This window comes from Paramisgurnus dabryanus, chromosome 2 (assembly GCF_030506205.2).
Source record: "Paramisgurnus dabryanus chromosome 2, PD_genome_1.1, whole genome shotgun sequence".
Taxonomy (NCBI): Eukaryota; Metazoa; Chordata; class Actinopteri; order Cypriniformes; family Cobitidae; genus Paramisgurnus; species Paramisgurnus dabryanus.
Window position 1 is genome coordinate 32951369 of NC_133338.1, and position 65856 is coordinate 33017224.

Genomic DNA, 65856 nt, shown 5'->3' on the forward strand with positions numbered 1-65856 from the left:
GATAAAATAAATGAATAAGAAACTGAAATCACGTCATTTTTAAAAGTTTTAACTAATCAAGGACTGTCCCTAACAATTATTTTGCTAACTGATAATGAAGTAATTTGTTATTTTGGTTACACTTTATTTTGATAGTCCACTTTAGACATTCTACTAACGATAAACAACTTTGCAACTACCTGTCAACTAACTTTCAATAATTTGCAACTATACGTCAACTAACTGTCATTAGAGTATTAGTAGACTCTAATGGTTGGGGTTAGGGAAGAGGTTTGGGTTAGTGGAATAAGTTGACATGCACCTGCAAAGATACTTATAGTCCGTTGAAAGTCTGTTGAGATATCATCACAATAAAGTGTTAGTAGATATTAAGCAGACAATCTACTAATTCTCTAAAGATTGGTGGTTGATAAGTAGTTGCAAAGTTACTTATAATTAGTAAAATGTCTAAAGTGGACTATCGAAATAAAGTGTTACCGTTATTTTTGGGTAATAAAAATAGACCCAAGTGAGCAGTAGCATTTAAAATTACATAATAACGAAGATGCAATAATAATTGGTTCAAATAAAGTATTAAAACCAAGTTACATTAAACAACATTACATTAACAAACACATTACATTTGTGTCCTATAAATAAAAAGCATTATGTATGTATTTTAACAAATGCCTGCAGGGGGCGAAAGTGGACTCGTCTTGCTGACGCTATCTTCACTTTTACTTTAGACGGAGAGAAACGCTTATTTTTAGCCAAACAATGTTTAAACCCATTTGAAAATTTAATATGTCAATTTCTTTACAATAGAAATGATACAGCCACTTTCATTTTTTGAGCAAGAACATGCAGACATTAAATCATGTAAACTCTGTGTGAGGGTTTAATCTGCTGAGACTTCTGAGACTGATCAACAGACTTCACACGAGTTCACAAACGAACATTATTGGAACCCCCCCCCAAAAAAGCAAACGCTGTAAAAGACAAATATAATGCATGCACTGTAAAAGGTTCAAACAGAAAGCTGCATCCTCTGGAGGTCGCATATGCAGGCTGCATACGTCATTAAGATTTCAGTTAATTATCTGAGCATTACATTCGCAAGTCGTGAGCATATTACAACAAGTTGTGATTAACTAAATAAGTAGTAAACTTTATAATTGTTAATATTCTCTAATAAGACAGTCTTTATGAAGTAAATGCAGTTTAAAAATGTGACCTCCGAAGGATGCAGTCTTTTATTTGAGAAACGGCCAACGTTTCACCTCCACAAGAAATCTCGCAAGACACATTTAATCTCGCGAAACACATTCGTCGCACGAGATCTCGTCACACCCCTAAGTATTGCCCTTGCTTGTTTTTTGTCCATCAATCAAGTGATTTATAAGTAAAAAAATTAACAAATAAATAAATGCGTAAGCTACTGCCACGCCCCCGATACTATCATGTATCATCGATCTGACAGGCTGACGATAGGATGATCTCAAAATGGGACAAATCGCCCAACACTAATATGCACTATCCAACCACGGCACTGCCATTTAGTGCAGAGAAGTGGCAATTTTAACATTCTATAATAAATTATCTGTATGATACTTCACATACATACTCTATGGAAACCAAAGATTTATTTGACATCTTAAAAATGCAGGGCTCAAAATTAACTTTTTTATTTGGTAGCACTGGTGCTCCCAACTTTAAAGAGTTAGGAGCACCAGCAAAAATTTAGGCGCACTCATCCAAAAATTATGAAGCACCACAACTACAATGTATACGTCAATAGATTTAATTTATTAAAAATTAAACACCACAACTGGGCTTTACACATCCTATGGCCAAGATTTGAAATTTGGTCTTTTTTGCTGCATAGATTACTATAATAATACCCAAATGCTGTTTAAATAATATAGAAGCAATAATAATTTAACAATTACAGGAAACACAAATATGATTACAATAGAAAATCTAGCAAACACGTAAAACACTGATTGATGGTGACATTACAAAAGTGACCCTATATAGAAGGCTAATATATATTGGTATTGATAACTGCATTACCAGGATGATATTTCTACTAAATATGCAATGTTTTTAAAAACATACCATCAGCATTGTCGTGTTCCACCTTAACATGGAATACAAGGATGTCTGTCGGATGTCCCTCAAGCAGGATGCGCACATACATCATCAAACACTATTTGATAGACAGGTCGGTGTCTCCATCAATAATGAACACATTTGTCAAGACAATTCTTGTGTTTTTGGCACTTTCGCCATGTTTAAGCAAGGTCTCGCGCTTAAAATGTATGGATTCTGCCACCAACGCTATTTTACCTGCAACCTCCGTTTCACAGGATTTACAGTAAACACAGTAACATCGTGTCATTTTCATAGCGGAGCCACTCGTAATCTTTAAGCCTCTCTCCGAAAGGTTTAACGTTAAGTCTTATTTTCCGGTTGTGAAGTTGCATTTAAGTCGTTATGAATTAATACAGTAGTAACATTGGCTGTAGTTGCCTCGTTCTCAATCTCTTCATGCTCGCGGTTCGTTTTTTCACATTCTGGCGCTTTGCGTACCGACGTAGCACGGCAACAAGGAATGATTGACATTCATATTAGCCAATCTGCGCTATTCATTAAACGCAAGAACTTAAAGGTGAAATTTGATTGGTTATGTAATGTTGAAGAGAATGCTGAACCTGGAACAGCACACAGCATACACAATCTAAATCAAGTCACACCACAACAAAATAGGCAGTCGCACAAATGCTCCCAAATGTATTTTAAGGTCGCACAGATTAAATTTTGGTCGCATATGCGACCAAAACATTCACAATTTCGAGCCCTGAAATGTGTTGTGAAATGTCCCATTTAAACTAGTTGTTCCACAGACCTGAAAAACAAGGTGATGAAACTGGACTGAAATGATGGTCACAATTACTTGTACACAAAAATGGCATTTTGGCATCAATCTGAAGGCCAACTAATGATAATTTTTCTTGCGACCTTTCAAATGTGTATCATCAGTGTGTCGCATGCAGGATTGTGACCTATGTCACCGGGTGAAAGAGTGCAGGAAGATCTTTCAGCTGTGTGATCCATAATGCAAAAAGCAACTGTTACACAAATGCCACAAATGACATTTTTATTGGCCATCACATATATCATCATTATTTTTCCATACAAAGCATATTGAGTAACAGATAACTGAATTAATGAATAGAGTCATTCATTGTAAAGAGCGGTCAGTTTTAGTCCATGTACATTTAAAAAAAAGTTTATAATCTCATAATCATAGGGGAACCATTTTTTGTGCTATATAGCACCTCTGTGGAACCGTAAATGGTGCTAAAGCATGACTATAGCACCACTTATGGTTCAACACAGCACAATATGGTTCTACACAGGTTCTATAGGGATGTTTAGCACTAAAAATGGTTCCCCTTTGATTACGAGCCAGTGGACCACTTTTAGTTGTATTTAGCACCATTTTTATAGTGTAGATCTCACATCTTTTACTTCGTCTTATTAGGTATATTGGTTTTGCACAGTATGTGACCATGTCTACCAGTCTTGTAATGAAATCTAATTCTGTGAATCAAAGTTGGATTTGACTTATTAATTTCACATTGATTTTAATCTTTGGGATGAACTTGCTAAGTCAATATTTAATATATCAAGGTTATATATTTTTTCACAATGTTCTTTACATTACTGTATGTAGGATGAAAAAAAAATGCTGCCTTAAATTTTTTTTTCAATCAAGTCAGATTTAGAAGTCAACTTATTATTATTTATAAAATGAATTTGACTTATTTTAACTATATTTTATAAGTTATGACAACTCGTCTCTAGCCAAGATAAATAATAGTAAGTGACTTGTTAATCTGAGTTAATTGAACTGCTTAAGGCAGCAAATAACTTAAAACAGTGTACTGGGTCACATAATTTAAATAATGAATCTATTTGAAAAAGCAACCATTTCATTGCTAAAAACAACGTTATTTTGTGTATTTGGTGTAATACAATGTGTTTGTGTGGTTTATGGTTAAAAATACATTTTTTTCCACATACTATACATTTTTGTAGGTCCAGATTTCACTTTCTTCCTAAAACTCACGGATTTGAAAAGCTCTGTATCCATGGTTGGCCAGCTAATCTGTACGTTGTGATTGCTCTAAATACCTCTGAGGTCACGCCGGAAATGTGACGATCCTTATCTGTACGTTGTGATTGGTACATTGTGATGGCTGAATACCTCTGATGTCAGCTGGAAACATGAAGCTTACCATGTTTGAAAGATTGGGTTGCTAACAGGAGTTAACTTTCAGGCTGTGAGTCCGAAGCAGGAGGAACTATGATAATATCTGTCTTGTATCACCAATTCCAGGAAGTAAACTGTTGCCTACAATCTGTGTGTTGTTTGTAGTCCAAGAAAATAGATTTACGTTGGAGACGATAACTGGCGTCATTGTTTACTTTGGGGTTTGTACCTTTTGTATATCGTTTACATGTACTAATACACACTTACACAACAAAGAAAATGTAAAAAAAAATGTGAATGAGACAATAGGTGCTCTTTAATATAAAAAAATACTGTATCAACCCTATTTTTACCATTATCAATCTATCTAGTCAACATTTAGTATTCCAGTCATGCCAATATCCCCCAATAAGCTTCAAAGGGCAAAATCTCCACTACTATATATTCTGGTTAAATTTGATGACAAACTACTTTAAGTCATATTGAGAACTACTGGATGTTTGACATTTTTGGCTAAGGTCAAGCATTGCTCTTTCTCTTTTATAATACAGAGATTCTTTCTTGTTAGGCAAATTGCTCTGTGCCCAGGTTTCTAGCTCACTAATGGTGAGGGTCACCCAAAGAACATCATGTGTGTACTCAATGTGAATACAAATGCAGTTCTGTTGTGCTCTTAAAGGGGCAGGCTGTGTATTTTGAGGCAATGGGGCTAATTAAAGGCATGCTCATTATTGCAGTCCAGCAATGAAATTTGATTAGGGACACGCACACACATATGCTCAGAAGACCATAGGAGCAGTTTTCTCCCTTATCTAAGTCCACAGAAACCCAGGATTGTAATGCTAAGCATGAGACGGGTTGTATGTGTGTATTTACGAGTGGTGGGAGTTGTCTGAGAAGACCGATGACGTGATTGTGGTATCTCTGTTCTTTTGTATGATCTCTCGAGGGCATTTGCAGCCCTTCATAGCCTGTCTGAAGCTGTTTATTGACTAATAATATACACAGTAAATCACGATCGAATATGCAATATATGATAGCAATGAGAAATATGCTTTTTATGAAGGCCGTCGGCTTGTACCAACATGATGTTTTCTTAATTTATTACAAATTCTGTATGACTGATAATACATTACAATATCTCCATATACACATATCCTTCTAACTCTTGGTAACTCTTTTGTCTTGGGCATTGTGCTATTCCTGTAAGCATTAACTGTGCTGTACTATTTTCACCTTGTTTTCTGATGTACATAAACTCCATAACATTGTGTGACAGTTGCAATTAGCACTTTAAATGGGAGCGCAGTAGGTGTGTGTATACATGGGAGGTTTTCAATGATAACCTTGTAGTTTATAAAGAACAATTAGCCTCTTCTGACTCTGTTAATTACGGAAGATGATTGATGAGAAGTACAGAAAAGAGATTAAACCTTGAGAGAAAAGACAAGACAAAGCAGGAGAGAAGACTATCTCCATGACTACAAACTCATGTTTCCTGCAGCCTTTCTGCAGTCTGTCATTAAATAAATGTCATTAGCTCATAGGGTATGTCATTTCAAGCCTTAATTTCTTTTAATAAAGTCATACAAATATTTTTCATGTACAAACACAAATACCGAATGATGCCTGAAATTGTACTTGGCAGTTCCCTTGCGTTCACTGTATCATAACCAAGCACGATAATTAAAGGTGCTGTAGGCTATTGTTGTTAAAATGCCACAAATGGAAACATTCCCATTTATTGATATCACTGACTTAAGCTGTGTGACTGCATTTTGATGTTTAACGTAATTTTCGGCACTAGAAAGAGTGTAAAATGATGCGAGTTCATCTTTGTTGTCAATAGCAATCGATCTGACAGGACCCACAAATTATGTTTATGGAAGATGTCATAAAATAAAATTTTATAACCTATATATTATAATGTAAGCCCACAGTGTGCCCTGTTAGAAGCAACAACAGAGTGGCGTGCTTATAGGGCTGTCTTTCTCCAACAATTTTAATTCCGATACGAAGGCCACGATTCGATGCGCATCATGATCCAGGAAAATTTTGAATTACATTTTTGTTTGGAATTTAGTCATTTTATTATCTGTATTGTACACTGAATAAGCAGTTGTGTAACATTTGTGTTTTGCCATTCATTCATTAGCTTTTGGGGAACTTGTAGAAAGGCATAAAAAACATTTCTGTTAGAGCTACAGTATAACTTATGCTGTTTCAAAGCAATGAATATATCTATGAATATATGTATAAACTAGTCATACTAAATATTTTTTCTATAGAAGTCAGAATATTAATGTGACAGCTGTAGTTTGAAATATCTCATCTCTCTTCACCTTGACAAACACTTTACACCTGCAGCTCTTTGTTGTTTTTCTTCCCAAATGCACTTATGTATTTTAAGAGAGCTGCTAATAAAGCAACGCATGCTTTTATTAATTTTAAATGCACGCAATATGTTTATGGATTGGTTATGATGACGTGAAATGCAGTCTTTTGTGCAGCCCTGCTTTAACTTTATAAATCATCCTTTGGAAGAGTTTAGGTAAAGATATCTGCATACCTGTATAATTCACTTTCATACTAAACTCATCAAGAGAGGAAGAGAAAGATCATGTGCGCATCTGCAAGACGGACGTTGCAAAGTACACCCCTTAAATTTTACTCAACATTCTGCGACGGGTCACATCCATTCCATATAAGTGATGCACGGGTCACGGTTGTTTCCAACCCGCGGGTCTCACTTTTATGAAATATTTGGCCCGCCCCGTACCAGTTTATCTATTTTTACAACTCACTCCGCCCCGCACACTCTGCATTTGTAATGTAAATGAAAAGAGGCTATATTTTAGTCTAAAAGTGCTTGGAAACAGCCATTTTTTAATGAGCCATCCCAACCCGCCCCGCAAATAATAACAGGGTTTCCCGCAGCACTTTTTAGTTCGGGCGGCCCGCCTAAGCTGGGTAACCCTACCGCCTTAACTAGGTTGTCCAAAAAAAAGTGCATCTCGGAGAATAGGGCAAACGAGCTTAAAACCGCAAGCGGACACGCGCGGTACATTTCCGAAATGAGAAAGACGTGGTCCGGACCGTCACTGTCTGGAGGATACCCAGTTGATAAAACACGTGTCTGTGAGAACTGTAAGTGGACTTATGTTTTGGCTTTATTTAAGCCTGTTATTGTCTATAGTTCGTGCAAATTTAAAGTAAGTTAGCTGGTGATTTTGTTGTTTGAGCAACCTGCTAGCTAGGTTTGACGTTTCTGTTGATTAGATGTAATTGTTGAGCACTCTTGCTCACCTTATTTATGTGCATTATTTACATGCTACAGTACTTACACTCCTTTAAGATAATGTAATTAATAATTTTTGCACTATCTATCATCGTTCGCCAGACGTTCTACAACATCTGCTTTAGTTTGTGTTTATAAACCCTTTAGTTTCACTTCATCACGCAGCTATTCCCGTTAGAGGTATCTGTTAAAAACATTTAATTCACTATTATCTAGTATGTGTTCATTTTCTGTCATAGTTTCTTCAAAATTAATTATTATTTGAGTGTTTTAAATAAAAATATTTAAATTATCATGATGATGCGGAAGCCCCTCCCCTTTGATCGCACCAAAACCAGAATATTTTTATAGCGATTTAATATAAATACAAATGCAAGCAGCCAAACGTGACCGACCCCTGGTTTAGTCAATCAAAAGACTGAGGTGCTTTTTGTCTACAGGTGAGTCCTTATGTGCATGGGATACAGAAAGCAAAGAGAGTTGTAGTTAAATAAATAGACTGGTTCGAGATGAGCAGTTTAGTTGTTGTGCTGTTTTAAAACTGATGATATGCTCATCACGTGCTTAAAATGGTCACAATACAGCTGTATTTTTGTAGGACTGGCTTTGAAATGAAAAGGCGTGCCTAATTTAGTGGCTACATTTGGCAGTGGTTCCATGGCGTTTAATATTGTTTACATCACCTTTAATGTTTTCTACAGTCTGTGTAGTCATTTTGACAGATTGTTGCACACAGCAGCAACAATATAACCACACCACTATTGACAGCGAGAATGAGAGCCTTCTGTATTAAAAGCCAAGCATTAAGGTATAAATGCCTGTTTTAACACTCCTCTCCAGTGCCTCTTTAAAGACAGCAGACCATTACCACAGAACAGCATTAGGAGAAACTGTCAAATCATTACTTCTCAGGAACACAAACCCTTAATCAGACACCCGGCACACCGCCTCAGCCCGTATAACAGAGAGCTCCATCCTATACAAAACACATAATATGATGAAATGTGTTTAATATTGTTTGTACACATCTCAAAGCTGACAACGGGCCTTTCCACTGCGGTTATATCCAGAAGAATTCAAGGCTCAGCTTCTACTGACAGCAATATTAAGTGCGGCAGCTGTGGCTATATGGAATATAAATGAGCTTATTTTACACTGCAGAGTCGTAGAAAGCGACGCACAGACTTCTTACTCTGCAATAAATCATTCCTATTCAGACAGCTGTGTGCTCTTAGGGCATTGTTTAATACTATCTGCATTGGTGGAAGGAGAGTAAATTGGTTTACATCGCACAAAAAGGGGCTGTAGCTGAACACAGCAATGTTGTGGAGAGAAAAAAGGAATACATTTGACTTATTAACAATAATGAACTTGAGGACTGAAAAACACACGTATGCTGACAAGGGACTTATGATAAAGAATATGTGATGGGAGAGAGAGACTGGGGGGGAGACAAAGAAAGAAAAATTGTGTTTTGGGGGGTCATGAAAGTGAGAGGGGGACGGTCAGAAAGAGAATGGAAAAAAGGGGGTGGGGGTGTAATGAAAGGGGGGAGAAATCCCATGCAAGCAGTAAAATGGTCATGTGTGATTTTTCTGGAATGGCATTCTGGTCCCTCCTTGGTACTTCAATAAAATAACACTGAAATACAATCTGCATGCCAGAGGTACTGACTGTACTCTATAAAGAGAATCATTTCTATAAGCAGCAAAAGCCAGAGATGGAAAAGTCTAGAGCTTTTCTTTTACTCACTAACTGAATTCTTATGTAGCCCGAGGAGGGACAATTTAACCCTGTTGTCACTTCTACCAGCTGTCTACATTGTGAAGATGAGTGGCACAATACTAGTATTATGTATAACTTTTTTACCATCCATGTTGGAATTTTGCTATCTACGTTTTAAAGGGGCCATAGCATGAACATTTTCCATGTTCTATAATTGGGTTCCCAGTGCGTCTTTCAACCTAGAAAATGTGAGAAAGATCAACCCAGTAACTTAGTTTTGGTAAACCATTCTCTGCAAGCATGTGAAAAAATAGGTCATTGAAATTTGGCTCTCCTTATGATGTCATAAGGAGATCTTATTTTAATAATACCACCCCTTAATCTGCACTATCCAACCACGGCACAGCCATTTAGTGCAGAGAGAAAGAGCGAGAGAGAAATATTTGACAGCACAATTGAGTTTCAATTGCAACAAACCACCATCATTGTGATCGGTGTTTGAATTTCATCATTTGCATTTTAAAGGACACACCCACATTTTTGCTCACACCTACAAAGTGTCAATTTTAACATGTTATAATAAATTATTTATATGGTATTTTGAGCTAAAACTTCACATGTGTACTCTGGGGATAACAAAGATTTATTTAACATCTAAAAAAAATCTTGTGACATGGCACCTTTGACTAACCTTCAAAAGCAATCACAGTCCTCATTTTTGTATGGTTTAGGAAAATGTGTATATATTACAATAATCTTACCATTACATGTAAGCAACATACAATATAAGCATGTATTCATTAGCTGTGATATGTATGGGTTTAAAAATAATAATGACCCTCAAAACATAAGTCTGTTCTTTTTTTATACAGATAAATACCACTGTAACACTTGATAAAAAGAAAAAAAGGTGGAGAAAAGAAAAAATCACATATCACAGAACTGTGAGATTAAATTTGCACCATCAGACATGTGTGATATAGAAGTTGGCATAAAAGTAACTGTCTCCCTGAGGAGAGGGAGCCAATATCATTAAGATTTACACAGCAGGGTGCTTTGGTTCACCTCTCCTCTCCCTAAGAGTATTCTGCTGTAAATACGATCTGTTTCAGAGCAGGAAAACAGACACAGAAGAATGATTTTCTAGATTCCAGCTGGATAGGTGTTAATTTTCACAAAAGCCGTTGAAAGAATGATAAATAAAAGTGACAAATTACAGTATAATCAAACATTAAACATTTCATTACAAGCAGCTCTTTTAAAATTGGATCTCAACGTGTAATTCACAAACAAGATAATCATAAATAAAGGTGGGAGACAGGAAGCAATTCTCTAATGCAGATGAGCGTTTTTTGATAGTGTTATGATTTACATTATTCAATGGTAGTTTTAGTTATAAATATATAAGACTCACCAACACTCTCAACAATCTCAGTGTAGCAGGCATATATTAAATAATGAGATGATAGGAAAATACAATGTCATATAAAATAAATCAGATTTGGTTTTTCGAAATTTCATCCTGTATTATATGATTCATTGAGGCAACAATAATTAAATCTTCATATAAGAGAAGATTTCTATGAAAGATCAATATAAAAGTTGTTTAATCTCTCAAACAAAGGCAATCGTCGGTGCAGCTGGAAGCTATAACTCGTTGCAAAGAAATAAGACTGTTAATTTAGCCGGCAATAAAAACCAAAGGGCTTAGAGAAACGGATTTTTTCCAGGACATTAATCATGAAAATTTAATGGATATCAAATATTTAATACAGTGGAATGTACAACTTGTATTACTATGGCTCTCCTCAAATCGATCATGTCGGGAAAATCCATAATTAAAATTATGCTAGCGGGAGCAAATCATTAACATTCGGCTTTTCTCTTTCCTGTGGAAGAATGAAATGTACTAGCGCCCGCTGATGTATAGCCTATTACAGAAAAGGATAAATGATTACTCTCCTTATAAAAATGACTACTTAATTATATTGGAGTTATTGAAAGTGTGTAATATATCTTGAGACACTGGCTACAACATTTGCTATTAAAAAATAAAGTTAATCATGGTTGGGCGCTCGTAATAATGTTCTTACCTAACAAATTCAATTTTGTTAGACTAAAAGGAATAGCCACAGCATGACTTTATTTTAGTAACTCTGGTTATGGGTTTCTTAATTTCCTTTTTCCATTTCAAACTTAGAGAAATTATTAAAATTCATTTGTCAAATTGCTAAGGGGGCTGTCAGAACTAATATAGTAGTTTTGAAACTGTAACACTGATCTAGTCATAATTTTGTCTTAATATTTCATTTAGCCTACTATGTGTACTTTCTACTTATGTGCAGTATGGCACAGCTGGGCACAGTTTTCTTATTTTGAAGGCATAAGGCCTTGCCCCCTTTTTTTAAATAGCCTTTTGTTTACATGACTCTTATATCTATTAAATTTGTATAAAGCTATAAACTATATATTTTATGAACTTTGTATATGATTTATGTAATTTTAATTAAAAGCAGTTATTGTATTTATTTAATGTTATTTTTTAATTGTAATCATAAATTTGATTTGTTATTTTATGATTTATGTCCTGCAGTTACTGTATTGCATGTGTCCAGGACAAATTTCCTTCAGGATAAAAAAGTCTACCTATCTACATACCTCTAAGGCTGGTCAGGGGTGCGTTTCTTAAAAGCATCGTTAGCCAACTACTGTCGTAAGTTTTGTCATTACTAACATATGTTCAACGATTTGGTGTTTTCCAAAACCATAGTTCAAACTAACATTCGTAAGCTCCATCGCAAACTGGCATAGTTCCTTGTTTTTATAAAATGTAGACTTACGTTGACCATGCTTTTGAACAAAATAAGCAAAAACATGTTGTACATTCTATATCCATCATTCTAAATATATAAAAAAATTATTTTACGTCTTTAAGTTCGTAAACAGACTAAATGCGCTGTATTTAAAACCTGAGCATGCGCAGCCCTACGAGCCTTAAGACCCTGGGGAAACATTGGGAGAATTGACGTAAGAGCATATTAATTAAATATCTTGAAATAAAACAACAAATAACTAAAATCACAGTAACAAAATCAGTCTTCCGATGCAATGTACGTTATTTACAGCAATAATTTGACATTAAATCGATTTGAACAGATTAATTAGTACTCTACCTTCCATGTGACATCAACTATGTTGCTGAACCAACATGGTTCAAACGACGGATGTGCGACAAAGTTGCTATGCTTTCGGAAAACAGTTGTGACAAGCTAGTTAGTTTCTCCAACTATGCATCGTACTATGGTGGTTCAGCAGCGAGGTATGTTGTTGTTCGGAAAACGCACCCCAGAAGTACTCACTCTACATCCGAATTAGTTGACTTTACTAGAAATTTGCATGGAAACCTGTTGCCTTCAAACTTCTTAGTTTTAGTGTAGGTGGTATCAGGGTCATCCACACACCCTCGGACAAGAAAGCTTGAGACAGGAGAGTGAGCTACTTACAATATACACAATGGTAATAAACAGTGGTCACACACCATTGTCTTTTCTTTTTTCTTTTTTGATGTTAAAACTTTGCTTGCTTGAGTATACTTTGAAAACAGTGCGGACTCGAGAAATCGAGAAACCACCTAAACTGTCATATGGCTTGAAGGATACAGTAGGTTGATAGAAAAAGAAATGGGATATGAAAGTGGGACATGAATTTTAATTATCTGACAATGACAATGGGAAATCTTACAATAATGTATTGTGACAATGCAGTTAAACTTATTTCAATTAATGACAAGGAAAATAAAAACTACTCTTTATTTCAAAAAGAGCAAATGTATATTTTCCCCAATTTATTAAAAAATATATATTTTACTGGGTTTTGAGATCACTTATACCTGTGTAGGTGGTTCCTGAATGAAACTGTTTGGGAACACTCGGTCTAGGAAACCATGTTTGTTATTTTCTCCTTTTTCTTCACCTATAGAAACCCAGTAAAGCTCTGTTAAGAAAACTGTAATAGATCTACCAAACATCTCTGACATCACAGTTACAGTAGATGACAGTGGTAAAAATAGTACTATAATTTATTAAAAAAAGAGAACAGATACTAAGAACTGAATTTAAAATATTGATGAATGGTATATTTCTATTACTGAGTAATTAACAAATAATACTAACCATGCACTTTTAGAGTATTTAGAATTGTAGTCTTAATTAAAATATAAAGACTATCAAATATCAAGTGCAGAAAAATGTTGGTAGATAAATAACATACTGTAAGATTAAAAACTTAAATTGTGTTTAAATTAAACTTATGAGATAAAATGAGAACCTGCTGTGTTAAAGCAGACAGTATTTTGAGATCTGAGAGATCTGCTGTACTGTATAAGGTTAGTTTGCTTGACTAAAGTATAAAATATCTATAGGTCAGAGTTGCAAGAAATGAAAATTGAAAGCCATTTGGACTAAATGCAGTGCTGGTATGAAGGCTAAAACTGAACTGTAATGCCGATGTTTCTAACTGTACCTGCATGCTTGTGAGATTTGAGAGCCTCTGGGCTTTTATGTGCTCTGTAGGATCAAGATCCACACATGTGAGCCTTGTTGACAGCAGACAATATGTACTAGAGACTGAGCATACTGTACACTATGTATCATTCTCTCTAGCCATATACTTTGTATGGTTTTATGTTTGTCTTTTTTCATCTCCATCTCAATCTTGCTTTCCTTAACCCCCCCCCCCCCCCACTCCTGGGCAATGGTAGTGCTCCAAGCCTGAAACTCAATTTCTCAGCCTTTGAATGGACAGCAATTGCACTGAGCTAACTCAATTGTTGAGATATAGCAGCACTGGCCCTTCAATAGATTGGGGCCTCAGCCCTAATACTACATCTCTCATGAAACAGGCAAACACATTGCTATTCCATTTCAACCACTGCACTTACAAATTGAAGCCTTCAAATGCAAGCTATGCTATGCTTAGCACCGTGGACGCAAGAGAACAAATCCCATGAATATATTTACCAGCAATTTATTTATTTATGTTACAGTGTTAAATTACTGAATGGTGGTTTTATTTCATTTTATTACATCTATATAATTGAAATATATGTTTGTGTCCTAAAGCAAAACAATCAATGCAAACACACAACATGTAATGACCTCTAAACAAAGCATGTTACACAATTTATTGACACAATTGACAGTGGAGATGGTACAGTAATAACTTTTACTGAATGTTAATGTGACTTAAAGTGTGACATTTTCTCATCCTCATGTTGTTCAATCTAAACCGATATGAATTTCTCTTTTTTTTTTTATATAAATGATGGAACACACACAGCTGTTTTGTAACCATTGACTTCCGTAGATGGAAAACAAATATTTTTATTATTTTTAAGTTTTTTATTTAAAAAAAAAAACGTATGCAGACCTTCCACGAGGAAATCCATTAACTTTCGGTTTTAAGATAAGACAGGAAGTTCAAATGTCAAGAGCACACTATTTGTTTTAATCATTTGTAAATATAATCTCATGTGTAACTTTGTGTAATATTAAACTGTACCTGTCAAAATGATTTGCAACATCCAGGTTACCGTGTGTTATTAGTTTGAGCAAATGTTATCTGGGAAATAACTGTAAATGTTGCGACTGGCCAATCAAAATGAAGCATTCCATCGAGCCATGTAATAAGCCTTTTTAATGCCTAATAACAAACATCATTTCTGCAAACTGCTTTTTAATGCACACTGGAATTAACATTGACATTCATTAGCAAAAAAAGTTTGTGTAGCTGTATAAAAGTTTGCAAACTTTAAAGTGATTAAGGGAGCTGTTTTAATCTTTGATTGAATTTTAAAATACACTATTACATATATTATATTTTACCCATCCGCTATTGACCAACAGTGCTGTAAATGGACTTGAAGATTGATTAAATGTAATTTTCATTACACAAAGGACCAAGTGATTATATAACAGTTTCTTTAGACTGCATCATCTTTTAACTCTGCCAATAATGTCTTGAAAATACACTGAAATTTCAAGTAGTTAGATGTGAAAATTTGCTGCAAATGATGTTGCAATCATTGTATTGGCAAGTAGGTCTAATGTCTAGACTGAAAAGTGCAACATACCATCCAGTTAAAGTCAAAGCTTTAAATCATTTAGAACAACAACTGAGATGTTTCATACCAATCCCTTTTCTCCATCCAAATATAATAAAAGAAGAACCAGCACTAGTTGTCCTGACAGGCTGAATCATGGTTCTCCCTGAATGTGAGAAGACAGACCATAAGTTAGAGATGACTTGCTGTTGTGTTGGCTTGTTATTCCTTCACAGCCACATCAGCTGCGCCGAGAGAGAACAACATCTCAAACTTAATTACCTCTCAGGTCTCGCCCATCATGTCAGGAGTTCAATGTAGATAGATGTCAGGAGAGTGCAGCCATTACACACACACACACACACACACACACACACGCGCACACACACGCGTGCCCTCAAAACGAGCGCCTACTTCACAGCATCTACTTCAAATCCTCCCATTATCCCTTAGGTACCGCCAACTTTTGAACTTTTAACATGTAATTATGTTTTATTGAACAATATCTCTGTGTTTTCATCCATTTCCTCACATTAATAAATAGCTAGGAGCTTTTATCTTATGAGCCCGCAGCTGTTACTTTGCCATTGGGATTGTAGTACTGAGAAGTAACGGCATGTTTACCTGGTATCCTGACAGTAATCCTTCAGTTTTATGTAGTAAATGGCTGTAGCGTTTTCTGCTTTATTGGGTATTACTTTTGTTTTATAGAGCAATATCCACTCTGTGGCCCAGAGTGAGTGAGCGAGCTCACTGGTGTAGCGTGTACACTTCGAAACTTACATTTTGCACACTCCGCTGCTGACACATTGATATAAAGATGCTTTTTCCTGCTGACAGAGATGACACAAGGCCGTCACATAAGCTTGATGGGTTTAGCCAGTGACAGACGGGCAATAGCACTTTATAGAAGACATCACTGTGCTCTATTCTTTATTATAAATATATCTCATGATTTATGCATGCGTTATGGAAGATTAGAAGCCTAATTATATCAAGAGAGTCACCCAAAATATGTCATCAATTACACATCGCTGTGCGCTACTGAAGAGGAACATCAACTTGCAGGTCTGCCAGTCACTAAGCGACTACACTGTCACTTGGACGGTACCCTTTCAAAAGGTTTTATGCACCATTTAGGTACAAAAGTGTAGTTTTTGAAAGGGTACTGCTCCAATGCCAGCCCCCCCCCCCACCTTTATTCAGATCTTCTCATAAGCACACAATTCTGTACAAACACCAGATCACAATTCACCAGTTCACTTGCCCATCTAGTAGAGCTAGGCGATACTAAAAAAATCATATCTTGCTACTTTGGGGACGAATGACAGTATGCGATAAATATCAATTTGTTTTTTCTGCATGAAGAATTTGGAGGTGGGCACTAGGGATGTTGCGGTGACGAATTTTTTCCACCGGTTGATCGACGTGTAAAAAAAACGGTAATCCCGGTGTCACCGGGGTTGCGTGTCGGGGATTTCGGGTGGTCGAAAATGCGGTCGTGAGACGTGCACACGTCTCATTTTACTTTCACTTTAATTAGCGGCAATTCAGTAGCATTTGTTTGAATTAATCATGAGTTCATTTATTTTATTCTTAATAAAAATACACAAAACAATAAGACACTCGCTTGTATTACACACATCTTTATTGCAAAATGAATAATAACTTAACACACCATGCAAAAACTAAACAAAAGCACTTATGAAACACCTTTAAAGTGCATTTATTAACAAAACGAACCACTGCACACATCGTGCAAGTATAAAACAAGAATTTATATATATTATATTCACTATTCGTTAAATAAAGTGTCTGCCTTTTTCAGCAAAAAAAAAAAAAAAAAAAAAAAAAAAAAAACCGCACAACCATCGAATATGAAACGAACGAACATCAAAAACTTGGTTAAATAAGGTAGCCTACCAGAATAATCATTGGACAAGTGCAAAAAAAAAACTAATATAAAAATTAAACTCACGTTAAGCTGTAAAAAAAGAGGTAGGCCTATTAACTGCATACACCGTGCAAAAAAATATTAATAGGCTTAATGAGAAACAATAAACGAAAAACTTTTATTTTAAATTGCAACAGGGAATAAAACGTGATCGCGCTGCTTGTTGCATACATTCTTACATATTCCTGGCCAGAAAAGCCAACATATTTACCATTTCTGGTTTCAAAAGAGATCTTGTTGGGGTGATTATGTTTCCCATCGTGCTGAACACTCTCTCGGATGCGCAGCTTGTTGCACAAACACAAAGATATTTTTTGGCTACTTTTGCCAGAACGGGGAGCCTATTTTGATTTTCTTTCCACCACACCAGAGGATCCGTCTCAGCATTAATGGAGGACTCGGGCTCCTGAACATAAGTTGCAATTTCTGTGAGCACCCTTTCTGGAACAGTCAGTGTTGATGCAGCGCCTGTTTTTCTTTTTAATAAACTTGCAAGTGTTTTCCTCTTGTGCGGCGGCTCCTCTGCGCTTTCATCCTTATTTCCCCCTTCCTGTTCTGTCACGGGTTGCGCTGACTGTGCCCTCCTACCCAAAAGGACCGCTTCTTCCTCAATTATCCTCCTAGTCTCATCAACATTTGGATCGTAGTTACCCCGGTAGCGCGGGTCCAGGAAAGTCGCCTTGCGCATAAGCTCCTTGCTTTCTTCGGGCAGCGCTTCATATTTCTCATCTAAAATAGCTATGATGCCGGCTTTTAGGCTGGCTGTCAGTTGTCCATCCTCATTTGATGGGGCCAAAGTGTCCTCTTTAATAAGATGCAGCATAGGCAGAAGCGATGACACGGTAACATAGTTCTCGCCGGACAGGATGTCGGTGAACTCGCTTACTGGTTTTAACGCTTTATTTACCGATTGCAAAACATCCTCGTCTTGCCATGTGATGCTCACATTTGCTTTACGGTCATCTGCAAGTACTCGGTTGATGGCTGGCCTCTGCTCTAACATCCTATCAATCATTTTCTGCTTATATCCCCAGCGAGTTGCACAGTCCTCATGGGAGAAAATAAAAACATTTGTTATAGCCAGTCGTTATAACCAGTCGTTTAAAAAAAAATTCAATATTACAAATCACTATTAAAACATATACAAATATTAATAATTAAAAACATGGTTTATTATAATTATTTATTTTCATTGTTTCAATGTTTTTTTTTAACAGATGCTTTTGTCACAAACTATTTGAGGCTTCAATAAACTTACCGTCACCAGCGAGTGTTCAGGAAGGCCAAGCTCGGCTTGGGCTTTTTGCAGTTCCCTTCTTCTTCTCCAGCTGTGGGAGAACATGCCGTTTATTGCACGACACACAGCTAGAGCACGGTCTGTGCGGGCTTTTTCTGTCTTGTCGATTGTGTTGGACACAGCTAGGTTTAGGTTGTGCCCAAAGCAGCTTAACCAGGGCCAGCCTAAATTACGAACAGCTGCTTTTACATTAGCTCCACTGTCCGTTGTGATACAAGATATTTTATTCTCGTCTAATCCCCAATCACTTAGGGCCTCCTGCAGGGCATCGGCCAAGTTAGCTGCGGTGTGATCCTCTGGCAAAAAACTAGTTTGTAAGCATTTTGATTGTAGTCCCCATTCAGTATCAATAAAATGGACAGTCAGAGACATATAAGGGGTCATCTTTGTGCTCGACCACATGTCCGTGGTGAGGGAAAAATGCTCAACAGTTGAAATAACGTTTTGCAACTCACTCCGGACACGGTTGTAGGCACGTGGGACAGCTGTTTTGGTGAAATAGTAACGCCCTGGCAGTTCATATTGGCTGTCGAGTGTGGTTATAAGGTCTCTGAAAGATTGCTTTTCAACAGTATTAAAAGACACCATTTCTTTGCATATGTATTTCGTCACTGCGTCAGTGCACGTGTTCCACCTCGCACTGTCCCTTTTATATTTTGTGCATCGCGCAAATGCACCACTTATCGAAGGCTGTGTTTGTGTGTCAGGCTTTTGTGGTCGATTTTTTGCCGCTGGACCCATCTTGGCCGCTTCATTTTTGTGGTGTGCTTGAAGATGTGCGTGTAAATTCGAAGTGTTACCTCCGGATGCTGCAACTTTCATCAGGCAAAGTTTACAGGTTGCCTCGTTAACGTTTTCAGGTTCCCTGTTGGCATTTGGTTTGAATCCAAAATATTTCCAAATAGGTGCTTTTGCATTTCGCTTTGAAACCAGATCTTCCGCCATCCTTTGCCAGTTAGCTCGCCTCTCCTCACATGATAAATGAAATCGGACACCTGCTGCTTCACTGCGGCGCTCGTTCCGCTTACGCTAAATTACGAAGGCACGTAGTCACGAACTGAATTAAGTGCTTTATTGCTATAGGCTAAAACTTCAATACGATGGGGACGGTGCCGGTGTTCAAGTGCTATGACCGGTAGGTGGGTTAAACACCGTGTATCACCGGTAACACCGACTATCGCAACAAGGCTAGTGGGCACCTGCACCAAATTTCATGCCGCCTCCAGCTCTTGTCAGTTGTCTTTGTCGTGTCTTCACGAAAAACACGAACAAACATTGCACTGTGAATTGTCATTTTAAGAGGCTGTTTTTACCTGGGGTAGTGCATCAACTTAAGATGCGTTTTTGTTGACCGGATCACAAGTGGACGAGAAAGACACCTGGTATTTAAATCCGTCTCTTTTGTCCACTGTCGACCGCTTCAGTCCTGATAACTTTTGAGGGGATGGTCTGTGGAGACTGTGGGCGAGTCCCTCTGTGTTCGTTTAAACACGAGCAGGAGAAATGACAGGTTTAAATTGACGCAAACTAATATTAGAGTCCACTGCTTGTGTTGTAAGTAAACATGCTGAACAGTAGGGCTGGGCAAAAAAATAGATTTTTCGATTAATCGTTTTTTATGTGGTCGATTCAAAATTGGTTCTCAAAGAGCAGAATCAATTTTTTTTCATATTTATTTCCGAAAATATTGAACATAAGATTAACGTTAATCTAATTACTAGTCTTCTTCGCTAGATGTCACTCTCTTTTTTGCCTTGCGCGATGTTACCAAGGAGCGAGAGGCAAGCCTGTCATTCATTCATTCAGTGCTTAAAATGGCAGTTTCAGGTGCTGCAATGACGTTGATGACACCTTCACATAAAAATTCAGAGATATGGAAGCATTTTAGATTTCGCAAGCAAGACGACAATGATAGTGTTGTGGCTTTTAATTTCTTTTTATTAATTACCCACTTGTAATCTGCTGTTCACTGTTCTTTTTTATTATTATAGTATTTGTATTAAATCTATATTCATTGAGTTGAATTGAGAATCGAGTATAAAAACCAACACGAGAACCAGAACCGAAAATTGAATCGAGAATCGAATCAATTTGATAGCTTGTGAATCAAAATCAAATCGATCTGGAACATCTGAATCGATACCCAGCCCCACTGAACCATGTTTTCTACATGAATATGTAAGAGCTTTCCCTTATATATTAGTGCAATTGATAAAATAAGCTTGTGCATCTTCCACACGCTCGCAAAATGAAACTAATGGAAGACGCAAGAGCAGCCGCTTTAGTTTTATCAATAAAAGCCAAAAGATATTGCTGTACACTGTGTGTTCGTGCTAGAAATCATAAACTATGTAAAACATTGTGTTTGGTACATCACGTAAGATTAATAGGCGGAAAGTATGCAGACTCTTGTGGCTGCTCAAACACATTCAACCACATGCGCGTTTACACCACAAAAGCAATCCGGTCAAATATATGTTTTCGACTACCTCTGAATGTGCTCGAAAGTGTACAAGCTGAAAACGTTTTAAACATCTTTAGTGTCATCTGATCAACGAAAACACATCTTAAAGGGGACAGAGGATGAAAACCCATTTTTACCTTGTCTTTGTTGAACAATGGTAGTCTACCCGCATTCACGAACATACAAAAAGTGCTAGAACATCTCAAGCCGAAAGTATACTAGGGACGTCCGCGTATGCGCGCCGTCCGCATGACGTCATTTTCGTCATCAAGAGGGTCCGCGGCCGGCCGCGCGGACCGTCCGCGTGCAGCCCAAAATTTGAGACCGCGCGGACAGTGCGCGTACAGTCCGCGCACAACAGCGCATGCGTGTGAATATTTAGACAGGGCACTCCACTATAAACAATTATACAAAGGAAATAGACAGCATTTGCACACACACTATCGTTTTTCTTCTTTAACATTTACTTCTTCCAAGAACAGAAAGCTCTGGAGCATGTTTGTTACCATAATGTTTGATTCCTGTTCTTTGTTGTCTTGTTGTTTGTTCTAAACTGTGTTTGCAATGGTGGATCAGTTACTTTTCTTCATCTATCCTAATGTTTTAATGTACTGTAAATGTCGCCAAATCAGTGCTGCCCTGACAGCCTGTTAGACTAATAATTTGAATAAGAAATCATTTGTATTGCGTATAGTGTCGAATGCGGTCATCCGCGTGTAGACGCGGGGAGTATACTCGAAAAGCTGCGCGGACGTGTTCGCGGAAAAAAGTATACCCCCCGGCCTTAAAGGAACAGTATGTAGGATTGTGGCCAAAACTGGTATTGCAATCACAAAACTTGTGGCTAAAACTGGTACTGCAATCACACAACTGGTGGCCAATACACAAAATGACAACATAAACATCAGTTGAGGGCTGCAACTCCACTTTTTAAATGACAATATCCTGGCCGGACCACTGTTGTGAGTGATGTAAGTATTTGAAATGAAAATGATTACTTAATGTCTAGTGACATATCAGGGCCATTTTATGATTAATTGATATACATTTCTTACATACTGTTCCTTTAAAGTGCCCATCTTATGACTGCTTTTCCACAAGTTATATAGGAGTATGAGTTCCATCAAGCATGTTTCAAAAGTTGTTTGCTCGAAATAGCTTGTAGGAAAAGATTGTTACCCATCTCTAGTAGCCTCTGTTTCAGGGCAGTTCAGATTGTGCCGTTTTGAGCTAGTCTTACATATTTATGAGCTACTGCTCCTTTGATCACGCCCCACTACTAACGTCATGTGATCGTGCGCATGCTCAGTGGTCTCGTGAGCAGTACAGACCATACTGTGTTATTATTTTATATATTATTATTATTATTAACGGTTTATGTTGCCAACAGACAATTCATGCAGAAAAGTATCACTAATAAGTACACTACAGGAGAAGAAACTCATGACACACAATGATTCCTGAGTAAATTGTGATGTTACGTTAGCAGTCACAACAACAAACTCGTTTTCCCTGAACAATGCGAACATATTCCCATTATAAAACATTTTTAAACACATTATTTTCGCAAATTACATAAATTAGGACCCGGCGGGGGATGTATACTGCTTGTGGACCGCGTGCTAATTGCTAGAAGCTAGCGGGAGGTCCGGACCGTAAAGTTATAAGGCTCGGGGGTTAGCATCGTCAGAAAAGCCGGGGCTGTAAGGCCCGGTCTCGGTGTGTCAAACTCATCATGACACACAAAGATTCCAGCGTAAATTGTGATGTAGCAGTCTGAACAATACACTCGTTTCCCTGGACAATACTAACATATTCCCGTTATAAACATTTTTAAACGCATTATTTTCGCAAATTACAGAAATTAAGACCTGGCGGGGGATGTATACTGCTTGTGGACCGCATGCTAATTGCTAGAAGCTAGCGGGAGGTCCGGACCGTGTATATATCTATGCGGACCGTAAAGTTATTAGAGGCTCACCTCGTCAGAAAAGCCGGGGCGTAACAGTTACGGTCTCGGTTAGTTTGGCAAAAAGCTTTTAGCTCTAGCATCATAAATGTAGTATTTTGTGACAGAAGATGACAACATGCAAAATATAACGTGACTTCTTACCTTTAACGATGAAACAACGCGATCGCGAATCGAATCCAGTCTGTTTCAGATGTGTGAATGATCCATGAAAGTCCAATAAAATACATCCAATTACCATTTGTCCACAAATGCTTATAATCCGTGAAATATAGATACATAGTCTGTTGTTTACATCAGATTTCGCATGAAGGTCTTATCGCCTACAATCTGAGGACTGTTTGCGTCGTAACACACTGTATATAAGATACTCCGGGTTCCAATAACCACGCGTTAAAACTTTGTTTTTAAAAGTAGGTGGAAGTATAATCCATAATATCCAAATAGCGCTGTTATTTCCGTGAGACATGATAACAGCACAGCCACAGAGGGTCTCATTCAAGTGACTGCTCTATGCTCTCTAGCTACCTGGTGGGTGGAGACCTGCGAGTGGGGTGGTGGGCGGGAAAATTCAAACTGAATGTGACGAAATTTTTTGTTACGTCACAACGGAGCTGAGTTTTAACTCGCGCAATCTGAGACTCAAGGCAGAGGACATTCAGAAACCTGTATCTCACTCAAAACAGCATGGATGGATTTTTTTCCAAGTTTGTATGCGTGTGGGAGCATCAGAGACACAAAATAACACCCCAAAACCCAGAAAAAGTGAGTTTTTCATAATACGGGCACTTTAAGTCTCATAGAAATTCCTCTTTTAGAAATGTCAGCCAGAAAACGGCCCAATCTGAAAAACTGATGCTTATGACATCACAGGCATCTCACTGCCCCTCCACTTTAAAATAATTGGCTACATTTTTTGAGTGGCAGCAAAGTCAGCCAATCAGTAAAGAGATTGCAAGTTAAGCCAGTAGGGGGAGCCAAATAGGTGCAAAACCACTTGTTTAAAATCACCCACCCTAAAGCTTTGTTTATACTCGCGATTTGGTCCGCAATGCAAGCCTCCGCGGATCGCGCGCGCGTCTCACCACACGGACGAGGCGTTTATAGTTGACGCGCTCGCTGTTGCACTATTTTTTGAACCACCAGGTGGCGACGCGAGCAATAAAGTCAAAAACAAACTCAAAGAAGAGGATAGAAGAAGTCGTCCGCTGGAACAACCCTGGTGCTTTTAACATCAGAGTTTGATATATAAATATGAGAACATGAATAAAACAACAATCTTTTAAATATGTCTTTATTAAACATTATCATTTCATTAACGTTTTTTACTAAACAAACAGTACAGATATCTTAAGGTTTGTATTTTATTCCTCGTCTCATTCAATACAAATATAAGCCAAACATTCTGAATCATGTAAAATAACTTGTGTTTTAAACTGCAAAGTTTCCATACTTTACTTACAGAGTGTCAGATAAATATATACATTGTTTTGCTTGGATTGATCAAAGAGATACGTCACAGGCTTGCCTGCTCGGACAGAATCGCATCGAGTTCGGTCATTTTCGGATGCGGAGCCACGCGGAAAGTTACAAAAAATGCCGTGCACAGCGCCACACGAAATGGGGTCTCGCGCACCCAACGCGCGCGACCGCCCACTCTGCGTTGACGTCATTTTTGTCGCGCCCACCAACGCGCACGTGCGGACGCGTCGAGTATAAACATAGCTTAATAGAGCTATCTGAGAGAGGTTTTTAGGAAGCTTCTAAGGCATTACAGACCCATACAAAAATTTTGTCTACATGTCATATCACAGAACAAAGGATAAATACCCCGTTCAATCATTCTATGTCACCTTTAACACCAGGTGTAAACAGCCCCTAAGTAAGTTGCGGGCTCATTGTGGTGGCGCTACAATGTAAGGAGTTTTCTATCTTAGCAGCTATATTAGCTATTATTTGTGGATGTTGTGCAGGTAAATTACTACAGCTGGTTATTACAGTAATGTTTCAGCATGAAATATTTCAGTGGTTAAACATTACAATCACGTTCCGTTCTATCTCTCTCACGTGACCGGTAATGATTTGAAAACAAATGAATCTTTAAACTGATTTGTTTTAACGAACAATTGAAAGAAGACAGTCACAAGGTGAATCAATCAGACCTCAGTGAATCAATTAGAGATCAGTGAGTGAACTGACTAAGGACGTGAAAGAGCTTTTCTCCGCATTTATTAAGACTTATTAGTGCAAATACTGCTAATTATTGACAGATTGTTGACAAGTTAGAAGTTGAGGTGATGCATTCATTTAAATGCAATAATAAAAGCCATAGCTGCTAGTTTAATTCAATTTGGCTATAGTAAACTAAAATAGTGAATGGGGGGTATTATTTCATATAAAGGCTTCAGATGATTAAATAATCATTAGATTAAGTAAAGGATTAGTATCTTAACAGAAATGTGTATCATAATTAGAAATATAGGCAGTAAAATTGACAGATAATGTTTATGACCTTGTACATAAGACTGCAAAATACTGCAAAAGAGCACAATGAACTGTAAATGCAAAGCTTGTCATTTCATTTGATTTTAAACAACTTTGCTGTTTGTTAACTGTAAATGCACACACTGGCTGCTGTGTTGTATTTAATTTAATGTTTTATTAAAAGTTAATAAATGTAGTTTTCCATTTTAATATTATAAAACAAAAAGTTGTTAAGCTACACATGCATGTGTGCATCAGGTTGCTCCACCTCAATGTGAGCAGGAAAACCCCTGATTTTGGTATATGATAAATATTTATTCCACTTTTTCTATAAAGTGGGACAAATGTTTACATGCTAGCCAAAGCCTCGTGAAATTTTAAAGACCGGTTTCCTTCCTGTTTGAAAGTATGCAGCTGTACAACAAGCAAGCTGGTTGAAAAGCTTACATCTGCCCTCAGTGTACATTTCTAGCAGAGCTTCTGTTGCAAAGGAGGGTCATATCAGACCACACCGATATAAAAGGTATTGTCTCTTTTCTCATATCCTGCTGGTAAAAATACAGATACAGTATACCAAAACTCGATATACTGCCCAGCCCTACCATTTACTCCAAATAATGTAAATAAGTTTGGCTTCCTGTCTTAGATGGAAGAATAATGGATGGAAGATAATTTGTCACTGGAGATAGGTAGGTGCCTGCTTGAATATGCTTAAATAATGATTGACAGGACAGAATGATCAAGCTCCTCCCTTAAGGACCTTTAGTGTTTCATTTTCCATTCAGCTTTGAATGACACCTAACTTGAGTTCCATCACTCCATGTAACAGGCAGTTAGTATTGTTTCATTATTGATATGGCAGTGATTGAGCAGCTGTACGTACAAGGTGTCTAAGGTAAACAGTCATAAAATATTAAGAATTGGAGCTGTCAAGGTGTCAAATAAGAACCCTCACATTCAGGAATGAGCAGTGGGGTCCATTTCAAAAACATTTTAGTAGGTACAGATAAGACAAGTAAATGATTTTGGCCTCAAGTAGAAACATGTCCTTCATGAGTTTCAGAAAACACCACTCCACACACACACACGCACACACACACACACACACGCACGCACGCACGCACGCACGCACGCACGCACACACACACACACACACGCACACACACACGCACACACAAACACACACCATCTTTGGTAAAGATAAATCTGAGTGAATCAGAACATATAATAAGTTAGGAATAATTGACGACAGGCCGTTGAATTATCATTCATAGGACCGCAATTATTCTGCTTATACCATGGATCTGGTGTCTATTTTTAAGACCTTTTAAAGGAAAGGTGTGTGGTTATTGAAAAATGGTCAACACCCATGGAACATTTCTAAACCAATCAGAATAGAGAGAAAGAGAGAGACTGTGCTTCTCTAAACTGTCATGTTGTTTTTATTCATCCTTTATTACAGTTAAATGCGAACTGATATGGCCTGAAATGCGGTCAACAGAGCTGCCTGGAACTACGTTCGCCTTGTGTTTCCCAGAAAATAATTGCACACCTCATCAGCCAATCAGATTCAAGCATTCAACAGACCCGTAGTACAAATAACATTATTACACAGCACTCTACAATGCTAGATTCTCATTGTCCAGTCGCGACAATCCAAAGTATGTTATTTCCGAGATGATAACCACCAAAAACTATAAAACATGGGTGCAAATCATTTTAACAGGTAGCCTAATTACACAAAAATTCAATTAGAGATGCGACGATAAATGTCTATATACACTAATAAAACTTAAATTTGACATTTCTACTCAAATGCCAGTCTTCATGAAATAATATATGCAATTTTTTTATAATTTTGTCTTACTTATGTGGTAAATAGTCGTGTAATGAGCAGCATAATTGCAGGCAGCGGGTTGTTATCGCAAATACTGTAAGTTCCTTCATTGTGATACTAGACCCTCAGAGTTTATTTCTGTGATAACAACCTGCTGCCTATACATTAAACCTTACTTAACACCTGCACACTATATAACCACATAATATTATGCACATACATGCAAAGTAACCAACAGTAAGAGACTCCAGGGGTAAAGGGTGAAAAGGGGATGAGTGAAAGAAAAAGTGTTAAAAACAGATTTAGTTTTTCTGTAAGTTGTTAAGGTCTCACCTCTGATATTTATACAAATAGATTTACAGAAGCTGCCTCCAACTATATATGTGTGTTTGCCTGAAACTGCTTTTTTAAAAAGCTTTGATCTGGTGTGTGTGTGTGTGTGTGTGTGTGTGTGTGTGTGTGTGTGTGTGTGTGTGTGTGTGTGTGTGTGTGTGTGTGTGTGTGTGTGTGTGTGTGTGTGTGTGTGTTAGTGCAGGAAAGGTTAGGCGATAAAGGTGAGAAGGAGATATGAGGTTGGTGCTGGAACAGCACTTTTCAAGGTTTTGTTTTTTAAGTAAAAAGGGACTTACAAGTCTTGAAAATAACTGCATTTAAAATATGTACCGTAGCAGTCAATAACAACAAGAGTGTCTCTGAATAAACCACTGTGAAAGTATTTTCAGACAGTGCTGAACTTTTTGTTTTCTTTGTTATTCCAGTAAAGGTTCACTGGTAGGTCTTTTATATTCTTTATCTTATTCCTTGAGAGAAATAAATAACCGTTACAGAGGTGAGGTTTAACAGAGAAATGCTTTGTTCTCATTGTTATGTCTGACTTGTGCTTTTGAAGTTAAGCAATCATCATTCGCAGTTGAATTTCTTTCCTTGTAAAAATCAGCCTTTTCTTTCTCCATTAACTGCATAATGATTGGTCACCGCCAGACAGGATTTGAATAACCTTTTCCTAACAGAAATGATTGCTCAGATCCTCAAAGCCTTCGGCTATGAACATGTAATTTGAATTGAAATAGATGTATTCATAATCTAATTCATATTCACATATAATTGCATTTACCATGGTTACTGTAGTTTCTGAGAAAAATACTATAGGTATTAGTATTCGTACTACAATTACACTGGTATCACCCAACACTTTTATAATTAAGCTTTAAAAAATTGAAATTGAAGGAGATCCCATATGCATTATGTGAATCAATGTATTAGAGTTTCACATTATAACTGTAGCTGTGGTGTTTTGGGACATGGGGTGAAGGTTCTTATTGTATATGAGATGACATTATGCAAATAAGGTTTCAGGCATGAATGTACAAAAAAAGGTTGCTAAACAAAATTTAATAAAAAGCCAAGACAGTTTTTACATAAATTGTGTTGACTGTTTGTCCATGCAACTGTGTAATGGAGAAGTTGAATTAAGCTGAGAGCTATTGTTGTAACAGTAGCTGAGCAATACATAAGTACAGTACATGAGGACAGGTGTGTCTGTGAGATAAAGGGGGTATTTAAGTCTGTTAGCAGCTGTGTTTGTCTTGTGTGCTAAACAAAAAAGACTGTCATAGTCATCCTGATTGATGCTTATGTTCTGTAATAGTTAGCAACGTTTTCATGGCTTTGTGATGCTGATATGTGCTAACTAGGCAAACAGACCCCCCCAATCTCTCTATTTCTCTGTCTCTTACTCCTTCTCATAATTATGCTGTTGTGCTTTGAATTACTATTAAAATAAAAAAATAAGGGTAGGATTGGGATTCATACAGTGTAATTGAATTACTGCATTTCATTTAGAGGTAAAAAAGAAGCATTGTTTGTTTGATAAGAGCTCATATACGCATAGTTATGTGTGTGTGTCAGTGTGGTCAAGCGTGTGTACACAATGTTCACATACAGTGCGTTTAGTCCTAACCTTGGATATGTTCTTTTTAAAACAATATAAAAAAACCTTTGTTAGACAAAAATAGCTAACTGCTTCATGGACGGATAAACATGGTTTTTGGAACTTTCTGAACTGAGTAAAATGTGATTTTCCTGCATAATAAACAAACAATAAACTGCATAGACTACACTGTAACTTAATTTGTTAAGTTAACGTTAATTTGGTAAAATATGTATGTATGTGTGTGTGTGTGTGTGTGTGTGTGTGTGTGTGTGTGTGTGTGTGTGTGTGTGTGTGTATATATATATATCTCGTCAATGGCGGGGAAAGAGTTAAAAATAATCGCATTATTGGTGTACATGTAAATGTAGTCAGTTTCAACTTGTCGTAAGTCAACATTTAAAATATTAGGTTGAATTGAGTAGCATAACCAAGTTGTTTTAACTTCATGGCACCTTATATGGTTTTCACCCTGGCCAGGCTGATTTTACTATTTTTTTTTTTTTTTAGAGAATTTGGCACTTTTTAACTTCCCTAAACCAGCTTAGACCAGCAAGCAGCTGGGTTTGTTTCAGTAGGAAAGTTGCAAATTAATATGCAAAGCATTCACTCGTCTTTGCCTATTCTGATGAGCTTTTTATTTGTACATCATCATGTATGTCAGGTGCACAATGAAGACCGATTTTATATCATTTTCATATCTGAGAGAAAGAAAAGAAAATGATGGCTGAAGATGACTGTGAGCATCACCGCTCAACATGTCAGAGCACATGTGCTAACTGCTGTCTGATTCCTGTTATATCTGTGGTGAGTGCACCAGTGCTGATAACTGAAATATTATATGTGGGTAGAGAGGTGCTGCCCGGTCCACAGCTTCTCCCAGCAAAAAAGGGAATCTGTACGTGTGTGTGTGTGTGTGTGTGTGTGTGTGTGTGTGTACCTGGTAATTATCACTTTGTGGGGACCAATTGTCCCCACAAAGATAGGAATACCAGTGTTTTTGTGACCTTGTGGGGACATTTTGATGTCCCCATGAGGAAACAAGCTTATAAATCAAACAGAATGATGTTTATTGAAAATGTGAAGTAGCTGAATGGTTTCTGTGATGGTTGGGGTTAGGGAATGGGGTAGGTAAGGGGAATAGAATATACAGTTTGTATGGTATAAAATGCATTACGTCTATGGAATGTCCCCACAAAACATGGAAACCAGAATGTGTGTGTGTGTGTGTGTGTGTGTGTGTGTGTGTGTGTGTGTGTGTGTGTGTGTGTGTGTGTGTGTGTGTGTGTGTGTGTGTTGATTCGAGAACCAATGAAGTGCCTATATTCTTTTCAAACAGTGAATAATGGGGTTGCCAGGTTCATGTCTTAGGGTTCAGAAAACAACTTCTCCCCCCACCTTTTTCTTCAGTCCTCTTTCCTTTTTTCCTCTCTCTTTTTGCCCCATCCCCCAGTTCATTCTGTGTTCCTTTCATCAGACGTTCCCATTCCAAGCACAAGCAGCATTTTTATGCACTGGCACACAGAAGTGCCATTCTTTTCATTTCCGCGATCCTTTCCTTTAAACGGAGATGGAAATAACAGGCCCCACTATTTGTAAACACACAATATAATCACTAGCACTGACAGACAATATACATTATTAATTTGAATGGTAGTAATTCTGGGCACTGTGTGATTGGTAATATCAGAGCCATATAACAGTATGTTTAATACAATCGTACACTGTTGGATTGTGGTAAATGTTTGATATGAATGGCAGTATAACACAATCCTCTCAGCTCTGTAAATGCTGAGGTTCCTGCTCCAGGCAGTAAAATAAAGCAATAAGCCACAAGAGGCCATGCGTTTTAGAGCCAGAACTATCCGTATTATACGAACATTTCTGCTTCTGTTTGCCAGTACACAGAGGATATATGATTCATGCCCAATCTAACATATTTAAAAACAACATTACACGGTGTGTAATTGATGTTAGAACAAAACTCTTCAAAAGTATCTTCAAGTAATGTGAGCCACCAGCTTTGTTTTACTCATAAATCAAAAAGTGCTATTTTAAAAAACCTATTAAAAATTCCAGAGGGAACCCGTAGCTTGAAAATGCTGATTCTCATCAAATAAAGTAGAAAACCTCAGTTACTTTTTTGTGTGGTTTAAAGCTTTATGAAACACTGCTGAGACACTTTTTAATAAGATGTTTATACAACAAGGCAAATGTTTTATATGTCACGGTTTATGAATGTGAGTACAATGCATTGCACTTTTAATTATACTGCACTGTAGTGTTTATGCCTGATAAGGAAGGACACTCTAAAAATGCTGGGTTGTTTTCAAAACATGGTTGGGTCAAAAAGGGACAAACCCATCCTTTGGGTTAAATCAACCTAGAAAATGTCCGTATTTGGCCTAACCTTGTGTTGAAACTAGGGATGTGCATGCATGTCATTTTTTCATTTTGATTAATCCATAGGTCTGAAAAACGAGTACTTGATTAACTGGGGGCAGGGCAATGAAAGGGGCGGGGCGTGTGTCATGGTGAAAATGAAAATATTTTTATTAAAGGTTCTCCCTGATCCTATTTTTCAAACTTTAGATAGTGTGTAATGTTGCTATAATAGCATAAATAATACCTGCAAAATGATAAAGCTCAAAGTTCACTGCCAGGCGATATATTTTCTTTAAAGGGACACTTCAACCATTTGCATAAAGCTTTGTATAGTTAGAACCCCAGTCATGTTTTTGAATGGTCATGCATAATTTTCTCAATTGCCGCTGAGACAGGAAAAATACAGATTACAGTTTTGCACTTCCTTCTTTCAATGAAGTAAAAATCATCATTTTGCATCATTGAAAGAAGGGAGTCCAATATCTTTGTTGAGGGGTGAGACTACAAACACCCCTTTTCTTGTTCAAATAGGCACCAAATTACATTTCGACTACAAATATGACACACTTTCAATAAATATTAATGTTTCTAGGGGTGAAATGCTCCTTTAACAGAATTCCTCTTCGAAGCCTATAGCGAATGGCTGGTTTGGAGTACAGCCCTCTACTGTACTTCCCGATTGAATGATGTCAATAAAACAGTTTTTGACTAAACTCCGCCTACAGGAATACGTCAACATCACAACACACCAAACAAGCTACACAATCAGAATTCGCTACGTATTTCTGAAGGAGGGACTTCATAGAACAAGGAAGACATCAGCATGTTTTTAGGACAGTGAAAACAGCTCTATACAGATAAGTAAATTGTGTGAAAAATACCGCTTTTTTACACGTGAAACATGAACATGTGTTATGTTGCGCACTGTAAACACAATCAAAGCTTCAAAAATACAGAAAGAATGGGACCTTTAAAAACACTCAAATTAAACTTCATCTTGAAGAAACTAGGACAGAAAAATGAAAACATACTAAATTATTAATGAATTAAATGTTTTTAACAGAAACCTCTAACAGAAATAGCTGTGTGATGAACTGAAAATAAAGGGTTAATAAACATAAACTGAAGCGCTTTCTATGTAACGCACTCTATATTGTATTAAACCTAATATACAACATAAATGTATTATACAACGTGCATATATCTGCACAAAATGCAAGACTTTAACTCTTTCACCGCCATTGACGAGATATCTCGTCAATTAAGAGAAAACGCTTCTCCGCCAATGACGAGATTTTCCGTCTTTCCACAATACCGCTATTATCCACCAGGTGGCCCTTCCGCAACTTTTTAAACCTGGAAGTATTGCCCTATGGCAAGCGGCTGCATGTCCGTGTCTGTTTTAAAGATCGCTCTGAATGGGATCTCTATGAAAAGTCCGTCACAAAAATGGAATTATCCCTGCTTTTTGCTCAAAATGTGGTGTTTTTGCAGAAACCTACTCATATTCAAAAGCTGATTACAAAAGAACCACTGAAGGTAGGATGAAACGGTTTTTTTTTTGAAAGCAGAGGGTCTGTTCTTTCATTTGGTATATTGTATGTTTATATATTTAAAGAAGAACATTTTCTGGAAGGCATTAAACTTTGGTGAAAATCATGAAAAACACTGGCGCTGGCTGGCAACTTTTAAAAAAAACGCTGGTGGTGAAAGAGTTAAAAATCAATTTATAAATCAAGGGTTTGTCCCTTTTTGACCTAACCATGAGTGAAAAACAACCCAGAATTGTTTTGCGTTTAGACTTGTGTCAGTATTGTACAACAGGTAGAGTTTTTAACCAAAATTTACATATTTCCAACCAAGCATTGGGTCAAAAAGAGATGAGCCCAGCCCCTTTGGTTGTGAATTAACCTATGCTGGGATGTTTTAGCCTATTGTTGGGTCAAATATAAACTTTTTTTTGTTAATGTGATGCATGTCAATATACAAAAAAGTGGAATAAATGTTTACATGCAAGTGAAAACTCTTATGAGTCACCTTTACACCTTTATTCTTCCTGTTTGAAAATATTCAACTGCACAACATGTGGGCTGGTTGGAAAGCTTATGTCTGACCTCGGTGTACATTTCTAGCAGATCTTCTGTCGCAAAGAAGGAGAGTTATATCAGACTATACCGATATAGACTGTATTGTCTCGTCTCGTATCCCACTGGGAAGAAATACCAATATACTACTATAACTTGATATACCGCCCATCCCTAAATGGAGATGGAGGGGATCATTACAATACTCATCTTTATAAAAACATAATTTAGGCTTAACTGTGGCTTCTTCTGAGTTCAGGTGTCTGCCTCAGAAGTTATCAGTATGCATTAATCTCATCTACTTGCATTGTTATTGGTGTGCAGGGAGAGAGAGCGGGGCATACAAAGACACACACATCCTTTAATAATCACTGATTCAAAATTGAAATGAAGAGATACAAAAGCAATTTTAATTTTAATCAGTGTGCATTTATCTGTCCTTTTCTTTGTGGCTCCACTTGTGTCTAATAGAGAAATAGCAACTTCATACTTTCTGATTGAAACACAAGCTTTTCTGACACATCTCGACCTGTGCGACAGGCTGCTCAGAGCTCAACATAAATTAAACATGGCAGATGGGCTCACCACCTTTCTGCCCTTTATGAGTATGAATTCTGTATGAACTTCTGTCCAACAGCACAGATGGGATGAGTTCTGTGATTTAATAAAGGAGTCATGAAACTGTAAAAAGAAATTATGCTTTAAAGAGACATAATCTGCCACAGTCTCTTTTGTTCTAACACATGGACTTTTTGGCTTTGATTTTGCTCTCTTTCCAGTATCCAGGCAGCGTTTGAATCATTTGAAGTTTGCAGAATTCATGATGAAAAACTTTTCTGCTACAGATTTATAATTCTTTAGAAATGCATACTTGGAAATGTTTTTCCACATACACTTTAACACCAATACAATCCTCCGGTTCACAGACAAGGCTTAAGTCCAGTCTTAGGCTAAATGACATGTTGGAGGAACTGTCTCAAGTGAAAATAACTTTCACGTACAGATCTTTAAACATGCCATTGCCATTGATTTTTCTCAAGACACAAACCAGTAACAAGGAATGTTTTCAAACAAAGAGCACCTATGATATGCAAAAGGTACACACCCCAAAGAAAACAATGACGGGAATTACCGTCTCCAATGTAAATCTCTTTTCTTGGACTACAACAAACACACAAATTGTAGGCAGTTTACAGTTTACCCCCTGGGATTGGTGATGTAGACCGACATTTTCATAATTCCTCTCACTTCGGACTCACAGCCTGGAAGTTGACTCCTGTTAGCAACCAAATCTTTTAAACATGGTAAGGAGCGTCACATTTCCTGCTGACTTCAGAGATATTCAGGCCAATCAAAATGTACAGATTAGCTGGCCAACAGAGCTTTTCAAATTTGTGCGTTTCAGGAAGAGAGAGAAATCTGGAGCTACAAAAATTTATGGTATGTGGAAAATAATGTTTTTTTACCATATACCACCTGAACACCATTGTATTATACCAAATACACAAAATGTGTTACATTAAGTGCATGTGCTCTTTAAACATCTTAATTTAACCAAGGCCTTGTCTGTGAAACAGGACATAAGTGCTTGTTAGGTATTTTATGTATGCCTGTGTTAAAAATAAAACCCAAAGGAAATGACTGCTGTTTTTATGCATTTACATACAATATCTGGAAATAGAACTGCTTCATGAGTAGTTGCTCAAAATACCTTCACACTTCGAAAGATGTGTGATAAACCAATTTGACACTTTGATGAACATTTGTTATTTTCAGGATTAAAGTGACCTATAGACTCTTGAATACATAAAGGACCGTTTCCATGTTCTGTATGTCCTGCAAAAAGAAAAAGTCACACTTGTTTTCCAAATGTCAATTTAAACCACCCTGCTGAAAAGACCATGTTGACCCATGATTGAATTCCCATGCTGGTCTAAGTCGGTTAGTCAAGCTATTTGACCAACTTAACCCAGCTGTTTATAATGGCTGACCAAAGAAATCTAGCTGGGTAAGCTAATTTAGAAGCAGGAGTCCAAAACACAAAATACGCTGGTGAATTGGGCTTTTCAGCATGGCTATTAAACACTGCTGGCCAGCATTGAAAAACAGTGCCGTAAGAATCCATTTCAATGACCTTACATCGTTTCAGATATATTTGTACTGACAGTGCTTTCCAACAGAACACACAATGCATCCTTTTCTCCTTCATAGCGCAGTTGAACCTCTGAACCAATTTAAGCATGACCAGTTCTGTACAAAAACACTACAATATCAATCATGTTTTAGACCGCAAGAAACTACAACAGACCTCTCAAAGCAACAGTGGTTTGATTCTCATGCAGCTGTATGAAATCAAATGGAAGTGGTTTGGTTCACCGACAGTGCCAATGCCCCAAATGAGTTCCTATTCAAAAAAAGTCAATTAATCCCATCCATATGCAGCTTTATTTATCTCATTCATGTTATAAACACCAACCTCCATTACTAGAACGCTTTATCCTACTACACACTGAAACAACCGTCACCCCATCTCTCAAAAAGCTTGCCTTGACATGTAATAATGACTCACTTTTGTAAAATTGCTGTGATATAGAGAGGAGGGTGGTAAATGATTTGACTCCATGTTCAGTTTTGGCCGGGTTTCAGCACTTGTATATGAAGCCTGCCGATCCGATCGCTCTGTTGCCAAGCGCTGCTACAGCAAACAGAAGGTAGTTTGAGAAGAGCACTGACAGATCGACAGACGTTTAAACACAGCTGTATGATCCAGAACCTTCAGTGTTTCTTTGCTGTCAGACGTCTATAAACACTGCAGAGCTGCTAGTGTCAGTCACTTAGCCTGCTATTGTCCTTTGTACTTAAAACAATTACATAGACTCTTTACTAACTGCTGCAAGTGATTTTGAGGTTTATGTCTGAATAAAATGGACAGGCTATGTGTATCATAGTCCTGCTTAAATAATTTATTATAATGACTGTTGAAAAGTATGAATAGGTCTTACAGTGCTTTTACAATTATGCATGATCTTTTATCCAGCAACCATAGTGGATTCAAGCCAAGAGTTTATTAGCTTGTGTGTTACCTGTGAATTAAAGCCTTGACCTTGACATTGCTAGCAGCATGCTACAGAAACACTCTGTATGCTGTATCATTAATAAATAATGTTTTATTACATTGCACCTTGCTATTGTAATTTTTTCTATTTCTCTTCTTCAAGTGACTTGCAGAGCGAATAAACTGAAAGGAATGAGATAGACATGTGTATGGATGGTTGGTGATATTAAAACTCTACAGTAAGTCTCTTTTAACTTCTATCTCTCTGTCTCTACTGCATATGAATTCATGTCTTACATGTTTAAGTGAAGAGGGAACACACAGGGGAGATGGTGTCAGATGCACTAAAAGTCATCAGTGTCACTCTTGTATGGACTGTTAATGTAGAGTAGTACGAATGAATCAGTGTAATGTCTCATCTGACATTTTCTCTCAATATTATGACTTTTGCAAACTTCTCCAGAAGACCGATTATGTAACGCCTGCACTATTTATTGCCTGGAACAGATTACCTATTTCGTCAAGTCCTCTGAAAAACAAAGAAGTGTAATAGAAAAGATGTGAAAGGCGTTAGGAAAAAGCGAGAGAATTAGTCATTACATTGAGAGATGCTTAAAAGCATAACATGATTTAAAACACAATTGCTATGATGTGTATGTGTTACCTGAAATTGCACACCTGCCTGGAATTGTTAAACGTGCGAATAAGACAATGTGTCAAACAGTAGGTGTTTTTCACTTTCTACTCAACAACCTGGAGAAATTGAATTACTTTTACACTGCTGTGATTGAAATAGAAAATGCATCTAAAGAACAGCTATTGTCCGATTAAAGACTTTACATTTCCTTTGGTGTGTAAGTGTGTATAAGTACATGTTCACAATATGCAAAAGGTACAAACCCCAGGGTAAACAATGACACAAGTTATTGTATTTAAAGTAAACCTCTGTTCTTTGATTACAGCCAACACACGGATTGTGCAACAGTTTACTTCCTGGGATTGATTATAGACAAGACCGATATTATCATAATTCCTCACGCTTCAGACTCACAGCCTGTAAGTTAACTCCTGTTAGCATTGCATTGTGATCGAATCTTTAAAATATGGTAAGGAGCGTCACATTTCCGGCTGACGTCAGAGGTATTCAGCCAATCACAATGTACAGATTAGCTGGCCAATCAGGGACATGCACTTTTCAAATCGATGAGTTTTGTGCAAAATCAATGCGTTTGAGGAAGGCAGGATATCTGGAGCTACAAAAATGTACGGTATGTGGAATATAATGTGTTTTTTATTGTATATTGTATTATACCAAATATACAAATTAACATTGTTTTTAGCAATGAAATAGTTGCACTTTAACCAGGCTGCTTTCTCCATTTTAGATTTTTGTTTTATTATTTAACCTTAAATAGTTGTGCAAATATAAAGGGACCCTTATAAAAAGACATAAATGCTAAACGGCCACCTTTAACCTCATTTGCATTTAATAACTATAATCCAGACATTTCAACACACTTAATGTTTATTTATTTCAAAGAGAGCATATTTGAACTATCAACATCATAAAAATATTTGTATGCTTAGTCAACACTACATTGCCTATAACAGCAGCAGATTGGGTGAAAATGCATGCTTGCATCTTGGGTTTCTGTTGTTTAAAGCAAAAAACTTTATGTAGTATTCTCATATATTTTACCTGACAGCTCATTGTTTCCTTTGCTGCTAAATGTATTTGAATAGATAGCATTGCATTTCATACTGTATATTCTTATACTGCTGCATACGTTTTACTCATTGCATGTGCAGAAAAGTTGTGTATGAAAAATTGTTTGCTTAATTTCTGACAATTTGTTAGGATTATGCATCTTAAGTCATTGAAATTCTTAAACTATTTAAAGGGTTGTTGTTAATAGTGTAAAAGATACTACAGTATAAGATATGTAAGACAATAGGCATGGGCTGGTATGAGATTTTGGCAGTATTATAACCTTAAGCAAAAATACCACGGTTTCACAGTGTTGCGGTATTGCCATTGCAAAACTAAAATGTGTTATCTTCAAATGTCTGTGTATACAAACAACAACTTTTCAACTGGACACAATACTGTGCATTTTATTTTTAAACAACATAGAACATGCCAGGTAAATCTTTCAAAAAATATATTTTTGTACTATATATTCAATGCAGTGGCGGCCGGTGACTTCTTTTTTCAAGGGCGCACGATGTGAAGTTCGTCACAACATTTATGTAGCCCATCACGTGTGTGGTTTGTAATTTCAAAATATGTGTTTGGCGCGTCAAATGAACCTATGTGCATCACGTGTCTTGTCAAATGTGCATCACGTGTCTGCTGCAGATGCGTCAAAAGGGTTTATGATAAAAAAGACGGTCACGTTTGCCAGATACTCGCATAATCTAATGCGTAATCAGAGTTTACTGATAAGGGAGTGTCTTGCATGTATTTTGTGAACGTGAGCATCTCTTTTATCATAAACGATTTTGACGCGTGTGCAGCAGGCACTTATTTTGACAAAACACATGATGCACATGGTTCACATGACACAACAAACACACATTTAAAAAAAACAAGCAACACACGACACTCCCAACACATATTTTGAATTTGCGACCCTCGGAAGAGCAGTCACGAGCCGCCACTTATTCAGTGTAAACATACCTTCAAAAGCTCATACCTTGGAAACGGTATCACAGAAAATTGTATTGGTTTTAAAGGGGCCATGACATGAAAATCTGACTTTTTCTATGTTTTAAGTGCTATAATTGGGTTCCCAGTGCTTCTATCAAACTAGAAAATGTGAAAAAGATCAACCCAGTAACTTAATTTTGGTAAACTATTCTATGCAAGCATGTGAAAAATTAGGTAATTGAAATTTGGCTCTCCTTATGATGTCATAAGGAGATCTTATTACAATAATACCGCCCCTTAATATCCAACCACGGCACAGCCATTTATTGCAAAGAGAAAGAGAGGGAGAAAAAAATAATTGACAGCACAACTGAGTTTGAATTGCATCTAACAACTATCATTGTGATTCGTGTTTGCACTTCATCCGCTCATTTGCATTTTAAAGGCACATTTTTGCTCACACCTACAAAGTGGCAATTTTAACATGTTATAATAAATTGTCTATATGGTATTTTGAGCTAAAACTTCACATATGTACTCTGGAGACACCAAAGATTTAAATAATTATTGTGACATGTCCCCTTTAAAACATTGACTTTTTGAAGTATGACCTCCGTATACCTTGAAATCTGTAACCAGCCCATGCCTATATGACATATTATTTTTGATACCTTTTTTACACCGTGGGATGAAATCACACAGACAATGGTCACTGGCATGCCTTTTTGTCATAAAAAAAGCACTATTAATCTGTGTTTATTAGCACACAAGTCTGGCCTGGGAAATGATTCTAATGATAACCTGGTCAGAGAAGTGAGAGAAAATGTAATTTAAACAGATCACTTCTGCAATATCGTTCACAGGAGAGATCAAAGCTCTTCCCGTGCTGAAGTTATTCAGATACAGTTGTCTCAGACAGCTGCCTGATAATGACATTTCAGCAGTTGTCAAAGGAAGGACTCTGATGGGGCTCAGCCTAGAGTCAGGTCATTATTAGATCCCCATTGTGCTAAATGTTATTTATTGCTGTCAGAGAGCATTAATGTTTAATTCAGCAGTGGAAAATGGGCAACTCAAACAGTCACATTCTGATAGGACAAAAGAGCGCAAAGCCAAACTGTAGGAGAGAGAGAGAGAGAGAGAGAGAGAGAGAGAGAGAGAGAGAGAGAGAGAGAGAGAGAAAAGAGAATGGTCGAGAGGCAAACATATGGCAAGGGAGGTTGAGGGAGTGAGTGAGTGATAGAGGTGACGATGAATGGATAATCGCTTAGATAATGGTTTTAATTTACATGCGTTGTAAAGGGTAATGATGTAATATAATGTTTATCTTGTCTGAAGAGTTTAATTTCCATCGGCCTGACCCAATACCCCATGACACAATGCATTATAAGACATCTCAAATGGACCTTATAAACAACACAGCAGCTGTGCGCATGTATTAGCGTGCGTGTACTTGTAAAAGGGTGAAGAGGCCGTGATGCATGATTAATTCATTAAGATCTTTAGAGAAAGGCTAGCTTTTGCTTAATGACCCTCTTTCTGACTGAAGAAGATTTGATGTTTCATCTCTTCGTTCTTTAGTCCCACCTCTGTTTTAAAATCCCTTCTTTCTATTGAAAGACTTTCTTTTCTGAAAATCTTTTAATTATTATCTAGGAATAAATTGAGGTTGTTTAAAAGGAAGCTTTGTGCAGCAGTGAGAATGACGTGAAACACACTTCTGATGTCAAAGACTCTGATGTTTGTCTTTAACCCATTCATTATGTAAGAATGCATTTATATTCAAGCAGTAGACCTCGATATACACACAGGGTAAGATGTGCTGATAAATACAGATGTTTATTTTTCGAATGAACACCTCACACTCTCACCTCATCTTTAAGCTCTCAGACTTTAAAGGATGTGCGTTACAGCTTTCATGTTAAGATGCTCAAAGAAAATAGTCGTTTTAATGTGTTGAATTAATATTTAAAAAAAAAACGCTTTAGCCCAGCAGTTCCTGCCACAGTTTCTTTGATAATGAAATTGATCCGTTTGCGAGCCATGCTAGTGTGGCCTTACTCTTTAGATGAAAGGAATTTTAATGCGGAATAAGATTGATGGTTTAATATCTTCAGATGAAGCGAACATGTTTTGTGCGTTTGTGTTTTAAGTGCTCCTGCTGTCCTCTTGAAGCAGTTTTTTAGGGCCTGTGCTGCTAAAACATGTCAAAACAGTCATTGTGCTCCACTGTTTTAGCAAAAGACTCAATGTTGATATCTCCTAATTGCAAGACAATATAACGTGTATGTGTGTCTAAGTACAAAACAAGGCATTACTGTGGAGAACTGTGTAATTGTGCAGTGGCAGATGAGAGAGGAGAGAGAGACAAAGAGTGAGAGTAGTGAACACACATCAGTGTCTGATAAAGCTGCTTGACATCATCTAAGCAGTGCAGCCCATTTGTAACCAGGTTACCATCTATCTTTCATCAGTAATTGAGAACATGTAGCCACAGTCTAGAGTGTATCAACAATATAAAATGTTGTTAGCCTTCCATCAAGTCAGCGCAGACAAGAATTAATAGCTGTTATTGGAGAGAGAGACCCTGCACAGGACAGGTTTTCCTCTGTGTGAGAGACTGAGTAGCCCAGTTCATTATCACTGCTGTCACTGTGCGTGTGCGTGCGCGCGCTTGTGTGTGTGTGTGAAAGAGAGAGTGAGATTTTTATAAATATATGTGTGAAATCAGAATAAAATTAATTGTATTTATATTTATAGGGAAACCTTGTTTTATGGGGCGGTTTCACAGAGAGAGGCTATATTCCCAGACTAAAATGCATTTTTGAAATGCCTTAATTTAAAAACAATTTGCATTGACACATCTTAACATATATCAGTTCCATTGTTGCCACAATACACACCAATATTGTTTTTGTAATGTATGTTTCAAAAAACGACTTAAATGTATAACTAACTCCTAGTTTATCTAACCCTGTGAAACCGCCCCATAAACGTATATTTATACAAATATGTAAAAAATTTATACTATTTACACATACAGTGAGGAAAATAAAGATTTGAACACCCTGCTATTTTGCTGGTTCTCCCAACAAACACGTTTAGTGGAATTATGACCAAAAACTTCTATTTTGGTCTCATCTGACCACATGACTTTCTTCTGTGACTCCTCTGGATCATCCAAATGGTCATTGGCAAACTTAAGACGGGCCTGGACATGTGCTGGTTTAAGCAGGGGAACCTTCCGCGCCATGCATGATTTCAAACCATGACGTCTTTGTGTATTACCAACAGTGACCTTGGAAACGGTGGTCCCAGCTCTTTTCAGGTCATCGACCAGCTCCTCCCGTGTAGTTCTGGCCCGATATCTCACCTTTCTTAGGATCATTGAGACCTCACAAGGTGAGATCTTACATGGAGCCCAAGTCAGAGGGAGATTGACAGTCATCCCTTACAGAAAAAGCACATGCATTTCACATGTTTTTCACATGTTGTTCACATGTGGTCACATGTGACCACATGTTATCACATGTTATCACATGTGGACAACATGTGTTCACATGTGGACAATTTATGCTCACATGTGGAAAATATGTGCTCACATGTGGACAATATGTGCTCACATGTGGACAATATGTGCTCACATGTGGACAATATGTGCTCACATGTGGACAATATGTGCTCACATGTGGACAATATGTGCTCACATGTGGACAATATGTGCTCACATGTGGAAAATATGTGCTCACATGTGGACAATATTACCACGTGTGAACAACATCTCACCACATGCTGCAACATAATAGCGCACATGTGGAACATGTTATAACATAAAGCACATGTGAGAAATGTCTTATATAATGCAATAGTTTCAACATGTGGATCACATGTTACCAAACCACAAGTAGGCTAATGTTTGCGTAAACATCAACTTTCGGCTTTACTGTGCATCAACAAGTGTGATAATGTGTACTTTGGTTCCAATGATAAATTATATAAATACATTTGAAATCTGCATAAAGGCAATATACACACAAATGTGGTGGCAGATTTTTTTAATCTTTATTTTGACAAAATGATCTATTTACAAAAATTGACAACATATTTTTAAACAGATATTTGGTTGCTGGCAGGTGGCAATGTTGTAATAGAATAAGACTTAATATTTGGAGAAGGGTTTGCAGACATTATTGTCAGTCCTAGTTGCAATAAAGGCAATGGAAGCTCCTTTGTGTCATCACCTTGTCATCATCAACCTGGAAAAAAGCCACCCTGTTAGTTACAGTGCATTATCATGAAAAAAATATGCATTCATTGCAATCTTGCATATCCAAGGAACACAGAATTATTTGATGGCTCTGCTGTGCAAATAAGGGGTATATTGATCCGCATTTAACCAATCCCAGTGAGCATGCGCAAGCACACACGCACGCAGGCACACACGCGCACACTCCTCTTTTTTTCTAGGCGGTTCCAATCTGTTCTGTGTATTCATCTTTTTTTTACAGTCTGTCGTATTCATTCATCCAGATCATCCAGTCAAAAGGCTTTTTCGACTTCATACGGCGCCAAAAGAACTGACAGGCTGACGATGACGTCAAAGTATCGCGAAAGCGATTCGAGGAGTCTGCTTTCAAATCGCTCTCGCGGAACTCTGACGTTGTACGTCTGTCAGTTGATCTGGTTTAATGTGATTCGCGCTCTTTATCCGTTGCAACTTGCTGTCTGAGGTAAATAAGACAAGAAAGTTGAACCTTGCTCATTAAATGGATAAAAGAAAACCATGTAAGAGTTGGTTTGGATAAATATGGGAAGTATAATAAATGTTAAGTGACCCAAAGACGGTTGGTCTTGTGGACAACGAGGAACAAACCGCCTAAAGGCGGTTGGAAAGCGTTTCCAGCACAAATACTCAACGTGAACGGTAAGTGAATTTCATTTAATTCGTTTATTTAACTTTTATAGGTTTTAAGTCGCCTCATGGTAACTGTTAAACATGTTTATTTGATAAGTCATGTTTAACATGCTACGCAGACAGCTATTTTTAAATGTTGAGCTAACATAAATGGAAAAATTTAACAAAACGCGCCTCGCGCCTTAAACTGAACTCAGATCAGCGCTTGCACAGCAGTCTGATAGGACCGATCTCCGAATTGATACACGTTATAAAACCACAACCTGTGAGTAAAGTTGTAAAAAAACAATTTCGTTTGATAGCAAAAATATCTACAACAATGTATTTTTGAGGTGATTCCTTACTGACAGGAAAGTTCATCTGACAGAAATAGGTTTAAGTTAATCAGCTAACTTATTTTTAACAAATACATTTCCTTTATTAAAAAGGAAAGTCTATAAATATTTTGATGCTTTCATTTATGTTATTATTTTATACTCTGCAAGATACTGTTGTATAATTACTTTTGCTTTACTTCAATACAGAGAGACTTGGGTAAAAAAAGGCAGAGTACCAGTCAGTGGTTAAAGACACACAAAATGTGGACATCAAAACAAATGGTATGTTATGCTATAATTGAGAGATATTGTCCTTCAAATCAAATATTTAATACATTTCCTTTGTCATGCTCTCATTTTGTCTCTTTTCTTATATCTTTTCATATATTACTCTCATGTGTCCTCTGTCCTATTAAATGTCCTTTGGTGTTTTGTAAGGCTACATTTGCTCGTGAGGAAGATGATAACGAAGAGGATGAGACTCCTTCAAACCATAAGGTGAATATGCAACCCGGTATCACCCCAAATTAGGTACGTTTACATGCAACCAAATAATCCGTTTGTAATCATATTGATGGCTCAATCGTATTGAAAAGTCGTCATGTAAACACCTTAATCAATATGATTGAGGACGATTGGATGCAAATTGGATCGTATTGAAGTGGTGTACTCCGATCTGTGATCCGATCAGCAGGAGAAAAGTATGCATGTAAACGCATGAATCATAGTATTTTCTAAATCGGATGCAAAAATACATTGTGCACATGCGCTGAACATTTGTGCTCCAAGTTCACGTATTATATTTACCTCTTACAGATGTGGCCTTTAAAAATGCGCGTTTCTGAGAGCAGAATGCCGCGGAGACTTCCGAAATTCTGCGAGATCCCGCAGAAGGGGAGTTCGGTGGGGGACGCAGGAAATATAAAAACCTGTAGAGGGCAGGCGTGTTTCATGTAGGCCATACTGACGACAATGTGTGTGCTCGACTTCATGCTTAGCGTATACTGTATGATATTGAAGTAACATGACACGGATTATCAATGTTTAGGCGATAGACTTTGATGTCATACAAATGCATGCTTTTTGGCAAACATTTTGTTGGCGAAGTTTTCTTTTGCCAGTTACATAAACAGTCACATATTCTTCATAAAAATCCGACTCAAACGCGCATCATTTGTCTTATTTTTTCCGTGTACTTACAGTAGAAGCGACGTGACGTGATGTATGATAATCGAGTCTTATAACAAAATAATTCGCGAAGACCTTTGAAGAGACCGAGCGCATTTACGCAATATCATTAACTAGTTTATCTAATTTTACATTTAGTTCATTTTTGCATCTGAACGTTTTAATAGCTTTAACATGGTTCTGTTGCGCTTTTCTGCATTACTGAACAGTAGGCTACTTTTTATATTATCATGTTTCCCTTTACATGGTATGAAACACGATAAAAAGTAGCAATGGTGTTTAATACATTTCACTGAGAATTTGTATAATATGTTATACTTTTGTACTAAGGAAATAAAATCATATTGTGAGTGTAAATATTCATAAATTGGAGGAGTTTCTGAGGTGTTTGTCATCGGCAAAATGTGCAGTTTCTTTGTTGCTGATTAAAAACCGTTGGCTATGTGATTGTTTAAAATTGACATTTTTTCTACTTATTATTAATTTATTTTTTGCCTACATTTACTCAAATAATATCAATGTAAAAATATAAGTAAATCATACTTCAAGTTAGGCGTAAAACTTACACATTTTTGATGTCAAATAGAAATAATAATAATTTGAAATATGCAATTATTACAGTTTAAAAAACTTAAATATATTACTCTGACCTTTTTAAATATATTGACTAAAATAATCTGTAAATGTAATACTTATATTATTAAGGCGTATACATCAAATAATATATGTACATTTTAAACAAAATATCTGTTCTATTTTAAGTAATTTATTTTCCAACTAAAAAAATCGCATAACTGCATTAAGAGATTTTATTAAGTTACTTTAATCATTTATTTTAGAGATATTTACAAAGCCACTGAATCATTTTTAACAGTGTGTATATTATGACCTTACGGTAGACTATTAGTAAATGCATATAAATAAAAATATGTAAAACTAAATAAAAAATATATCATACACGGACTGTATGTAAGCATACGTTTTCTTGTTCGGTGCACGTGGGTTTAAATGCCGTTTTTCTAAAGAAGAATTTTAAAACTTTATTGGTGGTAGTTGAGAAGAATTCCTTTTTCCATTTCTAAATAATTTTGAGCGCAATATAAATATATCATATTGTTATTCTTATTATATAAGAATACGCAATTTTTACAACATTTTTAACATATGGAAAATATACGTTAAGCATGTTGTGTGTATTTCCTAATTATAAGCTTTTGATGAAATTGCACCAAAACTAAACGTGCATAAAAACATAAAATCATTTAAATAAGCGAAAAATCTTTTTTATGAGCTCAAAATGTTGAATATAATGTGCTATTGCTGAAAATTGCCCATCTCTAAAGGAGAATATTCATCTTTAAAGTTAAAGAAACAAAAAAGTACTGATAAGCATTCTCAAATACATATATTCTGCAAGCACTCATTTATCCATAATGATGTAATTTATTTTTTAATAACATATTGTCGCTGTCGGGCAAAGATACTCTCTGGACACCAAGACCATGTCTATGGGTTCAAGAATAACAAAATATTGGCCATTTGAAACTCGAAAATCATCACTTTATATTGTCCCATTGTTTTCCATTTTGCGGGTGATAAAACTCCTGTGCGCGTCGTTCAAATTAATTTAAATTTCGTTCACTTGTAGTTTAGCAAGTATGTCTAATACAATTTCAATAATGTTTTTACACTGCACATCGTCTGAGGAAATCCGAAGTTGCGTCGAGGGGAACCAAGCTGACAGCCGCGACAGCAGAGATTGTCACGTACCTACAAAAGGGTACCTGCAGCGATATCATTCTGGCTTGGTGGGATGTCAGCCAGCGAGAGTCCTTTGATTCTGACCTTGGTCTTTTACTCCTCAGAGTCTAAAACCAGGAGGGCATATTAAGTATTCATTGTATTTTCATTTTAACAGAGCAGCTATGGTTGCACGTTTCACACACCTCTCCAAACCAAGTTGTTAACACTATGCTTGTTCGACTTCATGCGGCGCCGCAAGAACCGACAGCCGGATGACGTCAGAGTACCGCGAGAATGATTCAAGAAATCATATTTCGCCTCGCTCTCGCGATACTGTGACGTCTTCCGGCTGTCGATTTTCGGGGCGCCGCATGAAGTCGAACAAGCCTATTGACAGCAGCAAAAGCTACGCATGCGCTTTTAACTTGTAAAACTCAAAGGTGTATGGGTAATGTAGTCTCTGCTCTCGGTGGGAGGAATTACGCGGACGTCCCTAGTATACTTTCGGCTTTAGGTAGCTTGCATTGTGAAGGGCGCTTTGAAAAGCGGCAGCGCAGCCAAAGGATTAAATTAAGCCTCTGATTTAAACAGATGTGCAAATGAGCGTTCTGGTACGCTAGAAGTACGTTCTGGGCGCAGGGAGAGGTGGTGGTACGCAAGAGCTATATTTGGAAGTGGCGGTACTGAGTACTGGCGCCTACCGGCCCACATTAAAGCACTGGCTGTAGCAAAGGTAGACGGCCCTTTGAAAAGCAAAAGAAAGCTGATAAAAATGAGAAACCTACACTGAAATAAATTGGAGTATTAGGCTACTTAACAAAATCTAAACATTTTTCACTCAGAATAGGCTAGTAAATATAAACAAAATTATCAGCAGCTTTAACTTTATTACTTTTTTAATTTTAATTCACTCTTTGTTTCAGCGATGTTTATAAATATACTATATTTTTGCATTTTGATTACAAACTGTTCTACACTGAAAAGAAACTAATGTAATCTTCATGATTTAATCACGTAAAACACAAGTCTAAACACAAGCACCACTTTTCTGAATGATGATAATCACAAACATCCCAGAGTTTGTAAACCAATTGTTTGTAAACATATTTAATGCTAACTACTTAAAAATTCAGAAAATATTTTTTACAGTGTATAAATAAAAAGACATGAAGGAAGTTAATTCCAAAATGTAATTAATTGTACATGGTTTAGCTGCTTGCTTTAGCAGCTACCAGTGACACAGAGTCAAGAAATTAAAAACCACCCACCCCTAGGTCTGCCAATTCTTTGCCAACCCCCAATGCTAATCAATCACCTCATCATCAGGGAATCAAAAGAAAACCGGTTTATCCAGTTTTCACCAGCGTGTTGGGTTTTAATTTCAACCCTTGCAGTTTCTTTGTTAAAATGCAATTTAAGCAAATAGGCCTAATACATACGCTGTATGTTATTTTAAATGAATGTTTATAACTTATAAAATTAAGTGGATATCAGGTAACTTAATTTGACATATGTTGATATAACCTAGGCTCTCGATCAAGTCCCACGCATTCACCATGAGACAGACGCATTTCTGTCAGTTCACACGCTCACACACCAAACCTTGTAAGCTATTTATCACGCTGAGAAGTAAAATAGAACTTTTCCTGCTATACAATTAATAAAGGAGGTGCTGGTATACAGAGCATTTCTGTCGAGTTTAGCAGTACATTTTTTAGGTGTGGTCAACTTTACGCAGCGCCACAAGAACCAACAAGCAGATGACATCAGAGTACCGCGAGAAATAAAGCGGAGGAGGTTGGTTTTAAATCGCCCTCGCGGTACTCTGATGTCATCCACTCATGTTTGAGTCTGTATCAGATGAAAATACAGATTTTGAGGAACAACTTATTGTTTGGAGATTGTCAATGGACGTTTCTGAGTGTTATGTTTGTTTTTTCAGTGTGGACCTGCAAAACGCCAAATGCATAAAAATTAATTAATATTGTAATGTCTTAGCATGATATGTTTTCTAAAATGTTTAAAAATGAACAAATCAGTTGTGCGAAACTACACAGAATTTTTTTTTGTTATGAAACATGTTCAATGGTTACAGTGCCTCATGGTGGGGTTGAACCCCTGGTTCAGTTTACCCCATCTGGTTCACTTTGCCCCACAGCCACCGTTTTGGGAAACTGCCTAGCTTAGTAATTCAGGCTAATCTTTAGCTAAATCATTCACATGGTTTTATACATTAGCCTATCACCAATATTTATGGTATGAATATTTAGACCTGGATAAATCTACTTTAACATAACAGCCTTTATACCTGGTATGTATAAATTTTACTTTGATAGGATAAAAATATTTTTGTTAAAAAAATCATACTTTAATCATAACTCTTTAATTTGTCCTTCTCTTTAACATAGCCAAATATAAATTATGGTTGCTACCTGTATTTGTGGTCACACGGCTACAAATCTGTATGGTTGCCTAGATAAAGGGGGTGGGTCAACTTACCCACTGGCTCACTTTGCCCCACTCTCCCCTACTTGGTATTGAGAAACGGGCATTGTTTATCGAAGCCGGAGCGCGAGCTACAAACTACAGAGCGAGTGCGCGGGTGCACAATGGTGAAAGAGCAACACACGATGTAAATAACTATACCAGTGCTCGCAGTACAGACACTTTATATTTTAGCGTACTGCGTACCTTCACTTTCTTTTGCGTGCCACCACTTCTCATGTTGCTGGTACTTTGCCTTAAAGAGTCAAAGGGCGTTTCTATGTGGCGCTGCGCAGACAGTTCGGCAACGAAGACATCAAAGTACAGCGAGAGCAAGTCGAAATGTTACAAATGGTCCGACTTTACCTTTGCTCTCGCGGTACTCTGATGTCATACGCCGACCAGTCAGCGCCGCACCATTTAAAGTCGAACACACAAAGCGTCAAGGCAGGGCCGCTGGAAGTCATTTTGAACAGGGGGTGCTGTGAATTTTTTTAACCAAAAAACCTATGAGCCTATAGGCCTATTTAAAATACATTTTAAAAATAAATACATTGAGATTTACTACTTTATTGTCATATACACTTCAGGGCACACAGCCAGGGTCTGAAACACACAGACATCATCAGTTCTCAGATGAATATGCGCTATTAACCAGAAGCAAAAATACTTATCCCAGGGGGAATTACTTTCGTTACAATTTATATACAACATATAATATTATAACAACATATAATATTAATTAAACTTCACAGTTTTCAATGTCCATGCGGACGAACATATTTTACTTTCGTTTTTAAGTTAAGATCACACGTCGATTAACAGATGTAAAATATTCTCACATTAACATACCTAGTATATTTTTATATAGATCTTTTTTTACTAAATAGTACTATTACTGTCTTTTTTAAACATATAAATAATTCATAATTTGAACAAAAATAATAATGGGTTTAGTTCTGATATTGTATACTTTTATAAAGAAAAACATGGTGTATAATTACATTTTTAGAATAGGCTTTATAAGGCTTGTACTGTAAAAATACTTTATTTGTTACAAACAAAAGATAAAGAATTTACAAACGTGTGGAGAGCCATTTCAGCACTTGGACAGCGAAATGTTTTTTTTAAAAGCATTACTTAAAATGTTTTCTCATCTCACCATATCTACAGGTGCAGAGTCATTATATACAATAAATCCGTTGGGTAGCATTTAAAAAAAAAAACATTTAAAAGTAGATGCATTTGTTTAAAGCAAAGCATTTATTTACTTAGCTACAGATGAAGCAGCTCTTTGCGCCTTCTAACGTCTCATAATTGGTCATCATTTATGTCCAAGAGACTCAATAATAATCTGTTACATTTTAATCCTTTAATTTTTCATATTAAAAAGCGTTTTTGTGCTGCTGCGCATCCATGTAATAAACAAACCCGCGATGTCATTCCGTTAATACGCATATTATCAACGCGCTCTTTACTCGAGCAGAAAAGAACTTGCCTCGCGAAATGCGCCGGTTGTATAATAGAGATTCCAAAGACTCTCATGAGCTAGAGGACGAATGTCCAGGGAGTTCAGTATTTCTGTGTGGGCATGCATCAGGGAAAGGTGTGTGAGTCTTTTCTGGGTCATGGTGCTGCATACCAATGTCTTCAAAAGATGCAAGGCGGAGAAAGTGCGCTCGGATGAGGCCACGGATAGGCACAGTAATGAAATTAAAATCCAAAATACACGTAATAACCTACGTGTGTCAAAAATAATTTCCTAAAATATTCATAAGTAATATATCAATTGTGCAAAATATTTTAACTTAAAAAAAATATATTTCTCGCCTTCCCGCGACCATGCGTCAAGGTCTGGAGGAAAATGATACCTGCCCGGATCCCACGCACGCATCTGCAGTTATATACATTTTACAAAACCAGTATTCATTAGATTTTAAGAACTTTTTTGCCACTTTTAAAACTGTAAAACTAAATAAAAAAGATATCATATGCCGAATAAGCATGTAAGCATATGTTTTCTTGTTCGCTCCACGCAACACGGGTTTAAACGCCGTTTTTTTTCTAAAGAATAATGTTTAAACTTTATTGGTGGTGGTTGAGAATAATTTATATTGCAGAATAATGTATATTGCATTTTAGCGCAATATAAATGTATCATATTGTTATTCTTAAATAAAAGAATACTAATATATTTTTTACAACATTTTTAACTTTAAAACATACATATAAAGATGCTTTGTACAATAGCTTTGCTTCTGACAACAATTTTCTGTAATAAATCAGTAAATGAATCACAAAATGTGTTGAAAGTGGCGAATAAAATGCTTGTCAATTCAAACAAAGGTGAATAAAACCGCTTTAATTAACAATAACTGTGCTCTTTTGCATACCTCTACTTTTCTCATGTCTTTCTTTATACCACCTTTATCTTTTTAAAATCTTGCCACTTTTAGAAATAATTTGTTTGCATTTTTTGTATACTGCACACTTTATTTGCATCAACTATACCCATAATAACATTTTCTACGTTTTTCTTTCAATAAAAATAAACATATTTATTATTGTCTTAACTTAAAACTTTGTTTTTTAATTTATAAATTAGATTTTATATAAAAAAGTTTTAAAAGTGTTGACTGCGAACGTCTGAGATAAGATATCTGGAAGGACCTATAATATACGCAGCAGCATATACGCCTATAATATATGTACATTTTTAATTAAAATGTCTGTTCTATTTCTAGCCATTTATTTTGTTTTGACCAACTAAAAAATACATAAGTGACATTAAGAGATTTTATAAAGTTACTTTAATCCATTATTTTAGTAATATATTTACAAAGCCACTGAAAAATATTTTTTTTGTTATGAATAACGGCTGAAAGGATTAAAAAAAATCATAACACTGACTGCCTATATGCGCAAGAAAGGTATTATTAAAGTTTTAAATATGTAAAACTAAATAAAGATATCATATGCCCACTGTACAGTATGTAAGCATAGGCCCATGTTTTCTTGTTCGCTCTGCATGGGTTTAAACGCCGTTTTTAAAGAATATTTTTTAAACTTTATTGGTGGTGGTTGAGAATAATTCCTCTTTCCATATGTATAGGATTTTAGCGCAATATACATGTGTCATATTATTGTTCTTAATATATTAAGAACAATAATACTAATATATTTTTACAACATTTTTAACTTTAAAACATGTATTTTTATACCACATGAATCTCTTTAAAATATTAATACTTTTAGAAAAACGGACATAATTATTAATATTATGAACAAACAATGAAACGGTGTCAAAATTCGACAACACAAATAATTAAGATATTCATTGTAAATAGAGTTAAGTGTATTAGGCTCACACTAAATTCTTTGTTGCACTTAGTATAAATGCCCATTGCACGTACAGTCATCTTAATATATGTATGCGCTGTTATGCTGGCAAGAAGGGGTTGACGTCACTTTGCTGTTTTAATAGAAATATTAAATATTCAGCAATGCCCTTATTAACTTCTGGAAACAACCGCAATGACAACGCATATAAAAATGTAGTTTTTTATGCGCCACCTGGTGGATTTTCTGTGAAGCGAAACACATTAAGGGAAAAGGGAAAGTAGCCCCCCCGAAAAGACTTGCAGAATTCTGCGTGACTCCGCGAGACGATTTGGCGAATGCCGCGGGAGAAAACGCGCGTTTTTAAAGGCCACATCTGTATATCACATGATTCTCATCACAGAAACATGCAACAACAAGGTAATGCATCACGTAACGTTAATAGGGTCACACGCTGTGCACGCAATGTACTAAATTCTGCAGCGTTTATGTGTACTTTTAAAACATTAGGCTACTTAAAGTAATTAATATAGCGTTGTGCCTTTTAAAATGTGTGTTTTCATTACCTATATCTGAAAACTTCTTAAGAACAACTTTCTAACTCAGTTTTAACTTTTATCCAGAGATAAAGCGTGAACTCGACGAGAGATGCTGTCCGCAGCGTAGCGTGGCCAAGTCCTCTGCTTTTTTTCGAGTTTAGATTTGGGCTACTGTTTAAACTGTTTCCAGCAGTTGTTTTTTCTGCGGGTTAAAGATTAAATTATTTCGTTGCTTAGTTCTTGGTATTTGGGCTGTGAATAGTCAGTGGGCTTTTGGGCTAGTTTTGAACATCCATTCGGATGGTTTTGATATGCGAGTCTGGCAACGCTGGCGGTGTGCTTGTGCAGACTGTCGGTTCGGATTCTATATAATGTAGATGTAAACGAACATTTAAATCAGATTGCAGTGTTTAGGGTGCATGTAAACTGTATCGTCGTAACTTTCAATCGTATTAAATTCAGTCGGATTGACAAAATTTTGTGCATGTAAACAGAGCCATTGTGTAATAGACCGTTTGGTCCACTAGAGCACGGTTTTTTCAAACTGGGGTCCCTCAGGTTGTGGTCTAACTGTACGTTAACACTGCTGCCGACTTGACCTTCCAAAAAAGCTCAGGCCGCCTGGTCAAGGACATTTGTCAATAAGTACGCGGAAGCTTGTTGACGCTTTGGCCGCTCTGAAGTCTTTGTCACCATGAAATGTTTCTTCGGAATCAGCTAGCGAAGAATGTCTAGGCTATATTCCGATTGGTTGCTGGTGTTTTGCTGCTGCTTGCCGCTGAACCCCGTCATACCTCATTACAATAAAGTTGAGCTTCTTTCAACTTTTTGATTGATGCTCTGGTCGCTCAAAACGCGACGCCGATGGATTTGACGCTCCTTGCAGCTGATAGAAGTCAGCTTTCATTGTAAATGAATGACTTCCGGTAACTTTGGAAGCTCAAGTCGGCGGCGGTGTGAACGTACAGTAAGAGATTCCCCAGCAAATTTCAAGGGAAAAGACAAATCAAAAATGGTAAACGTATACACAGTAGTAGCAAAGTATTTGAGTTTGTAAAAAAATTGCTGAAAACATAATTACAATGTTTCTTTACAAAATATGGATAAAAACTTTAGGAAACGGGTCTCTCACTAAAACTTTATCATATGGGGTACTAGCTATCATACCGTTAAAAAACTCCTGCACTAGCAATTCCTGGGTTTGTAAACAGCTGATAGATGTGCAATTTTTCATAATCATTATTTAAAATACTGCTGACCTCAACACTCCATACACTTCTTTTTCAGATAGTGGATGATTCACACTCAACTGCAAAGCAATGAAAGGTAAGCCAAGTAAAACAGAACCTGTTTTGTTTACATTCACTTACTTAAAGGGATAGTTCACCCAAAAATAAAATTAGGGAAATTGACCCACTCTCCTGTTGTTACAAACTTGCATCATTTATTTGTGCTGATGAACACAAAGGAAGATATTTTGAGTAATGTTTGTAACCAAACTGATCAGAGGCCCCATTGACTTCCATAATAGGAAAAAGAATACTAGAAGTCAATGGGGCCTCTGATCAGTTTGGTTACAAACATTACTCAAAATATCTTCCTTTGTGTTCATCAGAACAAAGAAATGTATCCAGGTTTGTAACAACATTAAAGTGAGTAAATTATGATTTTGGGGGGAACTATCCCTTTAATTTAGAGGTGCCCAAACTAGGGCCAATGACCTTTAATTTGGCATGTCATGCCACGTGAGTTAAGGAAACATCATTGACGCAGATGTTCATATTTCTAATTAAACAGTTTTTAAAATGTAATTTTTTTTGTTTTATTTGTACATTACAAAAATGTAAATTGAAATTAAATGCAAGGAATTAAAATGAATACATTTATTTTTAATGTACATGGATACTTGAAGGTGTGCATCACGAAACTCAACGAACTCCGGTACCCTGCACTATAGGCTAATAATGGGGAGGTCGAGGGAGTGGCACACAGACAAAGGAAAATGTAAATGTAAAAATGATTGGCAAAATTATTTTCTCAGTTACCTTTGAAAATAAAACTGTATTAGTTATGCATAAACAGTAGTGCTGTGTTCAAAATATTGATACGAAGATACATCGTCATGATTGCCTGACGATGCGCGCATATATACCTCACCTTCCGTATCGATTCGGATGCACTTTTGAAGGTAGCATGACGAATCGCTGTTGACCGAAAATACGCATATGACTCGCGGAATATGTAGAGTTAAAGTTAAAGGGCACACGGGTCTGCACAACTTGCAAACTTCTATTAAATACAGTAGTATTAGGTTTGACTGCATGTGTATACATATATTCATAGATATAGAATAATTAAATGAGAGACAAATATAATGCTTAGAGTAAGGCACTATATTTGTAAATCTGCTTTAAAAAAAAACTTTATTTAAGTATTACTTAAAGTATTTCTACGAATTACCCCAAAAGCTAATAAATGAATGTCAAACACACAACAGTTACAACACTGATTATTCAATGTATAATAAACAGATAATAATAATAATAATGTAACTAAATTCTGAACAAAATGTAATTCAAAATATTATTGTATTGTGATGTGCATCGTATCGTGGCCTTGTATCTGGATATGTACCGTATCGGGAAATTGTTGGCAACAAAGTAATGTTTGCTTATTTATTTTTTAAATATTAGAAATTTATAAATTAGGAGAATCAGGGCAACTTTAATATTAATATATAACACAGCAACATTTACTTTAAACTCTCGGCTCTTAGTCAGGTTGGATTTTTGGCCCTTGGTAGAAAAAAGTTTGGGCACCCCTGCTTTAATGTGCAAAAAAGTATATTTTAGACAGGCAGTAAAAGTTAAGAGAAAACAAAACACAATTCTTTGTTTGTCTCTTAGTTGTACTGAGCAAAATTAAAGAAGCATAGGTTTTGGGCTTATTACTTTCAGGGCAACAAAAGATCCTACAAAGTTCTCCAGGCCTTTAAGGGCAAAGTCCACCCTTACAAGAAAATTCTGTTGTCATTTACTCACCCTTATGTCGTTTCAATTCCATACACTTATGTTACTCTGTGGAACACAAAGAAAGGTATTTCTATAATACCTAGTAATATAAACAGATTGAAAGATGAACAGAATGTAAGGTTTTACTCACAATATTGAAGATTAACATAATGGTAAATTGGTAAATAATGTTTATTTTGGGGTCATCTGTCCCTTTAGTTGTTACACTATTGTATTTAAAATATTTTTCCAAGGTGGGCTGGCCTGTTAATATAGGATTATGTTTTTTATCTTCACAGAACACATCTGTCACTAAATTGAACCCAGTCACCTTGGATTATGCCCCAAAGTGTGAGAATTACAAGAAACTCACCAGAACTGTGATGGACTCCATTTCCACCTTAGAAAAAATGACAACATGCTCCGTCACAGGGAAAAAAGGGACCACTGGTGAACAAAGACAGAGTCCTGACAGAGAAAGTGAAGCTAGTAATAGGTAAGGATGTTACAATATTGTGAGTTTTGGGCAAATTATAGTTTACAAACTTGTTTGCACAAATATTATTCTTTTTAACTATTACATTCCTATTCTAATGTTGCTTTTCCATTGCATAGTAGGGCTGTCACTTTTGAGAAAAATCAAATTCGAACGGTTTTGAATATCATGCAATGTATCCGAATATATTCGAATATCTAGCAACCCATGGCATTTTAAGAACCGGATGGTTTATTTATAGTTCGAATACGGATATTTCACGTCATGTTCGAATGCATATTCGAATATCGAATAAAAAGTGACAGCCCTATTGCATAGTACCCCACGGTTTGGTTTAGTTTGGGTCTGCTTACTTTTTGGAGCTTTTCCATTGGGTGCAGTACATAGTACCCGATACTTTTTTTCGTACCACCTCGGTTGGGGTTCAAAGCGACCCGAGCTGATACCAAACGTGATGCGAAAACACTGTAGATCACTGATTGGTCTGAGAAAATCGCGTCATCCTATAATGTAGATTAGCTTTACCTGTGCTAGCTTGCGCTGTCTCGAGCAAACATGTTGTCATCTGTGCTCTGCTATAAGTTCCCAAACTCCCTTTTAGCGATGAAAAACATCCACAAGTTGAGAATCAGGAACACCATAACAGTTTTTTCCAAACTTGCAGTTTTTGGCAGAACATTCACATCGAGCACTTCAGCATTATATGCTTAAATGCAACTTCATTGAGGCTCAGCGGAGCGCCGTCGACTGACGCCGCGGTGTTTGAACAGAAACTGTCATGTGAGACAGAGGTAACGTTAGTGATAAACGCGATGTGCAAACATCTATTTGTGGTGGCCAATTTTAATTTTGTGGCAGACTGAGAAAATAATAAATGTATGGAAATGTACAATGATGCTCTCACTTGTATGATGTCACAGTCTGCAGCGCAAATATAACGACACCCCTATAATCCCTCCCCACTAGGAAGTGATACTAAACTCGATGGAAAAGCTAACCACGCCAAAGTGAGGTGAGCTGACCCGACCCAAACTAAACTAAACCGTGGGGTACTATGCAATGGAAAAGCGCCATAAGTGCAGAGTAAGATCATACACCAATACAAATAACAATACTTACTAGGGTTGGGTATGAAGAATCAGTTTCATTTTAGAACCGATTAAAACTTTAAAGAACCGGGGATTCGTTACGATGCACGCATTTTGATTCTTTTGATCGATTCCTGACTTTTCTCATGCATTCTCGCATGGTGAAACAGTACTGAGCATTTTATTGTTGTATCTACCTGTATATGCCAGGACCTGCGACAAGAACAGGTGTTTCATTATGCACATGCATAGTTCATCATAATCAATATTTAAAAGTTGTAATGCTAACCAAATGCTGCCATAACCACAAAAAATAAATAAACCCACACGATCATGGTTTCATAATCGATCGTCGATGCCACATTCGAGTGGCCATTCCTACAAAGACCATACAACTAAAAACAGCTAATCCTGAAATTCAAAAAGAAAAAGTAAATGCTATCAAGAGAGACTGATGCTTGTACTGCTCTAATCTTCTTTTTTTTTTAATCCTAAAACAGGGAGCCTGCTGGAAGAGAATCTGAGGACTGATGCACATATAACAATGGACATGCATAAAGACACATCTCTCTCTCTCTCTCTCTCTCTCTCTCTCTCTCTCCCACATACACACACACTCAGATATACAGTTGTTGTTGTATGGACAGCATTTTATTGATACTTGTTTTTTTATGAATATGTTTGGATACTTCTTATAATTTTCTGTATGTTTGCAAATAAATTCTCCATTTGAATCAGTTTTTCCTTACAGTAAAATGTGTCTTATGTCAAAGTCACATCATGGTGCCTTTATTTTATATCACTGACATCTTAGCTAGATTATAGCTTACCCTTGGGGTCAAAGGGTGAGTTTGAGTCCTTGGTTATGATAAGCAATTGTATGGCCTACTTTATATACTTTAACTCTCAAGTTCACATGTAAAAACAAGTGATCACATGTGCATAATGTGATGACAATTTTTTGTGCTTCACATGGAAATTCACATGTGATTCACACAAAGTGTTCAAAAAGCACACATTTCCCATGTGCAAAACACATGTTCTGCATGTGATTCTAACATGTTTTCATGTGTCACATGTGATTTTAACATGTTTTCACACAATAAATTTCACATGTGAAATATGTGCTTTTGGAACATTTTTGTGTGAATCCCATGTGAAACACATGTGATCACATGTGCATAATGTGGTGACCATTTGTTTTTACATGTGCCACATGTGATCCACTAATTTCACATGTGTTTCACATGGGATTCACACAAAAATGTTCCAAAAGCACACATTTCACATGTGAAATTGAAAGGGAATTTGCATGTGTTTCACATGTGAATTTGCATGTGCTTCACATGTGAGCCCATGTGTTTTACATGTGAGCCCATGTGTTTCACATGTGAATTTGCATGTGTTTCACATGTTAATTTGCATGTGTTTCACATGTGAATTTGCATGTGCTTCACATGTGAGCCCATGTGTTTCACATGTGAGCCCATGTGATTCACATGTGAATTTGCATGTGTTTCACATGTGAATTTGCATGTGTTTCACATGTGAATTTGTATGTGCTTCACATGTGAATTTGCATGTGCTTCACATGTGAATTTGCATGTGCTTCACATGTGAGCCCATGTGATTCACATGTGAATTTGCATGTGTTTCACATGAGAATTTGCATGTGTTTCACATGTGAATTTGCATGTGTTTCACATGTGAATCTGCATGTGTTTCACATGGGATTTTGCATGTGTTTCACATGTGATCTCATGTGTTTCACATGGGAATTCACATGTGATTCACACAAAAGTGTTCCAAAAGCACACATTTCCCATGTGCAAAACACATGTTCTACATGTGATTTTAACATGTTTTCATGTGTCACATGTGATTTTAACATGTGTTCACACATTAAATTTCACATGTGCAAAATCACACACATGTGATCACATGTGGCCACATGTGTATTGCACATGTGAGCATGTGTATTGCACATGTGGCCACATGTGTATTGCACATGTGAGCAGATGTGTTTTGCACATGTGAGCACATGTGTTTTGCACATGTGAAATACATGTGCTTTTTCTGTAAGGGATGTTTAGCTTCTTCCATTTTCTAATGATTGCTCCAACGGTGGACCTCTTTTCACCAAGTTGCTTGGCAATTTCCCCGTAGCCCTTTCCAGCCTTGTGGAGGTTTTCATTTTGTCTCTAGTGTCTTTGGACAACTCTTTGGTCTTGGCCATGTTGGAAGCTGGATTCTTACTGATTGTATGGGGTGGACAGGTGTCTTTATGCAGCTAACGACCTCAAACAGGTCCATCTAATTTAGGATAATAAATGGAATGGAGGTGGACATTTTAAAGGCAGAGTAACAGGTCTTTGAGGGTCAGAATTCTAGCTGATAGACAGGTGTTCAAATACTTATTTGCAGCTGTATCATACAAATAAATAGTTAAAAAATCATACATTGTGATTTCTGGATTTTTTTAGATTATGTCTCTCATAGTGGACATGCACCTACGATGAAAATTTCAGACCCCTCCATAATTTCTAAGTGGGAGAACTTGCAAAATAGCAGGATGTTCAAATATTTATTTTCCTCACTGTATACAGTTGCTCTCAAAGGTTTACGTACACATTCACTTTTACACATTTTGTCATACTTCTTCTGTAACACATCTCATTCTTTCATTTTCACACTCTGCCATATCTCACTAGCGTCTCATTGTTTCACTTATTCATGTAGTGTTGGGAAGCGTGCAACTTTAAGATCTGGTGCTGATCATGGTGCCCTGGACAAGATTTAACATGACACCCGACCAAAACAGCATGAAACATAATTGTTGAAACATGGGCCTGTGTTGAAATACTTTGGTGGCAGAGATGCGTAAATGCATTATCCCAGAATCCACCCATCTCTGTGTTTTTATTGAAACAACACATTTTGTGTTACTTTTAACACAACATGTGTTATATTTTAACACAGAATCAACACAAAATTACACATAATGTGTTACAAACTTACTGCACAATGATGTGTAAAAAATTAACACATCCTTTCTAAGAGTGTACTAAGTTACATAAAAAAATCTAGTACTTGACTATCCTTTTCGAAAAACATGAAGCTACGGTAGCCGCCACAGGACAAACACGTCGTCGTCTGAGGGCGCACTCATATTACGGTACATTCACACGGGGCATAAGCGTTAACGCTTAACGGAAGGCTTGTCTGAAGCGTGGCCAACAGCCAATCACTGTGGCCGCAACACAAGCTCCGGTCTTGCATAAACGTAATTGGCTGGCTCTGCCTAGGTTATTTGCATAAGGCGATATGATTGGCTGACGCACGCGTTGCCGCTTGAAAAGTTGAGAAATGTTCAACTTCTGCCGCGAGCAACGGCACTGACGCGGCGCCGACGGATCCACAATTCAGTTCGCCAACAATTGACGTCACCCATTATAAGTGAATGGGAAGCGTCAACGCTTCCGCCCCGTGTGAATGCGCCGTTATACTTAAAGGTGCTCTAAGCGAATTGAAGCGTTTTAGACCATAAAACATTTTTTATTACATACCGGAAACATCTCCTCACTATCTGCTTGCTGCCTGTCCGCTGATCAAACTGTAAAAAAACGTGATCTCTGTAGACAGCCCAGGCTTCACAAACGGCAATATCAACAAATGGCCAAACCTAGCAGCACAAAACCAAACAAAGTATTCCAGCCAATAAACGACAAGAAGGATTTGGGGGTGGGGGTTGGGCGCGTTCATGAAAGCACGGAAGGGAGGGGGAGGGGAGGAGTTAGCTAAGCTCTGTCTGTTTGAAAACAGTTCAAACATCAACAGGAAGTGACGTTGCACATTATTCGCTTAGAGCGCCTTTAACCCAACAAAACTGTGCCTGAGCGTCATTGTTCCCCCTCCCTTCTCCCCCAGAAGCATGCACTCACACTGTGCTTTGACCAATCTAAGCATGCTTTCATTATTAGGATGCGATTGTATTGAGGAAAACAGGAAGTAAAGCACTCTCTTAACACTGGAGCCCATGGTAATGTTAAGTCTGAGTCGTTTGGGGCATGATGACACACAGCCCTCTCTCATATTGCTTAGTCGATCTGTCGCTTGTGCCGATCACATAACCCTGCTGCGCTATCAGAAGGTTTTTACGAAGGCAGATGAAGGTAAGTGGTCGCACAATTGACGTTGCTCCTTTTGAACTGCACTCGGTTTGTGATCACATAATTTTTTTTAAAAAGCTACAGAAGTGATTTTCCTTCTGTTGTTTGATTAACATAATGACACAAACATAAGCAGATTTCTTAAGCGTACTGCCACTTTATGACCGGATAAGCATGGATCGGTTTAATGACACACATCTGATTTCTTCTGAACTGTTTGTGTTCAAGTTTGACCCCCAAAGCTTGGTTCGTTTGACTAGTGTGATCGCTCTGTACCACACCCAGGTGCAGATTGGTTAATCGCGCCCTGGCCTGAATGCAGAAGTGGGCTGGACCGTGGTTCACTTAGGCTTAGGCGTGGAAGGCGCAGTGTGATTGCTAAACGCGACAGACTGCGTTTCAGAAGAGAGACGTCAAATGCGCGACCACTCACCTTCATCTGCCTTCGTTAAAACCTTATGATGCACGCAGCAGGGTTACATGAATGTCTACGCTGCACACGTGACAGGTCAACTAAGCAATATGATATGAGGCATGTAAGAGGGCTGTGTGTCAACACGCACCAAAGGACTGTAAATAAAAAACACATAGTAAACATTACAAAGGGTTCCAGTGTTAAGAGAGCGCTTTACTTCCTGCTTTTTTCAAAACAATCGCATCCTAATGACGAAAGCACGCCCGGGCTCAGATCGATAAAAGTACACTGTGAGTGTCCCCCCTCCCTACTCCCCCAGATGCACGTAATCGCGCTAGGAAATGGTTTGGTTTGGATAATATGAGAGTGCCTTTTAAGACAGGGGTGTCCAATCTGGCCCACATGATGATTTATTATTAGACGTTAAATACATATTTCAAAAACCCTTTTTTAGGCGGAACGCAGAATGTCTTGCTTAAATAGGAGACATGCAGAAAGCGGCAACACGCGGACAGTTTCACAGGCAGAATGTAGGCGGACCTCATGCAGTCCTCTTGCACCCAAACATTCTGTCGTTTCCGTGGCCATGTCAGGTAATGTCTCACACTACAGTTTAATTGAGTCCAGTAACCTTACACAGGAGGTACAGGCTCATATCTATATTTATAGTCTAAAGTGGGTCTCAAGAATCAGCTTAATGTGCACTATAGCACAACCACAAAAGTGTTTCAACATAGGTCCATGTTTCAACGATTATGTTCTGGTTGGGTGTCATGTCAAATCATGTCCAGGGCACAATGATCAGCACCATCTCGAAGTTTCCACACTTCCCAAAAGTTTATCCCAATTTAACCTATGGCTAGATCAGTTACATGCGCTCATAGATCAAACATTATGTTTTTTGTCTGGAGTCTACGTGAATGAGTGAAACAACAAGTGAAAGAAATGGCAGCGAGAAACGAAAGAATGAGATGTCTTGCAGAAGCAGCATGACAGAATGTGTAAAAGTGAATGTGTGTGAGTGTCTGCTGCATAAGTTGAATGATCATTCAGCTCTGCTTGTGTGTGCTCTAATTACACTGCAGATTAGAGAAGGCAAATTAAACTGCTCAATGCCACTGGCAGTAATGACTGCTGGCAAATGATTGTAATTATGAACAGATTGCTTTACTGTCGATAATTAAAACAACAACACAACTTACTTTACGACTGCCTGCCGATGGCTCTCTTAAACTGACACGGTCACTGTAGAGTGTGCTGTCTTCACTCTGTCTTGCTCTGTTTTAGCGGCAATTTTTCCTCAGTGTTTTACATACTCTCTGATACAGACGACAATCCAATAGAGTGTTTTTCCTCTCCACGTCTTGTTCGATCAAACATTATATTCTCCTGTATTATCAAACAAATAGACTGATTTGAGTTTAAATGTTTTGATTACATTAGCAGAAAGTGACAAGAAATGTCACACTATGTAGGTAATTGGTTGCCTGGAACAAGTCGTGAATTAAACAGATTAGGGGGCATGGTACCAAAATGTTTGAATTAGGGCTGTCACGATTATGAAATTTGGCTGACAGTTAATTGACTAATAAATTGTGACGATCATGACGATTAATTGCCTGTTTAGAGCTTCAACGATTATGCCGATTAATTGTCTGTTTTATTGCTTTGACATTTAATTCTCATAAATTTTTAGTTTGTTCATCATTTTCACACATGATCCTACTAAGGTCATATAAGTACTGGACCAAATGTCTGTAGCGGCTGGGAACCCTGAATATCACTGTGCCTCCTGCAGCCATGTTACAACAGCAAAGTCCTTGATTATTATGCCAGAATGAGAGTATAGTTGCTAGCCATATCTGCCTAGAAAATCACAGCTTTTAATTTTCTGTCAGTCTTAGTACACAATGTAACCACAGAAGAGTCATGTTTTAAATAGGAAAAATATTGAAACTCTTTGGTTATTTTTTAGCGTGATGCTAATGGTCTAATCCGATTCAATGGATTATGCTAAGCTATGATAAAAGTGCTAGCACCAGACCCGGAGATCAGCTGATAAGAATCAAATGTTTAACTCTAGGGGAGCTGAAAAATTAGCATATTTACTGTAAAAAAGTGGAATGTCCCTTTAAGAACAGCATCCTTCACTTCCCTAAATTGGAATTGCTGTTTTGGAAAATTATGTTTTACTTGGCAGTTCATACTGCTTATCAAAGTTTCTTTAAATGCTTTTTTCCCACTGTATTGAATTGCTGTGCCTTTGCAATGTATCGCATTAGGCCGGTGACATACTGGCTGCGTGGCAGGAGCGTGGCATTTCTGTTGCATTAAAGTTAATACAAAAGAACCGTGCCTGACGCGGCACTGGTGCGCTGCTGCTGCTGTAAGTGACATAGAGGGAGGCCGCCGACAGACCAGGCATAAATATAAAGCCTACTGAGAAAGGACACCGTCGACAGTATTGACGGCAAAATATTTTTTATATTACATTTATATCTGAATGTATGTCAACTTATAGACTTCCAAACATCGAAATGTCATTAATTAATATGTATTTGTGTACAAAATGACATACAGCATCTGTTCTATTTCTAGCATTCACACGTTTTCTGTGCGTCTCACGCAGGCAGTCTGCAAGCTCTAACGTGTTACTGTAACA

The 65856-nt window shown here is 37.2% G+C and overlaps 2 long non-coding RNA genes across 3 annotated transcripts; one reads left to right on the forward strand and one right to left on the reverse strand.

The window, feature by feature from the left end:
• Window positions 1-43615: 43615 nt before the first annotated feature.
• On the reverse strand, window positions 43616-58778 carry LOC135778955 (uncharacterized). The gene is made up of 4 exons (XR_010544675.2): window positions 58642-58778; window positions 57400-57494; window positions 57057-57092; window positions 43616-43746 (listed from the first exon to the last, which is right to left on the reverse strand). It is a non-coding gene; the product is annotated as an uncharacterized lncRNA (long non-coding RNA).
• On the forward strand, window positions 43744-59407 carry LOC135778954 (uncharacterized). Of its 2 annotated transcripts, XR_010544673.2 has the most exons (6): window positions 43744-44414; window positions 44930-45004; window positions 45161-45220; window positions 55303-55341; window positions 57326-57522; window positions 59111-59407. It is a non-coding gene; the product is annotated as an uncharacterized lncRNA (long non-coding RNA). The 2 variants fall into 2 exon arrangements; XR_010544672.2 differs by lacking the exon at window positions 43744-44414 and having other exon boundaries at window positions 44604-45004.
• The last annotated feature ends 6449 nt before the right edge of the window (window positions 59408-65856 follow it).